Consider the following 72,089-nt stretch of genomic DNA (forward strand, 5'->3'; position numbering starts at 1 on the left):
TTTAAATTTTATGCATGTATTGATACTTCATAGGAAAAAAGAGTAACTTTTAAAAAATGAAATAAAGTGTCAAAGGTTTGCAAACCGTGCCGGGCGCACACTGAGTTGGGACATCAGAGGCGCTGGCTGGAGCTGCAGGAACTCTTGAAAAGGAAGTCACGGAAGGAGGGTAGATGGCCAAGGCTCTGCCGACAGAGGATGCTGTTCAAAGGCAGTGACTAGAAAGACAAGATCTATCAAACATGCCACCACTTTAAGGCGTGGATGTAGCTTTCCAGGGGATGTTAGGGAAAACTTTGACCCCTGAGCCCTGAAGGGGTGTTGTGACTACTTTAACTTCCTTCAAGACAAACAATGAACATTTCAGCTGCTCTCGTCCTGGGTACGATCAGAACCACGTGAAGGATTTAAAATATCACTGGAATGACATGCTACGGAGCAGCTGGCTGGCTGGAGGGGTCCCATAAATGTCACAAGGAAACTCATACCCATGGGGAAGGCAGGAGACAAAAATAATAACAATAATTCTTGGCGTTCACATGTTATCTTTCATCTGAAGAGCTCAAAGTATTTTACAGATGTTATATCCATTAAAACGTATGTGGCAAGCATTACTCTCCCTGGATTACAGATGGGGAGGGGACTGTGATCCTGTCATTCGGACTCAAACTGGAATAAACATCTAATTGCCTTTGAGAGGAAGCCTTTCTAATGTAACCCTTTCCTTCTGCCCTTCCCTACTGCTCCTGAGTGAACAGGACAGGTCACATCCTTGGGTCTGGAATATCTGCTGCAGGTATCCAAGCACTGAAATGAGATCACCTCTCAACCTCTTTTCTTCCCAGATGAAACATATTTAACTCTTCAAATCTTTCTTCAGAAGCCTGAGCTTCGCCTTTCACTTTTCCTTACAACCTGGAGGTGGTTTTCAAGTTTAGTAACTAAAACCAGGGCCCGGTGCCTCACCGTGAATCTACCGGGGCCTACCTGCACCAACCACGGTCTTGAGGTTGGAATCGTGTGTTTGCAGCTGGGCCCTCATGGAGGTGTGCGGTTTCTGATTTTGGCATTTTTCTGATAAGGCGCTGACTTCTATCCTATTGCTGAGTTTCAATATCTCCTTTGTTCCTTCTTTTTTCATTTGGGAGCTAAACTTTTATTTTTGTAATGGCAGAGAATGTTTCCTTTTTGTCTTGTTGATGTTTCTTGTGCTGTGCAGAAGCTTTTCATTTGGTTATAGTCCCATTCATTTATTTTTGCATTTATTTCTCCTGCCTTTGTGGAAAAATTCATAAAACCCTAATACCAAGGCCTGTAAATCTAGTACCTATGTTTTCTTCTATGTATTTTATTATTTCGTGCCTTATATTTAGGTCTTTGATCAATTTCAAGTTGATCTTTGTGTGACCTGGGGTGGTAAACAGCCAAGGCAATATACTGATGTTGTGTTATGGAAGTACAATTCCATAACACATTCCAAGTGAGACTCCGGCTCACTTGAAACCTATATAATCTTATCAACCAGTATCACCCCACTACATTAAAAAAAATTAAAAGAAGGCAAAGTATTCCACTCTTTTCATGTCACAATTATTATCTTTTCATATTCCATTTTGTTTTATTTATATCCCTCTTTTCACAGGGTAAAGGTGCTGTCCTACATGAAATTTTGCATTCTTCAAACTGTATTCTGCTTTGGAGATTCACATGAATTATAGTCACTCTTCTCCATTGCTTCTTGGAAGTAAGCACAATGTTGACTGTATAACCCAGATTCCAAGTTCATGTTATATTAGTTTGCTTAATCATGCTATTAGAAAATATTAAAATTGCCTCCAGTTTTTGTGGGTTTTTCGGGGGGGAATTACAGTATATTGCTTTTTGTTGGACAACTTGCACTGAAAAACTCTTATATTTTAGGTCGTTTTGTTGGGAACTTTGGATATATGTATTTATAAATAGCTTTCCTAAATGACTGATGCTAATTACAGGGTCCTCAATCATGTGTGGGAGTATATCAGGTTCACTGCTCTCCTATTAGAACTAAAATCTATTCTTTTATGAATTGGTGGAAGTGTTTACTTTGCTTTAAAATGTAATTGAAGCTCCTCACTATCAGCAAAATGGGCTACTTTACCTTTTCAATTTTTATTTAGTGGACTAAATGTGCTCCTTCTTATTTGGGAGTTACACACTGAATGAAAGATGGTCCATAAACCTAAACTAGGTGTTTAAAAAAATCCAGATGTGAAATAGCGAAAATAAAATCGAGTACCTTTTCATTCCTAGGGTCCTGTGTGTGGCTTTATTCTCTAAAATGCTTCCGTGGGTAGATGGGAAGCACCGTGAATCAGTTTTAAGATCAGAATAGCAACAATTGTACAATGGCTATGTCACGGTGAAGGGCACCGATCGCCTTTCCCTACTGGTTCTCCCTGCACAGCATCCTCAAAGCCACTTCTTCCAGGCTGGGGCTGCCCCCTCCCCACGTTCTGCAGGCATTATTGCTGCTCCCTTTGTGTTCCGAATATACACATGATTATTTATCCTATACCCGGAAAGTGAGGGAAAAGTCCGTTGAGCCAGTTTTGGCAATAAGCGAATTTAATCTGTTCTCATAACGAAAATGATTTTCAGACGCATCAAAGAGCCAGACTCGCCCGTGCCTGCAGGCTCCGGCTCACATGGACTGATTATCGTTAGCGATGTATTTCATATTTGGGTTGAGCTCTGGGAAACCTTATTTGTGATTTAGCTCTATGCGAGATCCTGGCCATGAACCATGGATTTTACATTCTTTGATGGTCTTTGGTTCACCCTTTCCAAAACTGCGTTTTCTCTGTGTGAAGTTGTCTCAGCTTATACATTCAGATGCTTTTTCCCGTTTGCCGTCACATGAAGGCATCAGCTTGAAAAGCAGCACCGACATAAACTGTGCATCCTCCTGAGGCTGATGGGAATACGTTCCGTCTTTCAGGTCGAAGCACTGAATTATCTTCTTCTGCACCCATCCGTACAGTCCTCGGTCCTTTTTTAAGAGCAGTAAGTGCCTCAGTTACACAACTGGCAGGGAATTGAGTTTAACAGCATGCCGCCCAGTGAAATTTTTGGAATGTAGCTAAGTTTTTGGAAAAAATCACTAAGTATCCACATTTCCCTACAGTGTCTCTCTCCCATAACCTTCTGCTTTGTGTGAAGCAAAATGGGGGAGAAAGCAGATTCAGGACATACTTGTCTTGGAGTTCAAACACTTGGACTGGATTCATTAGCAGAAATGCTGCAGATTATTAAACAATGAAACCTTTTCAATTGGGAGATAAAGTAATGAGAAGTGGCAGAAGGGAGGTAGGAATGCAGACAGCAACACAGCAGAGAGCGGGCCTGATAAGATCTTGGGGAATCTGAGACGAATCCGAGTCACGCTTGTGAGGACGCCTCCTTCGCTCTCTGCCCACGGCTTGGCCCTGGCCCTTTCCAGGACCTTCGGCTGTGAGAGAGACCTGGCCCAGGTCCTTCCCTTTTTTCCCATACCTTACCTTTTGGGAGCGCTCTGTGTCCGCTCACCAAGCCTTGGCTGCTGGGAGGCTGAGACCCTGCTCAGCGGTTTCTGCTTTGACCACCTGAGAGTAATTAAGTGGCCTCTCCTACCTAGGGCTGAACGGACTGGTTCCAAAATTACATTTTCCTGGAACATCTTGTTGAACTGGAATGCACTGGCGGTTAAGAAACCACTGCTCACACCTGAACAAATCAATCTGGTTTTTTTCCTGAAATGTAGTCCATGCTCCCTGTGCCGTTCCAACCACCCCCCCTCCCTTGCACACGGCAAGGTAACTGGCAAATCCAGTTGTCTGGCTGAAGCCGACCGCAGAGAAATCGTGATATCATTTGTAGAGCACAAAGTTAAAGACTGTGGGAAATCAAAAGTTACACCGATGGATTTGTAGTCTAATCATGCAAGCAGATCAGATGAAAAAACCCAGAGGAAAGAAAGACTAGAGGGAATGGCCAGAAATGTTGGCAAAGGTGAGTCTACCTCTACGAAAGTTGATATTCCAAAGAAATAAAATTCTTGAATCATAAGAGAACTTTTATGCAGCACATGTAAAATACACATACACTCTCACACCCATGGAATCTCTATTACCATATCCTACCTTTTTTTTTTTTTTGTTGGAAAGTAAGTAAATTCTTTCAAGATTCAGAGTTCTGGCCTATAATTTTACCACCATTATTATTTGCTTTACTACTTAGCATCTCTTTTTCTTTGGGCAAAAGGCAATAGCTCCATGCTAATGTGTAGGGCAAGCTGAGAAAAAGAGTGTGGCCAACTTAAGTCAAAACAAATGCTTAAAAAGCACTTAACTTAATGAGCCTTTGAAAGTGGTTCTCCCACATTCAGATCTAAAGGTAATAATTTGGAAAAAAAAGAGTACAAATTACGAGCATTTAGGAAGACAAATACACTAGAACTGGAAGCCTTAATTTTTTGCTCTGACATTCCATTTCCAGGGACTGAGTTGGCTCCTTATTCTCTTCTTACTATATGTGAACACTGCTCTTTAAATGTTTCAGAGAACCGCTGTGACTAAAGCGCCAAATGGATTCTGAGCTGGGTTCCCTCCCTCCCTCCCCCCTGCCCAGGAGGAAAAGTCTCTCTCAGAGCCCACAGGGTGATACTGGAGAGTCCCTGGGTCATCATCTGCACCAGTGGCCAAGGGCACAAAGTGGTGCTCTGGGACCTGGCACGCTGTCTGGGAATATCGGACGTGGCAGCCGAGAGCTTTTCGAATGCCACGGGAAAATAGTTCTTCTCAAGTAAACAGATAAAGAGTCACAAGAAAACCCAGAGATGAAACAAACTCCTATTGTGATGTAGTCTGATTTCCTTCGGTCGAGCATCTTTGACTTTTAGCTAATCCAGCCCTCTCTTTCGCAGACGATGCTTCCCTACATTGTATGCACCTAAGTATTTGCCCCAGAGCGGTAGCAGGGTATCAGACAACACAAACGGTCTTCTGAGCTTTAAGAGCTTATTTCCTTTTCTTTTTTTATTGGAAAAAATGATCCGCAGTTCTGTATTCATGGCAATCTTAACTTTAGGTGATATGATAGATATTTTGAAGGTTGATATAGTCTGTCTGGGATGAAATTTTAGGTTGGCTTTGGATGGCAAATGAAGTTACAAATATTTAGAATGAACCATCTGAGTCCACACACTCAGATGCAGGGCTGTCTGTCAGTCATGGGTCCAATGGCGATTCCCAGCAGAGGCAGAGAGGATGGGGTACGACCTCCCCAGTGAGAACCAGCCAGTTTCCTTCTTGATCCAAGAGATGAAGACGGTAGCTGGCACTCCCTGATTTATGTTATGTAATCTGACATGTGCAAAGTCGTGAAGTTACTAGCACTCAGGACTCGGTGCGACTAGGGATCTCTCGCGATTGTGCTTCTTGCCCGTATGTTCCTTCAGTTGTTAATATAATACATGTGCTTATTTCAAGAGACAGTTTTAAACCACGGTTACATTTTATTACTGCTCTAAATGTACTTCTCACAAATCCCATATCACTGACGAGCATGTCGGTCCAATTTTTATTGAGTGCAGCCCTTGTCCTAGTTACGACCCACAACAGATGCACTGGCCCCCAAATGTGATTTCTCCGAAGCCCTGCAGGACAAGCGTCTCAGCGGCCCTGACAGGAAGGCATTTTGTAGAACGGTTTTCCGGCTCTGAAAGTGCCCCCGTGGCCAGCAGTCCAGCTAGGAAGCAAGGCCCCTGCGACGTACGGCAGAAAGAGCACAGAATGTTTTAAAGAAGGTACTTCTCACTGATGGGGAACATCTTGAACTGCTGAAGTTCTAATGCACTTGAAAAAGCCTCTAGAGAATCAAAGGAAGAACAAAATGATGTCATAGTCTTTCAAAGATAAAATACAAATGAAATCTAGAAAGCTTTAATTCATTTCAGAGAGATGTCAGCTTTCAATGTTAGTGAATAAAGTTGCCAGATAGTCTTTCTCATTTCAAAATCAAATTTTGGGGGTGGGGTGGGGTGGGAAAGAACATTGCGTGGGCAGCAGGAAATTTGGGCAGAAAGAGGACTATCAAGCAATGAGTGCCATCTAGTGGTTGTTTAGGATAAAGACAGAGAATTTCAGCAAATGGGAAACTAGCTTTTGCCACTGTAAGTGCTTGAAAAAGGTGCAATCAGGCCAAATGTAAAGAACTCCGATCTAAAGAAATGGTTAAATTCTGAAGTCGGAACACACATAATTTACAAGGGTAGCTCTCAGCCTCCTGATTCAGTCCCTGGGCTGAAATCCCTTTCTAGCTGGATCTGTTAGTTAGCCTCTCAGTTTACCCACCTCAGGACACCTGCCTCACAGGACAGGTGTGCGCTTTAAGTGAGTTGTTACAGGGTTGGAATGAGCACCTAACCTCTAGAGGTCCTCAGTCATAGTGCTTGTCATTGCGCAATGCCATTACTGAGTTTCGAACCCTGTAGCCCAAATCCCAGGATAGATGAGCCAAACGCACCATCTAAACTACCAGCAGTTTTGACTAATAAACATGCTATGACAAACATTTAATTAGGAAGTACATATGTCAAAGAGGAAGTAAAATTGTATATTTCATATACTTTAATACTGAAAATAACCCTCAGAAGGCATTAGTATCCTATTTTCAAAACCTCATTTAGGTAAGTGCCTGATTCAATCATGCAGATGAAGTGACTAGAAAACAAAATATTTGGGGAATTATTTTTCATTCACCTAATCATCAAAATCCAAAAGCTCTGGGTGTTCTCAAAATGTACTTAAAAAATTGACTCTAAAGGCTGAAAGAGAATCCGTGCCTGCATTTGTAAAGAGAATTAGTTGTTGAGGCTAAGATAACCTAAGCCGTGGGTTCAATCCTGCACGCGGGAGGGGGGGGGCGTGGGGGGGCGGAGGAAAGCAAGACGAGCTTTTCTCTCACACAAATGAACTCACCAAGTCTCCGCGACACATTTAGAGATCATGGTTTTCCCCACAAAATATTTTAAGCACATCCTATGTTTTAGACACTGGGGTAAGAAAAGTGAACAAGATAAAGCTCTTGTCCTTGATGCATTTAATTTCCGAAGGTGCGGCAGAGGAAGCGGGAAGTCTGCCCATTTGGCGGACGGAGACAGAAGAGTCACGGGCAAAAGTAACGAAGTCAGGTTAAGTTCAAAGAGCTGCTGAGACACAGCAAAGGTTGTGAATGGCGTTTTGGCTGACTGCACATCCGTGACAATTCCACAACACTCGCAGTGCTTTCTGGGAAAAGCCCAGGCATGCCTTCGAAGGCGAAGATTCCCCTCCACATCCACGTAGCAGAACACAGGTCATTCTCCTGCTCCATCCATCACAGGTGCTTATGGCCTTCAGTCTGTTGTTTGGGATGCAAATAAATTTTAGTGGGCAAGCTTTGAAATGGGCATGGAGACAGCTGTGCCAGGTTCTCAGCTTTGCCACTTGTTAGCAGTGTGGTTGAGTTTCCGTTTGCTCAGCATCCTGGTAACAATGAGCTATGTCACAAAGCTTTGTGGGAGACGCTAATGTTTATGAACATCTAGAAAGATGGCTGGTCCGTGGTTGGCAGGCAGGTAACCCTGGGGTGAACATGGTACCATCTATGATAGCTCACTTGTGGGAATGACTGAGGACGCAGGGCATCCTGGGAGGGAAATACCTCTGCTTACCTTGTGGTCGAGTCTTTTCTTTATCTCTAGTATAGGTAGCACCTGCCAAACAGGGTGCTGGTTAGTGTTTCAGCACTAGACTATGTAATGCAGCCAGTAGAGTTTCTGGCACAGAACAAGTGGTCATGACATTGCACCTATTCTGATTCTTACTGTCATGGGTGAGATGTGTTATGCATTTGGATTAAAAGCCTACTGTTGTGTTTGCATCCAAAAAGCATGCAAAAAAAAAAAACATTAAAAAGGCTAGAGGTGTTACATTTAAAGGAGGACATAGAAATAACCACTAAGCGTGGGTAGTTCTTCCTTTGTTGATTAGAAATTCCGGAGATCTTAATACGTGCCCCTCCAAAAAATGTATCTTCACACTTCAGGTTCTCACCCCACCCCGCTTCATATATAAAGGAGAAAGCACGCATGGCCTCCTCATGAGGTGCTAGCTCTTTCTAGGAGAGACAAGATGTTTATGGGGAACAGGTTTTTCCACTGACCCCACAATTGCCTGATAAATGTGGGTGTGTCAACGGTGAGGCAGGTCTGGATATTTACAGCCGAGAAAGTCTGGCAATGTAGGCACAGGCTGGTGTGGACTGGGAGCTTATTTATTTACTTACTTAGGTTATTGGGGTGACGCTGGTTAATAAAATGACCTGGGTTTCAGGTGCACAATTCTATCCCACAGCATCAGTATATTGTACTGTGTTCACCACCCCAAGTCAAGTCTCTCTCCCTCACCATTTATGCCTTTTTTTAAAAAAGGGGGTTTATTTCTAAACCAAATATTTGGAAAATATTTCCAAATAATTGGAAAACCAGTATTTAAATGTAAATACCTGGTCTCAAGTCATCTTTATCAAGTTAGTGCTCTGGAACGTCCCCGTGGGTTTGGGGCTGGACTTACTCAACTTAACGCCCTACCCAGGAGGGGCTGCTGGCGAGGGACACATTAGGGACGTCATGCTGTCGAGCTTTCTGCTTAGCTGAGGAGTGATTAAGTGATTTCCTCCTCCCACCCCGCCCTCCCTCCACACTTTCCAAACCCCATCAGCTCTTCTTGTTGTGTAGTAATGAGCACGCCAGGACCTGGGCCTTAACTGCATTCCTCTGGGAGAAAGAAGAGGCTTCCCTCTGCAACAAAGATGAGGGAGTTAGTGGCTCCTGCTGAGCCATTCTTCCCCATGAAACGAATTCTAACTCTGTTCGAAGAAGCTCCAAGCGGCCACGCCTGGGGGCTGCTTTCTCCTGACGCGATCAGAGCCGTTTCCCTCCGAGTCTCCTTCCCCACTGCGTCCCGGAATTGCCCTGTCCCGGAACCCTTGGTGGTTTCTGCTCCTTCTGAGCCATTCCCTGCTTAACTAGGGTATGCTTTCCGTCCTTCCAGGCTCCCCCAAACCGATCTCTTCGTCTCCGATTATGTTTGACCTCAGTTTGTTTAAAATCTGCCAGGAAAGGGCCGGTTGCCCGCTATTTCCGTTCTGCTGCCTTTCAGTGCCCCCTGTTGGCCAAAGAGGCTACTTCATTTAACCCTTGCGGTTTAGATTTCAACTCGGAAAATAATGACAAAAACTTTCAGAGGTTTATTCAGTCCGGCTTCCAAACAGGCTAAAAAAGAAAGAGAGAGAGAGAGAAAGAAACAAAGAGGGACTGAAGTGCTCTTCTTGTTTTTACTTGAATCTTAAACATAGGTAATGGTGAAAAAGATACCGCTTGGGGAATTTGATTTCAGCGGATTAAGCAAAAACAAGTGGCTTATTCCATGATTCGGAATAGCATCTCTGGATCCTCATCTCTAGATAATTGCACAATTCTGTCTTTTACATAGTTTGGAGGCTCTTGCACACGAATCAGAGCTGCTGGCATATACTCCCAGGTCACGCCGACGCTGCCGGTGCTCGGTAGACCACACTTCGAGTAGCTCGGCAATCAAATCATCTGATTAAAGGGATTCCTTCTAATTAAAGTGTAAATGAGTGTTAGGCCCAACACAGCTGGTGTTTGCATTTTAACGGAGTCCTGCTCTTTCCAGCAGCCCTGGGAGATTTCGGGAAGCGCCATGGTGCCCTTTTCCTTTTCAGCTCCCTTTGAGGGGTGGGGGAGGGATGGAGTTAATTCCAGGAAATATGCAAAGGTGTTTCTTTGGCCCTTTCCTGCGCCCCTTTCCACCTTTTCCATCTGTGGCTCATTTTCTGCCATAGGCCTTTTCAGAGGATTCAAGGGCGTGAAAAAGCTACAGGTTTTCCTGATATTATTTAATATTTACATATGCTTTTGCATAATACACATATATAAAAATTCCCATTTTGTTATAAAATGGCGTGTTTTTTTTTTACCAAGTGTTTCAGTAGCCAAAATTAGCTTCTGAAAAGTAGTCAAGCTTCATCGCCCCAATGCATTTAATGAAAAAATAAGAATAAAAAAATAAATAGTAAGCTTCCATAATTTTAGAGATGAACGACCAGTAAACTATGGGGTACAATGTCTGTGCTATTACGAATTAAACAATATCTGTTTGACAAGGATAGTGCTCTGGAAAGAATACCGGGTCGGCGCTGGCAGAGTTGGGTTCTGTTTCAACTCTCTCTTCTGCAGCTGAGTGACCCTGAGCAGCAGGAGCAGTAGAAACTGGCCTCAATTTTCCCATGTGTCACACCTATTCATTAGTCGAACAAATATTGATTGAGCACGCACCATGAGGTCTTTAGACACCTAGTAAGTCCTTAACACTGACGTACTGGTGAAGCCCTTACATGTGTTTAAATCATAGGATTTTTGAAGTTAGCATTTCTTTGTTCCCAGGAAATGATTTAGGCACGCAGGATAAGGACTCTTATTTTTTTTGCTACATGCTTTTGGACGCAGTGGGAGGTCACACCCGCCAGTTTCCTGAATGTGAGATTGTGTCTGAGAGTCCCGCCCGAGGACTCAGCAGGCTGATTTTGTAGCCACTTTCTCCGTTGGGCGATGGCCAAGAAAGGTGTCCAGCTGCACTTGAGTAAACTGTGCCTGGTGAGCTGGGACTGTTGTAACCTGGGTGGGCTCGGCTGTCAGGGATGTTAGCCCCGGCCAAGAGGAAGTGCTGGGGAAACCTAGGACCAGATGGGACCGGGGCTGGGGAGCTTTCTCAGCTGAAGGGCCTGCTCCAGAGCCAAGGGTGTGGTGTGCAGAGTCAGAAAGGTCAACCGCGTCAAGGCTCCTGAGCATAAGCACATTTAGAACGGAGCCCCTGCCAGCAACTGGGAACAGAGAGAACAAGCCATAACCTCCATGGGAGAAACAAGGGTGAATATGCTGCAAGGTGTTGAACTGCTGCCCGATGAGCTGTGATGGTTCCAGGCAAAGTTCCAGACCCAGCCGTGGATGGAATACTAACAGGAAATTGAGGCTGAAGTCTGGTGCTCGGGCCTCATCGGACAGCAGCCCTGCAGCAGCAGCTGAATTCCAGACTCTGGGTAGTGGTGTTAATCCCTTCCCTAGTCAGGACCCACTGACTCAGAGCCTGGGCAGGGCTGTGTCTGCAACTGCGGAGGGAGGACTCCCCGGAGGGAGGGACTCTGGTTGATATTTTCAGTCCCAATATTGCCGCCTCCACCTCGTCCCTCACTGGGGCGTCGCATTATGCTGGCCAAGAAGGATTTTAAACAAGAGCGATTTTATCAAGTGCTAGCACTTCTGAGAGATGTAACATCTGAAGCTCTGCTTCCCTTTTCCTGTACTGAGAATTCTGAAAGAAATGTATGGTCAATGTCCTCCTGCCAAAGACCACCAGGGGCACATCCGTAGTTAAACAAGCGGAGTTGATTACTTTTTACAAGGAGGGAGGACACTTAGCGAGGGGACCTGCGGGATGTCTTGGTGAGAAGACATTACAAAGGAGCTATTACAGGGTCTGGGTTTTGATTGTGTCATTTTGGGGGCGGGTCGAAGGAAGCAGGGGTTTGTTCTAGAATGGCTTCTCTCAGAAAGCAGGGACAATCCTATGACTAAGGCATCTCAAGAACATAATTATATCTATAGGGTAAAACTGTGACAGGTAAAGAAACAGCAGTCAATCATGTTAGCTGAGAGTGACTGGAATGTTTGATAGCTGGGCGGTTGCAGAGCGACCATATTTTTGTATGTTCTTAGATAAAATTATTAAGTGCTCTTGTTTTGTGTCATTTTCCAGCGGCTTCGGAGGGACCATACCTGAGGTCAGCGTTCTGTGAGGCTGTCCATGCCCAACAGGAGACATGAAGGCTGCGCCGTGAGAGGCAGACCAGCTCCTAAAAACACCAAAGCCAAGTTGTAAGTGCCAGACCGGTTCTCTGATGGTGGTGGGCTCTGGCCCACGTATTCCTAGCAGGCTGGGAGAAGCAGGGTTTCACATGTGTATTTTTGACGGTCAAAGTTTTGGGAACGCAGAGAAACCCATGTTCTCATGCCAGCATTTTGAGTACTTCACTTTGTTATCAGGAAATACAGCACCTACCAGGACCCTTATTAATCCCACTCAGACGTGGTTATTTACATCTTTGAAAAGGAGAGACGATGGTGTAGAAAGCCAGGAAAGTTATCGCAGACCATGTGAAAGGAATCACACGGAACTAGAACCAACGCAGGCCGAGCTTTTCCAGTCTCACACTGGCGGTTGCTCACCAAGGTCATGGGGAGGCTGTCTGCCGCCAGCCCATCCAGGAAGGCCTTGCAGGGGAGCGTGGTGGTGGTGAAGACGAGGATAGCTTCAGGATGAAGAATGCATCATAAGCATACCTTGCTTTTCTTTAATATAAATCTATTCGTTCTTTAACATAACTCATTATGTCATGATCTACACAGATTTTTTGAACCAAGTTATAGTTTTGGCCATTTGTGTTTCTCTGGACACAAGCCCCTGGAGTTTACTGGCCATTTTGTTAGGAACACATCCTCATTCAACTTATTTATGTTTATTTAACTCGCTGGACCACGTTCTACTCGAAGGCAAGGACAGTATCCTCCCGACTTGCTAGAGTGCAGGACCGAATAAACATCTATAGGGACATGATGCTTATTTGTTTTCCAAAGAGCTATATCATCCCAGTAATAAGACTTTATGATAAACACAAAATCTCATCACCACCATAACTGAAATTATAACTCCCCTTTTTTGATTCTTCTCTGTTGAGTGGAAACAAATATCCTCAAAAGACCTAGACATAAATGATTTTAACAGTGTTATTCATAGAAGTGGAAACTGGGAACAACTTAGATCTGCATCAATAGGTGAATAAATAACAAACTGTGGTATATGTCCATACAGTGGAATGTTACTTAGCAATAGAAAACAAGTACTGGTTCATGCACCAGCGTGGACAATTCTCAGAAACAGTGTTCTGAGCAAAATGAGCTGAACATGAACGATTTGCATACTGTACGATCCCACAGATGTGAAACGCTAAGATAACACATTTCATTTATGGTGACGGGAAGCAGGTCAGTGGTTGTCCGGATCTGAGAGTGAGAGGCTGAGGACAAAAGACACAAAAGAAGTTTCCAGGTGAAGAAATGTTCTACACTTGATTGTGGTGGTGCTCACACAGATCTACGCATGAGTCAAAACTCCTTGAATAATACACCTGAAATCAGTGAGTTTGTTATGTATAATACACTCACAATGAAGTTGATTTTTACAACCCTTTTCAGCAATGGTACTTTTCCTTGATCCCCGTTCAGAGCAAAACTTCTCAAAAGAACTGTCTATACACTTTTCAGTTCCTCAACTCTGATTCTTTTTAGAAGAAAAGACTCTTGTCTGTGTCATCTATGACCTCAGCATTGCGCCCCCTGGTGGTCAGTTCCAGGCCCTCAACCTCATGAGACCTCCGCAGAGCTTGTTTTTCCTCCTGGGCACACTGTTAGCATCTCTCACAGTATGGCCACGTTGCCGGCAGCTCTCCTGCTGTCTCCTTCTCTGCTTCGTCATCACACCCAGACCACTGACTTTCCGAGGCTGACGCTTCAGTGATCCAGTCGCGGGGCTGACACTGCCGTGCCTACGCTGCTGATTCCTATTCCCAGTGCAGACCTGTCCCCTGACTTCCACATTCGTAGAACCAGCTACTTCCTCACTGGGTCCCTTGGACGTATAACTCACACTCATCCTCTCCCAGTCTGCACCCCTGATTTCCACAGAGCCCCCCTGCTACACTGCTGCCCAGCGAATATGCTTCTCACACTGTAGTCCTCACGTCAGTGCAGAGCGGCCTCATGCTTCCAATTCTTTATGCCCCAACCTCCGTGTCATCCTTGGTTTCTTTCCCACCCCACAGTCATTCCTTTGAAATTCTGTTGACTCTACCTGAAAAATACATCCAGAATCTAAAAACACTGTGCAGTCTCATTTCAAACCAAGACACAGTTGTCTAGTGCATGGATTATTGCAAAGCTGTTCCTGGATGTCCTTTGGTGAGGAAGCCGTTGTTCTGTGTTCCCCTGAGGTCTAATCCTCACGCAGAAGTTTGCATAATCCTTTAAAAATGCAAGTCAGATCAGGCCGCAGTGCTGAGAACAAATTGCTCTAAGGTCCAATGCTCCAAGTCTAGTGCTTAAAACCCACATCCTTGACCTAAAAGCCCTAACAAGATCTGGACTCCCATTGCCTCCCCTGTCTTCACGCTGCCCCAGCCACACTGGCCGCCTTGCCACTCCTCAAATGTACCAGGCACCCTCATACCCCAGGGCCTTTGCACTTCCTTTTCCGTCTGCGCCCTTCTGAATGCAGTCCCCCGGATATCTACATGGCTCACTCCTGCACTTTTTCAGTGACTTTGCTCAAATGTCACTTTCTTAAAAAAGATTTGGGATGGACCTCTGGAACATTGCAGTCCTTTCCATGTCTTTCTACTGGGATGCTTTATTTTCTCTTCTGTTTTATTCTCACAGAATGTATCAGTATCTGACATACTATCGATAGTACACCTACACATTTGTTTGTTGCACACTTTCCCCCACTTGGATGGAAGCTCTCTGAGGCAGGATTTTTTGGGTCCCTTTCTTTGGCATTTTATCTGCAGAGCCTAGACTACAGTCCAGTGTATGGGAGACCCAACAAATATATTGTTAATTAATGAATAAAAGGAAACTGAGGCATGGGGAAATTAAATGAACTGATAAACGTGTAAGACAGAATTGCTTTTTAGAAAAATCACTATACGACATTTGGGCTAAATCTTCACACTGTCGAATAATACAAATTCATCTTTTGGCGTGTGAACTCACATGTGTATTTAATAAACTTCCCCTCATCAGCAAGATGTGTCTAGAAATTAGTTACCAGTTTTACGTTGATGAACTTGTTACTTTCAAGGGATTTGTGATTGCTGATGAAAGAATATAGGCATTCTCTACCAGTCTCAGAAATAACTCTATTTTTATGTGTCTCTGCATTATTCCTGTGTAAAAAAAGCTGAAAGGATGCTTGTCCTACGATAGGATAATTAGTATGAAATGCCAGCCCAGTTTCTGCAAACACTTGGTGATGAGGCCCGAAACTGCCAGCCTCGGATCTCTTTGGGGAGGGGTGTCCCTGATTCGGAAGATGTGAATGCAGACCAAACCCCTGAGTATGTTTCTGAACTAAACTCATAGTTAAAAACACTTTCAAGATCTGCAGTATCCTAAAAAAAAAGAGAGAGAGAGAGAGCAAGGGTCTACAATGTGGCATTAGAGCAGGTGGTTTAAGCCTACACACACATAAAGCAATAATCCTAACATATTTTTGTGATTAAAAGGTAATAGGTTTTTAGTGACTGTGAGCTTACTCAGGTGTGCCTCTTGTTCAGTGTGTCGTGACACGCCACTCATGTCTCCACACCGCGTAGCTTTGCTTGGTAATTACCTTACTGAAAACCAGATTACTTATTGTTTGGACGTCACCTACTTGAGAATGTGCCAAATAGCTCTCAGACAACTGGGAATTAGCACAGCACTTGCCTGATGCGGCGCCTGCTTTTTTCATGTTGCATGTACTGCCAGAGGGGTGGGGGCACCGTGGTTCAGGGAAGTGGAGCAGCCCCCACTAATCCGCCCCCACCCCTGCTGGGGAAATCTCATGGCCATTGTTTCTGGTGATGGGCGGGGACTCTGAGGCAGCTCCTGAGCCTGCAGCCAAGAGGAATGAATGATCAGACACCTGTCTGTCTCTCAGTCCCCCACTGCTTGGGGACTTCTGAAGTGCTGTTGACATCACGATGCCAGAAAATTAGGTTGTTTTAGAAACTAGATCTGTTTTGAAAACTTGGATACAAACAGTATATATGTATGTATGTATGCATGTATCTATCTAGCTATGTATCTCTCTCTCCCCATATATTTACAAACACACACACACACACACACACACACACACACACTGATATAAATATATGTCTTAGAGATGTTTGCTTTCTGTGGTGAAGGGCTATGAAAAGTTAGGAGTTAGCCTGACCCACTGAAATCAGCTTCAACCATCTTCTTGTTACCCAATCTCTCTAAATTAATTTTCTCCTTCTAAAGTGGGGATAAAGTAGTAATTTCTCACGGGTGTTTTTCAGATTAAATGAGGAGAAACCCATGTAGGAGTATCCGACAAGAAACCACTCATTAGTTATGAACCCCAGCGAACAAGTATTGAAGTTGATTATCAGCCAAGGTCTAACAGGGATTTAGATGCAGGTGAATTAGGTCCAGCTGGCGGGACAGTTTTCTAAGCCTCTAATCTCTCTAACGCTCAGTTTTCGCATTTGCAGTCCCAGGGTAGTGCTGAGCAAAGTGCCTGGTACACAAACAGCGATTAGCAAACATGAGTTGATAATACTCTTGTTGTGGTATGCTATGAGGTTTAGGGGTCAAAGGTCACGCAATCGATAAGCAATGACTCGAAGTGCTTACTGGGTCCCAGGGTACCCGTGTTTACTGGAGCAGGAAAACATGGACATTGCAGTTTAGTTGGTGAGGCTGACAGCTTTATACTCACCTGTAGTCCAGGTGTGTATAAATACCTGCCACCCAGTTTTTAAGGGAGAACCGGAGGTTTGGAGTCAGAAAACTTCAATTTCTGGTTTGCCACTTGCCAAGCAGCTCCTTGGACAACCTAGGTAACCCTGACCCTTAGACACTTTAATCTGTGAAATGACTGTAACAAAAAATGAGTTTGCAGCCAGGATAAAATGATACCATGTGTTTAACACTCTTTCCTAAAGGGCATATATGCCTATAAAGTATTATCAGGAGCCATAATTGAAATTTTATGTAATAAATGTCTAATTAGCCATACAGCGAAAGTGTTTAGAGAAAGGGGAGGTCACTGTGGGTAAAATAATCTTAGGGAATTTCATGGAGAGAATGAACTTAAAGCTAAGCCTCAAAGAAAGGATATTATTTTAAAAAGCAAGAAAGAGGGAGGTAAACCTGCCAGTGGGGAAAGCAGCATGAGCCAAGGAGGAAAACAGAAATGCAAGGTGCGTGGCTGGCAGTAGAAAGGAGTCCAGCGTCCAGCTGGGATTTAGAATCCACACGGGGAAGTTAACTCCTCCTGGTTGCAGTAGAGTAGGGGGGGCAGGGAGGAGAGAGTATGAAGTGGTACGGCTCACGGCTTGATTCTGGGCTATGCCAGCTGCAAACCGTGCAATTCTGGGTAGGCCCAGTTTTCTTCATGGAAATGATGCCTAACTCTCAGGATTGTTGTATTACATGGGCCAATACATGGAAAGCATAACCCTGTGGCTGGTGATGGCTGAGAACGTGCTAGGTGTCATCCAGTGGTGTTTAATCATTCTGACCCCGTCGCTTTGACCTGCTGTTGTCGCCTTTTCCCAATTCCGCCTCCTTTCAAGTGAACCATCTGTTCTCATTCTTTGCTCACTTTGTTATGAAATCTCTGTACTTTATTTATTTATTTTCATTGAATTTTTTGGGGGTGATATTGGTTAATGAAATTACATTGTTTTCAGTACTTTATTATTATTATCAGAAAACTAATAGCAGGACATATTTAATTACTCATGGCATAAGTAATAATGATGATGGAAAAACATGTAGAATTCCAACAGCCAAGCAAATTGACCACTTAATTTTTTTAGGTTTGCTTTCGGCCACTTACATATCAAATCACAGTTTTAAAGAATAAAATAAATAAAAATTTGATAATAAATGTTGTGTATGTATTTAAATTATACATTCAAATGTGATACACGGTATTTTTTTCTAATCTGATTCTCCTGGAATCTTGGTGACCCAAATGCTTGAAGCTATCTTGGAAGCTTCAGATCACTTCTCACGGTTTCCGGGGAGGCTTCATGAGTGATGTTTGTTTTTGCATTTGTTTCCTGTCTCTTCATCTGAATTTTTGTGAAGTGCTATGGAATGGGAAAGGACCCGGAGTAGCAGCTCTCAGTGACGGAACCCTCCGTCTCCTCAGGGGACATTTTGCAACATCTGGAGACATTTTTGATGTCAAAACTTGGCAGTGCAGGGCAGGATGGTGGCACTGACCTCTGGTGGGTGGAGGCCAGGGGGGCTGTGAACACACGACAGTGCACAGGACAGTCCCTGCAACCCTGATGAGCTGTCAGTAGTGCTGGGGTTGAGAGACCAGGACCTGGGCAGGGTGGTTACTTTCATCCTCACTGTCTTGAGTTGGACTATATGACCTGGCCAAAGGTACTTGAAGTCAGAAACTAAGCCTGTGATGACGTAACCGGACATTTTTTTCCCTTTGCTCCTTCACGTCTGTGTTAACCCACTCTAATCCTGTTTTTATCTGCCACACTAGAGCGAGAGATACTGGAAAACCTTGCTTCACAATCTGCCGACACGGCCACTGTGTTTGTGTTTAATTGGGTGCAACCTAGTGAATCATCATTACTCAGTTCTTAGTAAGCCGAAGATTGCAACATTCAGTTAGAACCCCTTCAATTGCCCACGACCATCACCTAACAGAGGTCTGCCTTCCACGGGGTACAAGGTGCTGCTTCAGGGGCTCATCTCATTCCTATTATTTCTGGTGCCTTTTTGTAATGCTCTATCTTGTCAGATTTAATGGCCACTTAAGGTGCATCATAATTTGTCTCTTAGCTGTATGTATTCTACTGAGAAAGAGCAAAAATGCTACCAGTTTTAATTTCAAGATGCCATTGAATTGTAAAAAAAGCAAATCCCAAGTCCTTTGCCTGTTAGGGTAGCTCTAGCCAGCCACAGAGGGGAAAAAGAAAAGTTGTATGATTTGTGACCTTAGCTTAAACGTGGAAATCTGAAAATAATGATCATTATCAAACAGCTCCTTATCAAATAGTTCATTATCAAATAGTTCCTTAACAGGTCCTGCAAGAAGCTGACCAGATCTAGGCTCATCAGCCCTACATCAGACCTAAAAACATACTAAGTGTTTAGTTTGGGCTGCAGTAGTTGGTTTTGCTTTCCATGGTGTTAGTTACTCCTGATCAACTGTGGTCAGAAAAATATTAAATGGAAAATTCAAGAAATAAACAAGTTTTCAATTTCACACTCTTCTGAGTAAAGCAATGAAACCTCCCACCATCCTGCCTTGTCCCACCTGGACGTGATTTGTCCTTTTTTCCAGCGTGTCCACACTGCAGGTGCCCCCCATCTGTTAGTTACCCAGCAGCCCTCCCAGGTGTCAGAGCGACTGTGGTGGTAAAACCTGTGTTCAGGTGGCCCTTCCCTTATTTTACCTAACAAGGGCCCCAAAGCCCCAACTGGCAACTCAGACATGCCCGAGAGAAGCGCTTTCCCTAAGGAAAAAGGTGAACATTCTCCAATGAATAAGGAGGAAAGGAATTGCATGCGGAGGGTGTTAAGAGCTATGGTAAGAGCAAATCTCTCTGTGACATTGCCCAGTTTTTGTATTAAACTTTATGGTAAGTGTGTATGTGTATTGGGTTCAGCCCTACCGCAGTTTTAAGCATTCACGGAGGGTCTTGGGACCGGTTCTCCGAGCGAAAGGGGGGACTATTGTACGTACTCACAGACTGAGTAGGGGAATATAACTTTAAAAAAAGGTTGCTATTTGAAAAAAATATGCAAAACCCATTCCTGTGGAGCTATTTGCTATCTTCAAGGTTGTTTTCTCATCTTCTTCTTAAAGTGAACAAAAAGGTGTTTTATCATAAATCCAGGTAAAATAGGAAAGTGATCATGTAGTTTATATTCAAAATGAGTGACAAAAGCTTCCATTTCCAGTGTAGCTCTGCACCCTTTTCCTCAGAAAGTAATCCCGATGCTTCCCTGTCTGTACAAAGAAATGCTAAAGGATAGACAACAAACTATTTCCATATATTTACATCTACTTATGAAAAATGGCATTTTTGAATATCATGCAAAAGTGATATTTGTAGCTACTCAGCTTGAAAGGTGGAACCAGAAGATAAAAATGAAAAACCAAATCGTGGCAAAGCAGCGTAATGGAATGACTGAAAAATAAGCTTGTCTGCAATAATTATTGACTTAGCCAGGTATACAAAACATCCAGACTGGTGCACTTCTAAATCAAAATGAGAACATCCAAGTTTGTTTTAAGTGGTAATAGTGGCTTTTTTTCCCCACAAGTAAATTAAGCCCAGGGTCCTAGAGGCAGCTCTCTTGTGGCAAATGTAGATAATGATAGAAATGACGATCTAAAAAGTTCGATACGAGACATTTTTCGGAGTCAGAATTATTTTTCTCATACTAAATTTCAGAATATGTTTACTTAAAAAATCATTATAAGAGTTCGCAAACACAAAGCAGAGTGAAAGTGTCTAGACTTTGGAGTCAGAACAACTTGCTGGAAAATCCCCTTTTTGCCCCTCACTAGCTGTTGCCAGATCTCTTGAGCAATAAGTAATAAAGGTGAGGCGCAGGCCAAAATGATTCCAGCTGAAGGAAGAGCAATGTTCTGAGGCAGAAAGAGCGTGAAAGCCATTGTTAGTGAAATGAGCATTGTGGAGCGCAGGAAGGAGCTGAAGAGAGACAGGGCAGCGAAGGTCACCACAACTCTGGTGGCCACGGAAGGATGGTGCTTTACTCCAAGTGCCATGGATGCTGCCGGGGAATTTGAGGGGGGTCCTGATACGGTCTGATTCACATCTGCATGGACCGCATGGCTGGTGTATGGAGCACTGGCAGCCGTGAGATGAGGGCGAAATGGCTTTTTGCTGTTTTCTTGGAGGGATGATGGTTGTTTGGACTTGGATGATGGCAGGGGTGTGATTCACAGAGGTCAGGTTCAGGGCACATTTTGAAAGGATGTGGGAAGGGGGAGGAGAGAGACTTCATGGGCTATCATGAGGTTTTGATCTGTGCAACTCGAGGAGCTGTGGTGCAAACACGGCCTGTCCAGGGGAGGCGGGATTTTGTGGTGGTGGCAGGACCTTCACAGTTCTGGTATCGTGCAGACCTGTCAAGTTTAAGGTGTTGTTGCATCGAGAGGTGTTTGAATCTGGAGTTTGGGGTAGTCTGGGTTAGGGACATAAATTTGAGATTCTTAAGTTCATTGATTTCCCTTAATCCTTTAGTGCTGGGAAATAAATCTTGATAAAAACAACAACCCAAATAAAAACCCTGAATACTACTAAGCTCTGAGACACTATAATATGTAATGATTGGGAAGCGAAAGAACCCACAGAGGAGGGTAGGAAAGAAGAGTTGGAAAGTTAGATGGGACGTGAGAAAATAGTGACCCAGAAGCCAAGTGAAGTGTTTCCAAGATAAGCGAGCCTCAAACTTGGCGGAGAAGAGGAGGGACACTAGTGAACCACTGGAAAGGCAAGGGGAAGGCAACGGCAGTGTGCAGCGCCTCAGAGTCCTCTCAGCTTCGTCTGTGACTCTAGTCATCACTGCAGCGGGCAGCGCTGTGCCCACTCCTGTCTGACCCGCGTCTGCCACACACAGGCCGATCGATGGTGCCAGCCCCTGGCCAGCACTGCAAACCTTCTTCTTCTGCCCTGATGCTGTGTGTGAATCCCCTGCAGGGGCTTGCTCTGCACTCACACAAGTACAACCAGCAAGTATGGGAGATTTATTCTGCACAGGACCAGCCTGGACCAGAGAGTAGTAAGAACCTATGGACTGATGCTTTCCACTCATCCCCATGGGGAACAGTTCTGAGATGCTTCTTTTTTTTTCTTTTTCTTTTTATTGATTATGCTGTTACAGTTGTTCTATTCCCCCCTTCATTCCCCTCCACCCTACCCCCCGTCCCCACCATTACCCCCCCTTTAGTTTATGACCATGTGTCTCAAGTCCTTTAGATTCTATATTTCCCATGCTATTCTTGCCCCCCCCATCTATTTTCTATCTACTGTCTATGCTACTTATTTTCTGTACCTTCTCCCCCCTTCTCCTCCTCCCACTCCCCTGTTGCTAACCCTCCTTGAGATCTTCTTTTCTATGTTTCCGCTCCTGATCTAGCTGTCCTCCCCGCTCTGACCACGCCCCCACATACAGCGTCACAACCCAGCAACCTGGGAGTCCAAGGCGCCGCTCCTCACACTTAAAGGGCACGAACAGACCAAAAATGACTCAAGAAGATCTCAAAGCCCCAGAGCCTGTAAATCTAAGCGATGAAGAAATAGCAAAACTCTCAGACGCACAGTTTAAAACACTGAGATGCTTCTTATAAGGGTCTTTAGAAGGTCTCAGAGTACTGAACACTGGCCATTCATATGGTGGCCAGCTTAATATATTCTTGTATTTCCTTCCCTGTTTCCCTTCCACTGTCCTTCACTCCTGCTTCCTGGCACCAGATTACAGAATAAGCTTTCTCAGACCAGCCTTTCCTCCGTGTTGGAAGATTGTACTTGTGCTTCCTATGCTATGACCCTGTCACTCTGATTTCTGCCAGGGGTGTCCAATATTTTGGCACCTCTGGGCCACACTGGGAAAGGAAAAGTTGTTTTACTTCCCACATTAAATACACAAACACTAAAGAAAACTGATGAGCAAAAAAAAGAGTTTTAAGTAAATTTATGATTTTTTTGTTGGGCTGCATTCCTAGCCATCTGGGCGGTATGTGGCCCACAGGGCACAGGTTGGATACCCCTGTAAGCTGACCTTGGTCCTGTCTTAGCACAGTCCTGTTGAGATCTAGAGCATCCATGCCTACAAGAAAGAGCTTCTGCATGAAGCAACTGCAACATCTGGTTGGCATGACTAGTAGAAATTATGAGAGCACATGCAGATGTCACCTGGCAGGGTGGCTAAATGGTGGGGTGGCGGCCAGAAAATGAAATATATGAAACTATAGAAGAAAAAGTTGATCAATGTGGGGAGACCTTCTTTTGACCTGGGAGTTCTACATCATGGCAAAGACTGGTCACAGAGTACCACTGAGGTAACTCCTCAAACTTGGCCAAAGTGATGGCTTTCAGTAAATGAGGTGGGGCTCTGGAACCACCCTGGCATGGCTCTGAGGAAGGGGTCAGGGACAAGGGGGTGCTGGCACCGTGAATCATCCTTCTGGCTTACCGCACATGTTTTATCTCACAATTCATTCAACTCTTCTGCCTGACAGCTCCCTTGGGGATTTGGTTAGACTCCAGTAACCAATAGATCTCAGAAACAGAATGGAGACTGTACATTCATAACAGTTCAGCTCCAAGTCTACAGAAAAATGTTTCTCAGCCTCCTCCCCTGCCTTGCCAGTGCCCCTGGCAATTGAGAGCATTAACGAGATAATGTTGTTCAAAGAGCTTTCAGCTCATTGAAAGAAGTGCAGTCCATGAATGCAAGGTATCATTATTTCTGGCTGCCAGGTGACTCTGCACATGTGTCCCTTCCCTGTAGCCTCTGGTTTCATAATGCTTGGTCACCTGCATAATGGGTGTCACAACAGGCAGGAAGAGTCCTGGCTAAGGGAAGTTCTGTGCCGTATGTTCCTTACTTGTCTCATCTTCTCTGAGGACCCACATCTTGACTTCAGTCCCCAGGCAGGTCTCAGGCACCTCTCCCTAACAAAACCTCAAGGTGTTTTGTAGACAATAAAAGGATTGGCTGGGCCAAACAGAAACCATTCTATGGAATGAATTTCCATTTGGTTTATGTGGACATTAACACCACATAGAATATAAGTATCTATTTATTTACTCCCTTCATACATAAATATATATTTGCTCTCTCCATATATACATATGTATATATAGCAATGACATAAAACATGCCAAATGGGATGGTACAATACTAGTATTGACTCTCCACTACAATAATGATGAACATTTAAGCCAGTAGGAACCAAGAGATGGATGTCTTTTTTCTGCTTCTGCTCAGATCACTTTCTTTTGCTCATCTTTATCCAGTTTGGTGTCACTCCCTGGATTATAGTCCTCCATGATTCATGCAGATAATTTAGTCTCTAGATTATACTAAAAATTCAGACAACAAAGTGTAAATTAGATTTCCACCCTGTTCTTTTTCTATTAGCTTTTGTGTAGGTTATTGCAACACGGGATTATCAAAGGTGTGGTTCTCCTTCATGCACACTGAAAATATCCAAATTGGAGCATTCTCAAAACGGTCTGCAAATGGCTTTTCCACTGTGCCTGCAAAGGTGGAAAGGGGAGTAAACCCTCTTTGTCAGAGCGGGCAGACGCTTAACTTGATGGGATGGATGCTGCCTGAGCAAGCCAGTCTCCCCACCACAAAGACAAGACTGAGAACTGACTTGAACTGCATGCTCTCCATGTGCCAGAACCTGGGCTCGGGGTTGTTGCATGTGGTCTTCTTCTATGATCTCTTTTTCTGTCACACCACGGAACACCCTCCTCCTTAACCCCCAACCTCAACTGTGCTTAAAGCTTTTAGTTGTTGCCTCTCTTGGGTTTCACTCAAGAAACATCGTTTGTGAAAATTACAGTTCCTATGTGCTTTCTAGTATTCCCCAGAGAGGAGTTACAGGATGCAAATGCAGTGCATTTTAGTTTTGTGAGGAAGCAAATTCTATGTATGTCTGTACTCTTTGTAAGCTCTGAGCTGTGTGGCCGACTGCTGAATTTCTCTGGGTGAGTGTCGAGATGGGGCACTAGAGTCTGCCTTGTTTTTCTCCCACTATCCCACTTTCACAAAGGACCCTCCGTGTGCATGTCATCTTCTATATTTGGTGACACTTGAAGGCTTGGAGTCTTCTCCCTGGCTTCCTAAAGAGATCCCTATGCTTTTCTATAATTGCACATCTCATTGTCAGTGCTAAGGGCTTGGGGCTACCTGGCTTCTACTGTGGAGACTATGTGGACGTTTGTCTTTTAATAAAGGAATCTGCCACTGCCACTCCACTCCTTCTGTTCAGGGTTCAATTACCCTCCAAACATTGACACCATGGTTACATAAGGCAAGCCCTTTCGGGTGGCCCAGGCATAGACATATCACCTGTCTTCTTACCTTTGTTTGACTGGCCGGGGCAAGTTATTCTGCTCGATTTTTAACTCAGTGGGTTCAACAGGAACAGCAAGTGACTCGTGTGTGTGTGTGTGTGTGTGTGTGTGTGTGTGTGAGAGAGAGAGAGAGAGAGAGAGAAAGAGAGAGAAAGAGAGAGAAAGAGAGATTTAAAACAGGGAGAAATACAAACTACAAAAGAAGCAATGAAAAATATTAAAAAGGAAGCACAGAAATGAAAGTTCCATAAAGAACTCTCCATAAAGCTTTAATATTATATTTCCTTTACCTGTCTAGCAAAGGTCACTTGTCTTTATGTACTTCTCCCTTTTGGTTTTCCATCAAACTTCCCAGGGAAGTCCCTCTTTGCAACTCTCTCCCTCTCTTGTGTACCTGACCACCCAACTTCCACTTCTTTTCTTTCCTGAGATTTAACATAACCTATTCAGCTTTGGTCCAGGAGAAGGCTCTTTGTGGCCTCTATATTTAGCTTATTCCTGGAGTAGAGATTCTTTCCCAACGTAATCCAAGAATATTGCTCAAGATATTCTCTGGAATATTCTCTCATGGGAATGTTCTCTCAAAGTTTGATCTCTCTGTGGCCATCCCTTGAGATTTTCATCTTCAACTTTCCTGGTTTGCCTTGTCTGAAAATTCCTGGGCGTGGAGGCATTTAGAGACTGCAGGGTGGCCAGACTTCTGCACAGCTCTAAGTGATAATGTTAAGAAGAGAAATGCCAAAATCAACAAACAGCAAAAGCAGAGTTGGAAAATGGAGGAAAAAGACCTGACAGCCCAAGACAGGTGTGTTAGTACAAGAGTTGGTACCTTCTCCAGAAGCTGCCTGTGAAGGGAGAAGGATTTCCTTTCCCAGGGTTTCACCCAGCCTCTACCATGCAGGACAGGGAATCCAGAATTTCCTCATTCTTCTTGAGCCAGGACAGCAGCCAGAGCAGTGACCTGGGAAGTCACTTTGGCCACCTATGCTACCAAATAAGACTTTAATGTAATTCACCAAAATTGTATGTGCCAGATCCTATGCTGGGCTCAGGAGTCTCTACATAGAGTAGAGAAGGATCGGCAGGAATCGGTGCCACAATGGACCTGGGAAGCTGGAGCAAGGGTGGGGTAGAGGGTGACTCCCAGGTGTCCTGGTTGGGCAATTCGTAGGAAGGTGATGATGTTAGAGAACAAAGGGATTGTAACAGGAGCAGGTTTGAGCAAGGTGGGGCAGGGAGGTAGTGAAGAATGACATGTTTGGTTTGGTAGGTGTTGAGTGAAGGTATTTTCCATTAAGAAATCCAAGTGGAGATTCTGGAAAGAGATGGAAGTATAGGTCCCAGGTTCAACAGAGAGAGTTCAGAATTGGAAAGTTGATTTGGGAGTCATCAGTATAGATAGAGGCAGTTCCTAAATATGCTCTGACTTGAGGTTTTCTAATATGGATAAGGGGAATAAATATCTGTTATAAAATCATAGAAGAGTATGTATTGGTATCTGTCTCTGGTTCCTGGCAGAGAGCTCCTAAGACAATTGCAATTTTTGAAATGATAGGAGCACTGGGAACATCTTTTGTCTTTTATGTTTGGCCTTTGACCCAGTTCCTGACCAGAGCCTCTAAATCCCTTAGAATCCCCCTGGTAATTGGGAATGTCACTTGTTTTAATGAGGAAACTCATTTGGGTTCTTCAGTAGCTTCAGGATAGGTGCTGGTCACCAGAAAGACCAGGCCATGATGAGTAACTTGGAACTTTAAGCCCTACCCCCAGCTTCATCTTCTAGGAAGGAAAGAGGGGCTGGAAATGGACTTAATGATCCTTCATGCCTAAGTGGTAAAGTATCCATAAAAATCTCAATGCTTCTGGGTTGGTGGAAAGATCTGCATGCTGGAAGGGTGGTGCACCCCAGCTCTACAGAGACAAGCTCCTGAACTCGGGACCCTCTGGATCTTGACCCTTGTGCCTCTTCATCTGCCCATACATTCACATTCTTTAATGTATCCTTCATAATAAACACGGAAACATAAGTGTCTTTCTGGGACTGGTGAGCCATTCCAGAAAATTATCACACCCAAGGAAGGGTCATGGGAACACCAATTTATAGCCATTTGGTAGGAAGACAACTTGGAACTTGTGATTAGTATCTGAAATGGGAGCAGTCCCATGAAACTGAGCCCTTAACTTATGAGATCTGACTTATGGGATCCAGGAAGGTAGTGTCAAAACTGAACTGCATTGTAGGACACCCAGCTGCTGTCACATAATTAGGCGATCTGTGGAAAAACCACACATCTGGTGTCTGAAGTATTGTGTGTGTTTTTCCTCTACACCTGCCCTGACAAACTCGTGGGGTTATTGCAATCATCAAATAAGATAATTTACATGAAAATATTTTTAACCTGCAAGGATGCGCTTGTAAGATTCTAGTATTATTGTTTGATCACTGTGTTTATAATATGACAGCAGTGTGGGATGTAAAGTGAGGGAAGATGAAACCCTTCTCTAAAGGAGCTTGCAATTAACAAAGGGCATGGAGAGAACATCTGTGCCTATAGAACAATGAGAAAGATGAATCCGAGTGACTTTTTTCAGGCTCTTTTCCATCATGCAGGAAATGTACAGGACACCTGTCTTACTTGGAAGATGGTCACTGTTTTAAAACCTTGAAACATCCTTTACTACCTCCTCTACAGAGTCCAATTAGTGTCTATTAGCAAAGCAGAGAGCAATGTGGGTAAAAATGGAGACAACTGCACAAAAAATTAAAGAGAAAAAAAAGCAAAGCAGAAAGCTGCAGCCAGGATTGCCTATAAAATTTATGGGGCTCAGTGCAAAATGAAAACATGGCCCCTTTGTTCACAAACTATTAGGAATTTCAAAGTGGTGGCAGCAGAACACCAAACCAAGTGCAAGGTCCCTCTAAGTGTGCACAAGTTGCTCACCCATGAAGCTGACTCTGCCTGCAGTATTTCTAGAATCTGCTATGGGCACATCACAGGGTCACCATTTGAATTGAGAGAAAGAGCTTGAGTCTCCAGGTGTTCAACGAACAGTTGTTAAATCATCATGGCGGGAGTCTCTTATGTGCTGAGCCAGCCCAGAACGGGGCACGGAGTTGATCAGGATAGCTAAAGCTCTCTTTCCTTGATCATTTGCTTGCTCAGTGAAAAAAAAAAACCCACGTATATTTTTTCTTGAAAGTCCAGTTTGAATGCTACCCCCCAAATTGTCCCTTGAGAATTTCCCCTTCCTCCTGTGTCCCCACAGTGCTCCCTGTACCCTGACTACATTCTTTCTTCAGGAAAATGGACAGAACTTTATGAACAACTGAATGTGGGCCCAAATCCAAGTCTTCTTTTCCAAGGTGGGGAGGGGGTCTTTCCAGCGGATTTCCCTCAGCACCATGTGATGATGGGGTCACAGGAATGAGGAGATAGTGGGCCCTGAGGGCAGCCAGGGGGCAACACACATCCCCTTGCTGGTCGCTCTGGCCGTGAGCACTGTATTGTTTATGCATGTTACCAACTGAAGAACTTCAGGGAGTCCTGTGTTCCACCACAGTTCTTCCTGGGCACCGAGCTGCTTAAGCACTGGGACTCTCACCCCATGCTCACATTCATCCTTCCTCTTGAGAAGCCCCTGGCTATCCTTTCTTTTCTTTTTGTCCTTCTATCATGGCATCTGTGGGCTTGTAACAAGGCCAGGACACAGGAGCCATGGTCAGACCACAGCCTCGCAAATCATGTCTCTATAGTTCCCTTATTTTCTTCAATAGAGGCAGAAAGGTTTGGCGGGTCTTCCTTCCTCCCAGAAGGTGGAGTCGGCGTTAAGGCAGCCTGGGGGAGATGATGGCTAAGGCAGCAAGTCCTTCCTCCGTTTCCCTCCTTCTCTCCTCCTGCATCCAGATGTGATTCTTCTCTGTACAGCCTGTCACGTCCCTTCTTTCCTTTCTCCTTTCTCCGTGTGCACACTCTCCACCCGCACAGCATCATCTAACGGCCACATGGCTTTGTCTCTCCCAGAATCCCTTTCTTCAGACTGAGGTCTGTCATTGGACCATCAGTCTGTTATGCAGAGAAAGCTTATCAAGCCAAAGACCTAGTGCTGAATCTGTCAGCCGTGTCGTTGCTCACAAGTTGAGAACCGAGGGAGGCAGTATCTCAGAGGCCTCAGCACCAGGAGGACTGGGTCTCACTCAAAGGGCCCCTCTGCTCTCAGTCTGATGCCCACCTGTGCAGCCGACATCGTCTTCCCTTTGGACTGGATTGCTGAGACCCAAACCCGTTCCGGATTTGAAAGACAGCCTGGATTTTCAGAACTGCTCCGTAGACGCTATTTTGGTGGAATTTGACAGAAACTTATACGGCTTTCTCACATGTTGTTGGAATACTGTCCTTCCCCTTAATATCCTTTTCCTTCTTTCCCTCTGGCTTTCCATTTTGATGTGGTACTTGTAGCATATGCTGCTTTAAATATCTTTTAAAAATGAGGGAAGGTAATAAATAAAAACATCAATAAACAAATGAATATATAGAGTAAAGGAATTTTTAACTGTCTTTAGAAAGCTTCTCTCCATTGTTCTTTTTTTTTACTTCCCTTTCCACTACATCTGCTCCACAAAATCCCCAAATAGCAGAGAAAAACACCAGGGAGAAAACAAAATGCCTGATAGACCCCGGAGTATTTGCCAAGGAGTACTTAGGATCACGTGACTAAATCATCCAATCACAAGCCTTTGCTCAGTTCCATTTTGATGGCTTGCTTGTGTTTTGCAGAAGGAGGCGTATTTGCATGTGCAAAAACAAACTCTGAGACGGTCTGAGATGGAAAGAATGAGTCTCTCTTTAATCACCTCCAGGCCACAAATGGAATGTTCTGACATTGAAATGGGTGGGGCATCTGTAGGGGCTGTGGAAATGGCTGTCAACAGTGGGATAGATAACTGACTTTAAGGTAATTTCATCCCAGGTCTGCAGCTGAGGGCTGCAGGAGGAACCAAATGAGCTTTTAGAATCCTTTTAGCCTCATGTTTATGGGCTGGAGGCTGAGTCACGCTCTGCTGTAGATGCTGTCCTGTGTGGTACTTTCCATAAATTTAAATCTTGCTGCTAATACAAAGTACAGTGCAGATGCACAAAGTTATACTTTGTGTAACACCCATGCTTCTGGGCATTTCCATGCAAATTAGGTCTTTGTACAGTATATGAAATCATTTAACTGGCAGCTGGGCAGCTCTCAGCTCAAAGAAACCCTGGAGCGAACCCTTTTGAAAGCAACTTTCCTCTGTGACTTAAGTAATCACACTCTCATTTATATTTCTCATAACTTGCATTGTATCTCAAAGCGTTCCTTTATAAATCTTTACTTAATGTAGGTAAATAAGTTAATGCCTATTCTGTAATGCTTTCCCCAGGGGCAACATGATCAGAGATGTGTCACACTTATAATTATATGTTAAGTCAATGATTTAATTGCAGCTTTAGGAGAGATACAGATGCGATGAAAGGTTTCTGCCCATTAGCTCTTATGGAGGAGGGACGGACCAAAGTCTAGTTTCTTTGTTTTGGAATGGCTAAGAATGACTAAGGGCGGCTGTTTCTCTGAGTCTTCCTGGGCTCTTTGATGAGGGGCTGCAGGGGACTGTGGGGTACTCAGTGAGCACGGAATAAGGAGCAATTAGTTTAAGTCAGACCTTAATTCAGTTGGTTGTCTTAAACCTGTGTGACCTTGAGCTAGTCTCTTAAAAATCACTGAACTTTAATTTCCTCAGCTTAAAAAAAGGTTCAATTATACCACAGGGTCTCTGTGAGAATGTGGAAGGACAGTTTTTATAACAGGCTTTTTAAAGTGTCAAGTGCAAAGCACACTAGCCATTGATAGAGGATGGGGTTGTTTGCTTGTTTGTTTTTATAATTGATGTCTGTTCTTGAAACAGCATTTTCTTGGTGGCCTCTAATTCCAGTTCTTTGAATTGAGCCTACTGAAGTGTTTTAAGGATTTCTCAGAAATTGGCAAACCTGTTTAGAAAAGACCATCATCAGTCTTCATGCCTTTGAAAGGATATAGATTATGAGGATTTCCAGAGAAGAGAAAGTTTGCCCTCTAATGTGGCCCATGAGAAAGATGGTCTGTGAATTTATGAACTAGTGGCAATGCACTTTTTAAACAGGCTGCGCTCTGAATTATTATTTTATTCTGCCCTTTGAACTCTCTCTTCTTTAATAATTTAGTTTGGCTACTAGATATTTACTCAATTGCTCATCCAATGAGTCATTTATGTTTTATAATATTATATATCCCACTGGCTTTTTATACCAGTGAAGACATAAAATTTTCAGAATTAGTTCAATTTTGCTTTTACTGGGTGGTATTTTTATAGTCGTAGTTGTAATATGAATGCTAAGTAGAATCTTGCCTTAATTTATTTTGCTTGGGTTTAACTTTAAATTAAACTCAAACAAGATTATGAACTGAAGTGGCTGATGTGTGTTTTGAAAGACCATGCTCCTGGGAAGTAGAGAAAGGGCAGAGAAGTGAATGCTGTCATAATTTTAGAATAATGACAGGCATTTAATCACATTAACACACAATAGAGTAATGCATGAGATTTTTTTTCCCCATGGAATTACTGGCTGCTTATGTTGTCTTAAATTGACATGAACACATCTTCACTAAGCTTTGAGTTTTTTGCCAACACTTTGTTTTTGGGGGTGGACACCCCAATAAAGAAAATGTAGAAATGTAAGTTTCTCAAGGTACACGATTATATGTACAAATATTTCACCATCTTTATTTTCCTGTTTTAGGACAATATGTATGTTGATTCCTACTTCTGCCTTGTAGCAAATAAACCTTAACCAACTTATTTCCATATCTGGAGCTTCACTGGAGCTGGTTTGTACCCACTGGTTTGTATCCTCATGTAAGGGGCAATACACACACAGGTATTACTACAAATTGATTATGCAGAATTAAATTGTATACACTTACAACCAAATAAATTGAATTGAAAACAAAGATTAGAAATGTGCAAAACTCATCACTTCCTGATTAGTTGAGGTGAGCACTCCAATGTAACACGAGGTGTCCAGACTTGCTGTCTACTCCGCCACGCCTGTCCCCAGGTCCTCAACCCCGATCTCTCAGCCTCTTTCCTTCCGGGCTTCTACCCAGCTGGCCAGGCCATTCACCACTGCCAAGGAATTGGGCCCCTTCTCTCTTGGGCCCACCAAGTGGATGATCTGGTGGTTATACACACCCCTTGCCTACAAGAAAGGCTTTCCAGAGCACCCTTGAGTGAGGCTGCAGTACATTTTCACCTTGTCCCCACAGAATAGGGCTGACTCATAAGAAACTAGGCTCTGGCTTTGTCCTCCTCCTCTAGCTGACTGTGCAGGATTCTCCACATGGCCAGAGGTGTGAGCTGGGGAAGGGTGCTAGTGTGACGGTGGTGTGTGGGTGTCACAGAGCATGCTTGTCTATTCTGATTCTGCACATGATCAACCCTCATGTGTCATTTTCAGCTTACGATGAGTGTCTGCTGGGCCTTTATTATAACTTGGTGGGTCTGATGGGACTTGGCTTACAGTAATTCTGACCAAATGGTTACCTGTGGTTCCGTCCCTACCAGGAATAAGCAGCATGATGAGGATTGCTTTTCAAAGGTGTACAGTTCTCTACTGCAGAAGACATGGGCTTGCTGCAGAACCTCAAGGGCCTGTGGTGTGAGTCTCCCACCAGCGTTTTTATTTTCTCACCACTGATCTCCTCAACATTATGGCATTTGCCAGATTGTTTTTCCCTACTGGTAAGATGCCAAGACCTCCATCAACATGCTTTCCTCCAGCTTCACTCAGATATCACAGCTTTTTATATCATCCAGTGTATGAGTTGGAGCAGTGATCTTAGGTGTGGAATATACTGTTCTCCAAACCCAAAAAGGCCCCCTAGACATTGCATTATTTTTGGTGATGGGGTGCATGACACAATCAACTGTCCTTTACTTTGGACTGGGTGCCTGGCGGGCCCCTTACCACTAAACATTTTGCAGAGGTGGCAGGTTCTGAATCTTTGCAAGGTGGATTTTCCCTACTCAGCAGCACATCTGTGGCCTGCAGCATGCAAGCCACCTCTTGCTCATCCAGCCTGATTAACATGATGTCACTGACGTGATGGATCAGTGTGTTACTCTGTTCAGTGTGCAGATGGTTCAGAACTCATCTGACTATTTTATATCAGAGAGAGAGAGAGAGAGAGAGAGAGAGAAAGAGAGCAGGAGAGTTAATGCAGCCCTGGGGCAAAACTTTAAGTGTATTTTGTTGTTTATTCCATGTGAATACAGACTCCTTTTAATCCTCTTTTCTTGTAACAATAGAAAGAAACACCTTCACCAAATCGGTGGCCACACACACATACGGGAGAGGAAGACACTGCAGCTATAGCACGGCAACTTCAGTAGGGGCTGAGCTTCCAGAAGTGGTCCTGGGTCCTCCCCCAGGATCCACTGGGTTCTGCAGGAGCCAGACTGGTGAAATGAATAAGAGGTATGATGGGGACTGTGACCCTGTAGCTTTACTTTAGATCCTTAAGGAGATCACTCACATCTGCCAGCTTCCAGGCATGGAATATTGCTTTTGATTTATTTTCTTGGCTTCAGAAACCTCACTTTGCTTTCCCCTCTGATAGCTGTTATACAGCAGAACCTGGTGTCAACTGCCAAGCATGTGGATTTTAACGATATAGTTTGGGACTGGAGAAATGGCGTGGGGTGGTCTGCAGGTCCAGTGTGACCCACTGTGTGCCCAGTGTGGTCAGGATTCCATTTCGTACATGGCTTCTGTATGGCCGACTCCAACAGGGGAGAGGCCAGGGCTACTTCAAGGGTCTGGGTGTTAACGTCAATTCAGACCCTCTGTCTGATGATACTCAAAGGTTTTAATGGGCTTCTTCCTTAGGCACTTCTTTTCAGGCCTTGGGATGAAAGCACAGTTTCAAGGGCTTTCTTTCCCAGATCGTGGAAAAGATACATAGAATTTCAAGGACTGCTGAGTCAGTGGGTGGGATGTGTGTCCCTCCTGTTCCCTGACTTAGTTTGCCATCTATCCTACCAAACATTCCCCCCCTCAAGCATTTGGAACCCAAATCTTTGGGGGGTTGGGGGGGATGACCACTCTATTGCTTCCTTCTCTAAAGGGGACATTGAGAGCTCTTTGCACTCTGTGTGCTTGCTGTTTGTCGGAGGAGGTGGAGGGAACTGTTGTCTGTGCATTGGCTCGTGTCACGTGTCCAGTGCCTGAGGCTCCAGGCATCCATAGTGATTGTTGCATCCTCGAGGCGACAAATTTGACAAGAAGATTAATGGGGTAGAGGACCTGGAATTTTATCTGCTAAGGGTTAAATCCAACAGGGATAGAAAATCCCCTCTCTGGGGAGCAGCCCAGCATACTGACAGGCTGGTAGAGAGAGTGTTAGAAATGTGGGAAAGACGATTACATTAAGGTTCGGTTATTGTATTATTTATTTGTAACAGGTTTTTTTTTTTCCTTGAACAGGAGTTTGAGGTCACTGATGGGTTCACAAACATAGTTAGTTGAGCCTTTTAAATCTCTTTCTCCGCCATCTGCTACCAGGATTCTGTCCTTTGGGCACTGGACACTGCTTTTTCCGTGTTTCTAGGAGCCATGCTTGTCATGAGTTAGCACCCTCTCATTACCAAGGTGATAAATCCCATCTCTTGGGACAGAGATAGGATTCATTTGAGTCAACTAACTCTTCCTTATCCAGTTTTACGTTCTGCTTCTCCTAATCAAGCATTCTTAGAATTCATTCCCTCGCTAGTACATGCTGGCTTGTTTAATCACACCTTTTTTAAAAAATAGTTTTTTCAAGTACAGTTTCATTCAGTATTATTCTATATTAGTTTCAGACGTACAGCAAAGTGGCTACAAAGTCACGTACTTGACAGAGTGCTCACCACTCCTTTGGGATATAGTTTAGGCTTCCCTTATTAGGTCAGCACTTCCTTGGCTGGGTTCTGCTATGACAGGTTACAAACCTAGTGTCTGGGATCCTGAGAAGGCACCCACGAGTTCTGTCTCTAACACGATCTCTGGAGGATGCTTCTGGGTTCCCAGATTTGTTGGGGGCCTGGCTCACCCTTTCCGCAGTATCCTTTGCCTCCTCTCCTGGAACACCTGTTACATTACGCAATCTTGTTCACTAGACTCCAAGCATCATGAGACAGGGAAGGGCAACCTGTATTTCATTCACTAGTATATTCTCTGTGCCTGACCTGAATTTAATAATGTGTGCCTTGAATAGGCCCCCTGTGACAAAGGCCAGCAGGTACTGAGGGACTGAGTGCTCACCACGGGTTATGCTCTGCTTCACCTCTTCCACAGGTAGCTAGTTCACTTAATCAGTATCTTCATCTTCTGGATAAAAACTACCATTAGTTCTTAATTTGCAGCTAGCCTGCCCTTCACCTATATTTCCACAGCACCCTAAATAGTCCATTTTAAGAACAGTAATTTCCTGATGTACTTTGAATTGTTTCTACCTTTGATTTTAAGCTATATATGAGTATAAAATCGTAGGCATTCAATAACAGTTGTGTGTATGCTTATGACTGAATGTGGGAATAAATTAACTTCCAGAAATTAACTAGAGGGGTTTAAGCATTTTATAATTTCACTCTTTTTGTTACAGGACTACTGCATACATATTCTTTTTAATTCATGCACACTTTTAAAGAAAGGTCAGAACTTCTAATCTGAAGTTCATGAAATGATTATCAGTCACCTTTACAATCACGTGACTAGTAAACATGCAGTACATCTTATAGATCAGGATATGCCAAACTTTATTCCACATGACACCTGTTTCTTTCATGTGAACCCTCTTCCTCTTGCAAATACAAATCAACTTTTTTATGTCTGTCACATACAAGCATGTGTTCCAGTGATTAACAGTCCAGTGTTAGAGTGATGAAAGAAATTAATTTTAGGTGTGTTTGGAGTTTAGAAAGAATTTGTGTAAAAATAAGATCCTGCTGCGATTCCACTATTTCCTACCAGTCTGAAATATGCTGTCCTGGAAAATGCGTTATTGGCACATTTATCATTGATCACAGCTCATTTATTCAAGGGCTGACAGTATCTTACTGCACATTTATTAGGGAACTGAGCCTTAATCATATCTGTGGTTTTAAGAGTTTCTGTCCTATTAGATTTGTGACATTTTTTACAGGAGAATTTTAAAAGGAAAAAGTCTCCCAGACCTGAAACTGAAAGGATGATAATTTTATAGCCCACTAAAAAAGACTTATAAGGACTTACCTACATAAAAAGGATGGCTCCTATTTTATTTTTATGTTCTGATGAGCAAACTCAATTTTTGCTTCCATGCAGAAGCTCAAAGCACGGTTATATTCTGAACTTATAAAACTCCCTGCCTTCTAGAAATTTCATAACACTTTCTTTTTTCCCCTTTTCTTTCTGGATTTCCATAAGAACCAAATAGGTACAATAATAATTCAGAAACACAAAATTGAGAACAAATCTACAGTACCAAAAATTGTACTTTCAAACGGTGGCACTTTTTAGAATAATTTTTACTTAATTATTTCAGTGAATATTTGGGCCTCCACCAAGTGCTGGCCACTGCTGTGAGTGGGTCAGATACATCAGTAAGAAATATATCTACATTGAAGGGCCCAGGAGAGCATACATGCCAGTAAGAGTAGATATCAAAAAAAATAAGCATAGCATATAATCAAGTTATAAACTATTAGTAGGTGCTAAATGCTATAGGGAAAATATAATCAGATGAGAAGAAACAAGAGTGGTAGGGGAAGGTCTGCAGTTTTAGATTATGTCACTCTTAATGAGATGCTGACATTTGAGCAAAAACTTAGAGGGTAGGGTAGGCCTTGGAGATACCTGGAAAGCCTTTCCAAATATAAGAAACAACTAGATCCAAGGCTCTGGGTCGGGTCTGGGCCTGGAATGTTCAAGGACCAGCCAGGAGACTGGTGTGGGGAGGAGCAGAGTCATCAAGAAGGAGAGTTGTAAGGCGTGAGCTCAGAGCAGGGTCCACAGAACCAGATCACAGCGGGACTTGCAGGCCAGTATAAGGACTTCGACTTTAACTCTAAGGGAAATGGGGACACAATGGATTTGAGCAGATAAATGACATGATCAGTCACGAGGATGGCACTGCTGGGTTAAGAGTAGACTGTGCAATGCAAGGGTTGATGCTGGGAGACCAGTTAGGAAACTTGCAACAACTTGGCTAAAAGATGATGGTGGCTCAGATCGATGGAGTGATGGTGAGAGTAACCAGAAGTGGCCAAATTGGGGATCAAATTTAAACATAAAAACAACATTTTTTAAATGACAGATTTGGTGTGAAATGTAAAGAAGGAATAGATCAAAAGTGAATCCAAGGTTTTTTTTTCCTGAGTAAGTAGCAGCATGGAGCTACCAGTAACTGAGACCGGTGAGACTCAGGCAGGGCCGTTTTGGGTGGTGGTGATAGTGGAGGAGGCCCAAAACTTAGATCTGTATACAGTAAATTAGCAATACCTATTACATGGAGGTGAAGGCATTGAGGATATATAGCTTTTTAAAAAACATTTAATTGATTTCTTTTTTAGAGAGAGGGGAAGGGAGGGAGAAAGAGAGGGAGAGAAACATCAATGTGTGATTGCCTCTTGCATGCCCCTTACTGGGGACCTGGTCAGCAACTCAGGCATATGTTCTGACTGGGAATTGAACCAGTGATCCTTTGGTTCACAGGCTGGCACTCAATCTACTAAGCCATGCCGGCCAGGACAAGGATGTTTATCTTTGTAAATTGTCAGTATATAGATCATCATTTAAACTATGTGACTTGTTGAGATCACTTATAGAGTGAATGCAGATTAAAATGAGAGGAAGTTTAAGAACTTCTTTAATTTTGTGTTTCTACTTTATAGCTGGCATAATTAAATAACATAATACAATAAATGCAGCTACATTAAGGAGTTTTAGAAATAAATACAAATTTTTTGGACATTAATGACTCACATGCTAAGAACAGAATTGGTGAGAAGCCCCTGAATACCAGGCAGGACGTGGTTAAAGGGAAATGAAGATTGTCAGTTAACCTGGAGGGTTGGTTAAGAAGAGATTATTTAAGAGAGTTTTTACCTTATTAGTGCAAGTAAACAAAGACAGAGAATAGGAGTCCCAGTCAATGCCTTCATTGGACTGCTCCCTCCATCCTCTACTCCACCACCGACTCAGGCAGAGTCAGGGCTTCGTGTGCTGTTACCACCCACCTGGCCTCCTGCTCGCCATCTTACTTGCACTTCTAGACCTATGTTCTCTTGCATTCTGTCTTCCAGTGGATTCTTCAGCGGGCAGGCCTCTGTGGGAGGTGGTGGGAGAGAGGCCAGAAGCCTGGAGAGTTTATCCCTCTTTCTTCATCATAGTTCACTCAGTGTCTATGTACTTCCATGACCATGGCTAATGCTGAGTGGTGGCTTCAAGTCTCATCCCAGCTCCTTACCTGTTGCACCATTTCCTCCACTCACCTCCTCAACTTTAGGGCTGGTGTTGGCTCTCTGGTGCTCATAGTCCTTTGGGTGCTCAACAGCTATTGTCTACACAGCACAAAAGCCTCATCATTAAACTTTCCTCTGTTAAGCTCTGAGAAGACCATGTTTTATTTTTATCTATCTATCTATCTATCTATCTATCTATCTATCTATCTATCTATCTATCTATCTATCTATCTATCTATCTATCTATCTATGATCCTGTGGGCCAATGGAGTTGCTTTTAGCTGCACAGTATAACAAGCTAATAAATGCAAACTTCCACTTCTTATTTGGTTCTTATTATTGTACAGGAAGATATAAAGGCCATTTATGATGCTTTATATTATTTGAGTTGAACAATAAATGATATTGAGTTACTCATTACCTTAGGTACAGACATTTGTTTAAAACAAGGCCTCAAAATGCCATCCTAGCACTACTCCATAAAATGGTCCAGTGTACAGAGAGTTTGGAGTAATCAACACTCACTATTTTTTTATTCAATCAAAAAACTTTTATTGAATATCTTTTATATGCCATCCACTACATTAACAGCTAGTTTCTATGTAGTGTGATAACTGCTTTGATTGAGGAGAATACAGGGAACTGCCACACAGGGGAGCACTAAGCAGGGCCAGTTAGGAAAGGCTTCCCAGAGGAGCTGATGTTTGAGGTGAGTTCTGAAGGATGAGTAGGGGAGGGGAGTGGTTGGACAGGAGCTTAGGAGAAACACCTGAGAAGTTAGAGTTACAGACTTTCGAATCTATAGCATATAAACAGATGTGAGTAGAGCAGGGATGTGGAAGAGATCTCTAAAGGAAGAGGGTAAGAGCAGAACCAGGGAGGGCTCAAATATTTTGTAGACTGGGAATATAAAGGGAAGCCACCTAAGGAAAAGTCTGAGAATGAGCTAGTGGAGAGGCTTGGGAACAAACAGAAATGCCATTGGAGCCAAGGGAATAATCTGAAGGATGAACAACGTTAAATACAACTGTATAATAAGATCAAGGAGACTAGACTCAGGTAAAGTGCATTGCATTTGCAGTTTGATGGGCAACAGTTTGAACAGTGTGAAGTTAAAGAGGGGAATACAGTGTTTGCAAATCACCATTTTGAGGGGACTGACCTTGAGGAAAGAGACAAGGAGTAGCTATCAGGCATCTCCAGGTCATTTAAGCATTTTCTGTTTTTATGCTCAGAAAGATATGAATCTGTTGAAGTGCTGCAAGAATGAAGACAGTAGAGAGGAGAAATTAAAAATGCAGGATAAGGAGGGAATTACTGTGAAATGAAATCTGTCCTCACCCTGAAGGATAAGGAAGGAATGTTATCACAAGCATGGACATCATCTATTTAGCCTCCTATTGTATGAAATAACACACATATATGAATATAGACATGCAGATATACTAGGCTACCTTCACATATGTGTGTAATCTCATTAGAATATTTTAGGTAATGAGTCACTGTATCTATAAATTTAATTCACTAGACTTTTTAGAATCATTTAGTTAAGTGGGACGTTTTGTCAGGCATAAAATGGAAGTGTTTTAAAAAGAAAATCGAACACAGTACATTTATATCACTGTTAAAATGTTTGAAGGTATATAATTAAGTTTGCAAATTAGAGTAAGTTTATTCAGAGCCCTTACATTGTGTTAGACTTACAATAAAAGAAGTAGAAGAATGTGAACCTCAAATTTAAGATAAAATGCGTGAATTTAATTCATTGACTATTACTCAATTAACCAAAGAACAACTCCAGTCTTTTCTGCACCTAAACTCTGCTCTCCAGGGCCCCAGATGCTCATACAGTATCCACAAACTAGTTCTTTGCTGGGATTCCAGCTAGTCCATCATCAGCCTCTGCCTATTTCTGGACTTATTGTTAAGAAACAAAAATAGGACTAGGTTTATTAGAACCTGTGTCAGATGGATTTTTATGATGCTGGCTTTCTTCTTGTTCTTGTTTAACGTTAAGATATAGATTGTTTTGCTCTGAGGTCCAGCATATCATAATACCGACCCCTTTAAGCGTTGCAGAATTCAGAGGCAGGACAGAAGAAATTCCAGAAGTACATTTTTACCCTCAGGGCTTATCATACAGATCCCCTCACTGGCACCTCATATAAGAGGTTGCCTAGTCCCTGTGTGAACGGCTCCAGTAATGGGAAGTACAATACCTAGATAGAATCTTGTTTTTGGACCACTCCGAAATTTAGAAAGGTCTTCCTTAGATTCTGCTGACATATACCTTCTTGCTTTTTCCTTCCAATTCTCTTCATTTTTCCTTAGGACCTACACCCTGCAGTGTAGTGGCTTTGGAGTCCTGTTTTTTTAATCTATCAGTTCAGCATACTTTCTCACCTTCACTGCTATTTCTGTGACATTGGGCAGACCCTTCTTGATGTAGCGTGTGCAGACTTGAACCCTGTGTGATTCGAGAAGCCCAATCTACAGCTAGCTGTTGCCCCTCAGCATTCACCTCTGCAACCTCCTATTTTTAAAACTGTATTCCCATCGACTCTCACTTTGTTCTTTTTTTCCCTAAAACCTTTGCCTTGGAAAATTGAGCAGCTTATACAAGCCAAATAGCTTAATTCCCCTGGTATCCTTATGCTGATCCCCTTCCTTGTTTGAAATTGGTTTTTATACCAAGTGCTGCCATTATTTTTACACAGAATTTATGGTTTAAGTTGAGACTGAATTCTTAGAAACAATGGATCAGAAGGCCATTTATTGCTGAGTCTGTGAAAGTCTTAAAATTTAGAGCAAGGGAAAAAAAAACACTTTCTTTTCTATACTTTTAAGCATGAAAGGCTCAGAAATGTCTTTGTTAACCAGGCTTAAGTAGTTACCACTTTTGGAATAAAGGGTTCAACTCTAAGCATCATTTGTAGAATTTTTGCGAAGTGAATAGCTTCTTTAAAAGAATATAACCTACCCTAGAGTATTTGCCACACTCATTTATATCCTGAAAAAAATCATGCTGATGTAAAAAAAATTAAATATGCAAAATTGAAAAGCTACAAAGGAAGTATGAAATTTAAACTGCAAAGCAGTGCAGATGGTGAGCCAATGGATGGTTATTTGCTTGGCCTCTTTCTCCTGGGAGAAATCTATTAAGTGGGGGAGGGAACCTGTTCAAGAAATAGACACCAATGAACTTGCCCTGGATTGACTCTCCCTGTATTTGGTTAAGACTATATATTTATATGTTTCAACTGTCTCTCTTAGTTCATCATGGTTCAGGTCCTTCAGGAAATGAGGTCTTCCCAAGGTAGGGCCTAATGACCACATTCCCTAACGGAAAAGTAATAGAAATTTTGCTGACTGATTTTTCCCCCTCACCATTAATGCTTCCTTATAACGATAATGAAAAACTTGAAATATTAACTCAATTAAATGTTTTATAGTAAGAAGGAATTGCCGTTTTATAGAAGTTGAATTTCTGGCCTGACAAGAGTTTTAGTGGGTTGGCAAATGCAGGAGAGGTGGTAAAAGAATCAATGATTATAACACAAATCTCAAAGTGTGAACTTGGGAGGGGTTTTTAACAGCTACATTCTGTTCGGATTAACTCTCCTTTTCCCGGAAGCACAGAGGATGTCCTCTGCTGAGGCGAGGCAGCTAGGACAATCTGTCATCTTTAATAATGCCAAGGGTAATAAGAAAGCCATTTTCAAGTTCTTCTGTTTTAATTAGATGTTGGGCAACTATCATCACAGCACAGTCTATTCTTTCTTCAGGAGCTCATATATTATAGTTATTGTGGAAGTGGAAGTCTTATTTTATAGACAACTGTTTAAAGCCATTCTGGCTAAAGCAAGTACTTGCTATATATTATTAATTTTTAAAAGGGATTTTCATTATTTTATTTTGTAGTATGAGGGAACCTACCTATGGAGCAGGACAGGGCTAGGGACAGATGTGGGCTAACCTGGCAGGTCTTGAGGTTGGCAAAGGCTATGGGCTTCCTCCCCTACAGCCCTGTGCCCATGTGCTCTGTTAAAACTTCACACTGAAGTCTACCCCTCATGCAGACAATTACCAGCCCCACAAGAAGGACCACCGGGCCTGGTGTCATAAAATCAGTGAGGTCCCCTTACCTGTCCTTTAGTCTCTGTCTTTCACTGCATCATGCCACCTAGTAGCAAGTTCTCTAAATGAAAAGGGTCTCTGGAGGTGGATTCAGTGCTACTCCAACAGAAAGATTTAGCTAATTTTCACATAGGAATAAGGCGATAGAGTCCTTGGTGAAACTGTGGGGCTCAGGACTGATTTGGAAGGCAAGCATGCCACTTGGAAAGGTGTCAGGCTGCTGGGCATGTTAGATTCTTACACCTAATCCACTGTTTCCATGTTGCTCATTTCAACCATGAAGGAGTTTCTAATATTTCTTATGCAAATAAGCTAACTCTACAGTGATGATGTATTAAAGATAGTTCAAGTATTTGTGGTTCAAATATTAAGTAACCATCATAGGTTATTCATGATTTGGGACTTTCAAATATCAGCCAAGTGTGTCTGTCAATCTATCTATCTATCTATCTATCTATCTATCTATCTATCTATCTATCTATCTATCATCTATATCTATCTGTCATCTATATGTATCTTCATTATACTGTGTATAGACTATAAATTATGTATCATATAATATTGAAATTCACGAGATAATAAATCACCATGAAATTTCTTTATTTCTTTTCTTCTTCCTCCAGTTCTCCCTCCTTCTCTTTCTTCCATTTTTCTTTTCCCCTAAACTGTCTCTCTTGTTCAACGAGTGTTCATTGAGCCAGAAGACCTGAATTGTAAACCAACCACCACTACTATACTAGTGTTAGTAAAACCCACAGTCCTGATTTGCTGAAGACTGAGGGGTTCCTCGGGTCCTGGAACTTTCTGTATTAAATAAGAACAGTCCCAGACAAACTGGGATATTTGGTCAACCCTGAATTATTTAACTTGTGAAGCTCAGGCCTCTCACCTTTAAAACAGAAAGTAATAATGCTTACCCAGTATTGCCATGGTGAAAAACTAGTGCTGGTGCATGCAAAATGCATGAGACTTAATGTGAAGATATGGAGAACACTTAATTTTCTCAGCATCACATCTCTCCCCAAGAGAGAAGTACTGGTTGGATAAGTAGTTTGATAAGTAGTTAAGGTGGATAAAATGGCCTGGAGGCCTGTGTGAGGGGAACTCGATGGTGCCTAACTTCTTCTCTAAGGGGATAGCAACCTCACTTTGCCTTACTGAGTGGATTTTGTGCTGAAGGCCTGATAAGAAAATAATTTCTCCAGGCCCTAAGTATGAAGAAGATGGTGTGAGGAGATGGGGATATTTTGCAGAAAGGGATGAAGACTTTTATGATATATAATATATGCTTCCATCTTTCTGTGAAACTCTTTCTAAAAAATACCTACATCCTTCCCTCACATATTTGCAGTTATGCCTTACTTTTTGTTGGGAGAGAGAACTGAGTCTAGATTCAGGAAGGCACAGGGCAAGAACAGAAGCTACTCTCTAGAGGATAATAATGGTACTTACCGTATAGACTTGTTGTCAGAATTAAATGGCCTGATGTATTTATGTAACATGATGTCTACAGGAAAACTCAGAAAACAGTGCCTGACATATTTTAAGTACTCTAAGGGTTCATTTCTGTATCATTATTATTATTAGGATAGCCTGCTCTCAACAAATACTCATTTTCTTTTTCCTCCTTTCTTCTTGGGCCTTGCTCCCTCTCTCTACACATTCCCGTTTTTAATTAGTTTTTAGTGTTGGATTAAAATCTAACAGTTGTTTTTGCAGGAACTTAAAAAATCCTGGGTAAAGTAACTTTTGTCCCTGTTGGAGATACTGTCATTGGCTCAGCAGAGTCCCGACAAAGGACAGAGCTGGTTATTCCCAAAGGCCCTATTTTCACTTTTTCAGAATTTCCAAGGCTTGGTATCAGAGGTTGTTGAATCTAATATATTTTTATAACTGCTTGGCTCTTTCTTTTTTTAAATTGAGGAAGAGGAGGTAAAAAGGAATTTGGTAAAGACACTCCAGCTGACAAATAGAGCAGGAAAAATAAGTAATTTTTTGTAGTTTTTGGTGTTTTGGGTAGAAACTAAGTGTTGTGACCTCCACGATTTCATCGGTCAAGTTTCCACACTCAAAGCCTCATGAATAATTGAAGCAATTACATAAATAGTTCTGTTCGAAATCCCACTTGATTTATTCAGCTTCTGGTCGTCTCACGTCTGGGTTATTCATTCAGAACTGTGTCTAGATTAAACTGACAGCTTCAATTACCCAAACCCCAGATCTGTGGACTGGTGCCTATACATCTGAGTAATTTAAGGGGTGGTTCTCTGAGTCAAACCCAGAATATGTTACAATCATGTAAGAATCTCAAATATTTTTATATTCTATTCCCAACTCTTTTTGTACAATCACTAAGTTTTCAATAGATGGTACTAGAATGCTACTGTTGAAAACCTGAATACTGGTGAGTAAATCATAATCAATCAACCATGCAAGGAAAACCTAGATCTTTCATGGGACCTTATGTTATCATTGGTAGATAGAATCTCCAGGGACAGGAAGTACAAACACTGTTTGGAAACAATAGACTTAGAAAAATATCAGAAGGGAAAGCTATCTAAACAATAACCCCTACTAAATACTCTTCTTCCTATGCTTTATAATACAAATAGTTACTGAATTTTTGCATGGAATTGGTTATCTATTGATTCATGCTTTTCAGTGTTTAATGTAAATAAAGCATTAATATTTTAGAGCTATAAAAACGCTCTTTAAATATTAAACCTGATCCAATGGGCAGGATTGTTTCCTCTGCAGTGTTGAAAATCAACCTGACCATTCATGCATGCTTAAGGTCAGAATTGATGACATCCTTTATAAATATGGAAACACAGAAGAATCCGTGCTTCCTTATGCCTGTGTACAATAAAAGAAGTAGCATTTTTACATTTTTAGTTATATGAAATTATATGAAGAATGGGGCTAGTGTTTTTCATGGGTAGAAATGTATGAGGAGGGACCCCCCAAAACAGAATTTATTTATTAAAAAAGTGTATTTATTCTTACAGGTTTATATTTCAGTCATGTTGAAAGTACTTTTCATTTGATGCAATACACTTACTGAGACATTTTTTGCTACTGCTTAGAACAGTTTTTGAAATCATTGATTTTGATGCCTTTTAGTGCTTCTGCTGTTTGTTTTGCCTCCTCCACATAAGCAAAATGTTTCCCTTTGAGGACTTTTTTCATCCAGGGAAATGAAAGAAAAAGTAGCCCGAAGTGAGATTGGGTGAATAGGGAGGATGGGGTATGGGGGCCATGACTTTTGGGGGGTCAAAAACTGAACACTCTGTGCAGTGTGGGCAGGTGCGCTCATAAATCACCCATCATTAAATGGGCAATATGTTGAGTCTTTAAAAACATTCACTGAGTTCCCAGTCAGGGCACATGCCTGGGTTGCAAGCCAGTTCCCTGCAGGCCAGTTCCCAGCAGGGGACACATGAGAGGCAACCATACATTGATGTTTCTCTCCCTCCCTTCCCTTCCCTTCCCTTCCCTTCTAAAGATAAATAAATAAATAAATATTAAAAAAAAAACATTCACTGAGGCAGAATGCAACCTCTCCCAACAATGCCATCTGGTACACTGATACAGAACAGTTTCTAGAACAGTCACCTAGTGAGGGAACTCCGTGCTACAAAAGGTCCACCTTCCAGAAGACAATTTCAGCCCCTCCCCCTCTTTCTATATACAAATAGAAGTATATGTTGTTCTCTACCACTTTCTAATCAAATCAACCTAGCAAGTTTGTCTTACACAGCAGTTCTAATGTTTATCTCTTTTTAAAAATCATAGTATCTTTAAGGCTGTTTTAGATTCCCACCCAAACTGAAGGGAAAGTACAGAAAGTTCCTGTATATCCCTGTCTCCACATGCATAATGTCTTTCATTATCAACGCTTCCTACCAGAGTAGTACATTTATTACAATTGATGAATCTATAGTGATATGTTATAATCCCCTGAACTCCATAGTTTACATTAGGTTTTCTGTCTGGTGGTGTAAATCCTGTGTTTGGATAAACATATAATGAATGACACATATCAGCTACTACACTATCATACAGAGTATTTTCACTGCCTTGAAAATCCTCTGTGATCTGCCTATTCATTCCCTCTCTTACTCTAGCACATAGTTTTGCCTTTTCCAGACTGTCACAGAGTCGGACTCATGCAGTATGCATGGCCTTTTCAGACTGGCTTCTTTCACTTAATAATGTATATTTAAGGCCTTTCCATGTCTTTTTGCGATTTAATAGTGGATTTTTCTTTTCAGTGTTGAGTAACATTAAATTGTCTGGACGCACCATGGTTTATTTATGCACCCAGTGAGGGACATCTTGGTTACTTCCAAGTTTGACAACTATGAAAAAAGCTGCTATGAACATTCATGTGCAGTTTGTGTGTGTGTGTAAGTCTAAATTTTTACTTTTTTTGGGTAAATATCAAGGGGCACAGTTGCTGGATTGTATGGTAAGGATATGTTTAGTGGTGTAAGAAATTGCCAAACTGTCTTCCAAAATACCTGTATGACTTTGCATTCCTACCAAGGGCGAATGAGATTTCCTGTTGATCCACACCCTTGTCAGCATTTGGTGTTGTCAGTGTTTTAGGTTTTGGCCATTCTAATAGGCATATAGTGGCATGTTAATAGTGTTTTAATTTGCATTTTCCCGATGACATATGATGTGGAGAATCCTTTTACAAGCTTATTTGCCATCTGTATATCTTCTTTGCTAAGGTATCTGTTAAAATCTTTTGTTCATTTTCAAATTGAATTTTCTTTTTTTTTTTAATTTTTAAGCATTTTAAAATTTAATTATTGTTCAAGTACAGTTTTCTGTCTTTTACTCCCATCCCAGCCCACCCTCCCAGTGGTCCCCACCTCCCTCCCATTTCCACCCCCCTTAGTTGTTGTCCATGTGTCCTTTTTTTTTTGAGTTATTTTTCAAGTACAGTTTTCTTTTGTCAATTTCTCCCATCCCAACCCCCCCTCCGCCCCGTCTCCCCACCTCCCTCCCATCCCCCCCCTCCCCAAAGACCTCATCCCTGTGTCTTTAATACATGTTCTTCAAAATCCCTCCTCGTTTTTCCCCTTAAATTCCCTTCCCTCTCCCCTCTGGTCGCTGCCCACTTGTTCTCTATTTTAGTGTCTTTGTTTTTATTCTATTTGCTTGTTTATTTTGTTATATAGCTTCCTGTTAAAGGTGAGATCATATGGTATTTGTCCTTCAATGCCTGGCCTATTTCACTCAGCATAATGCTTTCCAGTTCCATCCATGTTGTTGCAAAGGGTAGTAGCTCCTTCTTTCTCTCTGCTGCATAGAATTCCATTGTGTATATGTACCACAATTTTTGGATCCATTCATTTACTGACGGGCACCTAGGTTGCTTCCAACTCTTGGCTATTGTAAATTGTGCTGCTATGAACATTGTGGTGCATAGGTTCTTTGAAATTGATGTTTTAGGATTCTTGGGATATAATCCTAGCAGTGGAATTGCTGGGTCAAAAGGCAGGTCGATTTTTATTTTTCTGAGAAAATTCCATACTGTTCTCCATAATGGTTGTACCAGTCTGCAATCCCACCAACAGTAAACTAAGGACCCCTTTTCCCCACAACCTCTCCAACATTTGTTGTTTATTGCTTTGTTTATGATAGCCATCCTGACTGGTGTAAAGTGGTATCTCATTGTGGTTTTAATTTGCATCTCTCTGATAGCTAACGATATTGAGCACCTCTTCATGTGTCTCTGGATATTCTGTATGTCCTCTTTGGAGAAGTGTCTGTTCAAGTCCTTTTCCCATTTTTTAATTGGGTTCGATGTCTTCCTAGAGTGGAGTCTTGTAAGTTCTTTGTATATTTTGGAGATTAAACCTTTGTCTGAGGTATCATTGGCAAATATGTTTTCCCATACAGTTGGTTGTCTTGCTAATTTAGGGGGCAGTAACATCAAATGGAGTAAAGATAGCCTCTTCAACAAATGGTGTTGGGAGAACTGGACAGCTACGTGCAAAAAAATGAAACTTGAGCACCAACTTACACCATACACCAAAATAAATTCAAGGTGGATAAAAGACTTAAATATAAGCCGTGACACCATTAAAGTCCTAGAGGAGAACATCGGCAAGAAAATCTCAGATATTCCACGCAGCAACATTTTTACCGATATGTCCCCTAGAGCAAGGGATATACAGGAAAGAATAAACAAATGGGACCTCATCAAAATAAAAAGCTTCTGCATGGTCAAATTGAATTTTCTTATTGATTTTTAAGAGTCCATTGTAAATTTTGAGTAACAGTTTTTTATCAGATATATCTTTTGAAAATATTTTCTTTCATGCTGTGGCTTGTCATCTCATTCTCTTGACAGTGTTTTTCACAGAGCAGAAGATTTAATTTTAATGAAGTCCAGCTTATCAGTTACTTATTTCCAGGATCAACCTTTGGTGTTGTACCTAAAAAGTTACTGCCATTCCCATGGTCATCTAGGTTTTCTTCCATGTTATATTCTGGGATTTACATACATTTTACATTAATTTTTACATTTATTAATTAGTTTTTGTGAGGGGCGAAAGGTCTGTGTCCAGATTTATTGCTTTGCGCATGGATGTCTAGTTATCCCAGCACCATTTTTTGAAAAGATTCTTAGCTCTGTTTCTTTGCCTTTGCTCCTGTATCACAGATCAGGTGGCTCTGTTTCTGGGGGGTTGTTTCTGGAATCTCTATTCTGTTCCATTGTTCTGTTTGCCTACTCTTTTGCCAATAGTATCTCTTTTTTTCTTTTATTAAAAACACATTTTGGCTGCATATCCCTCTGCCCACAAAAGGCAAAAAATTCATGTGTGATAAAATTTTACATGCTATGAAAAACTACAATTTTATTAAAAAGCTAACTGGAGAAGATAAAAATGTGTTTTGGGAGACTACCTATCATTTCTGAAAGGAACATGATTTTATCAGGGTCTCCACAATCAATATTGATAAAAATGAAACCAGAGGTTAATTCACCTGACAATACAATCTGAAAATTATATAAATCTTTCTCTTTGGTTAGGAAGCTGCATAATTCAACACACCTGGGAATACTAAGCAGCTACTAAGCATCAAGAGAATAAGAAGGCAAGCCATGAACTGGGAGATATTGCAAAAGACATATCTTGTTACAAAACTGTTGTCCACAACATACAGTGAGCTCTTAAAACCTCATGAAAAGAAAACCTGACCTGAAAATGGGCAAAATATACATAACCCCCCAAATATGCATATATATATATGTGTGTGTATGTATATATATTATATTTTATATTATATATATATAATAAGCACATAAAAGAATGTTCCACATCAAAAGTCATCAGAGAAATGCAAAAGCAGGTTTATTTAGAATTGTCAAAACTTGGAAGCAACCAAGATGTCCTCAGTAGGTGAGTAGCTACATAAACTGTGTTACATCCAGACGATGGAATATTCTTCAGTGCTAAAAAGACATGCGCTATAAAGCGATGGCGTGGAGGAAAGGTAAATGCATTTTAAGTGTGGGTGAAGTCAATCTGAAAATGCTCTGTGCCATGTGATTCCAACTATTCGACATGCCAGAGAAGGCACAGCTATGGAGACAGTGAAAAGATCAGTAGTCATGAGGGGTTGTGAATGAAGATGAATGGGCAGAGCAAAGGGAATTTTTAGGGCAAAGAAACTACTGTGTTGTGGGTGCCTGTTATGATGCATTTATCCCATGGGATGTACAACACCAGAATGATCCCTGGTGTAAACTGTGGACTTTGGGTGATAAGGATGCATCAAAGTGGGTTCACAGATTGTAACAAGTGTCCCCTGAGGTGCGGGGTGTGGGTAGAGGAAGGCTGGGCCTCTGTGGAGGCAGGGGTGTAGAGGAACTCCTTGTCCTTTCCCCTCAGTTTGGCTGTGAACCTGGAACTGCTATAAAAAAATAAAGCTTATTAAAACAAACAAACAAACAAAACAAAATGCTCTTTTGGTGAGAAAAAAAGAACTTCTAAAACAAGGGTGTAAACAGGTCATGACTTCTCTTCATTAGTAAAAGACAACATTCTCTTTAGTGAGCTATATTTTGCCTGGTATTATATTATAAACTTAGAATATTTAACCAATACTAATTATTCTAATATAATGAAAAAAATTACAAGTAACAACATATGTTTTAAATCTGTACCCTTCCCCTCCCATTGTATTCCTCCTCTTCCTCTTTATTTCCCTTGTCCACTTTTTCCTTTTCCTCCTCTTCCATGATTGGGCCGAACTTTCAATGTTTTAAAAATGAGAATATGCATGTTTGCATTTTCCGTTAGGAAATGAGCCCATCCAGAGTCTCAAGAGGAAAATGTACTTGTTGAAGATTTCTTAATCACAAGTCCATAAAAATATGCATACTTTTCAGAAAGCTCATGTTTTGTGGTTTTGTGTCCTTAAGATAAAATGACATGTTCAGAATGGATGCAAATATCTCATTTAGTGAGCAAGTCTGTTCTCTCTGGAGTATTGTGAGGATAATCAGGGAAGTGGCCAATTTTCTTGGATTAACGTTATTTACTCTGAAAGAATGGGTAGTTTTTGAGTGCGTGCATGTACATATCTATTGGGAGAGGGGCAGGTATGTGACCTGAGCCTAGTTTGTCTTATACTAGAAGATAAATTTTTGACTTTTCAACAGTGTTGTATAAACTGCAAGTTATGACTCATAAATGAGTAATTATGATTCACTAATGCTTGTAGATTGCAGCCAGTATTTTTTAAAACATAGAATAGAAGCTATCCGAGTATGTAGAACTTAGGGAGGGTAAGTACTATTATATGAAGCTGTTATATGAAATCAGGATTAGTAACTGATTTAACATATAAATTATATACATTTTTAGTTGTGGCTTGTAAGAAAAGAGATAGAAAACCACTGTTTCAGGATCACCCATCTCTCCCTTTAGCCATTAAGAAAACAAAGTAATAAAAATACCAATACCTTAAATTTACCCAGTCTCCCTTCCCTCCTAAGCACTCCCTGTAGTTCACGAATGGTATGATCTCATTCATAGCAACAGCAGTCTCGTAAACTATGCAGAGAGCAGCTGCTGCAGATGAGTAGTGGAAGCCCACGGGAGGCTCATTCTGGAGCTGTGGGTGAGCTGGCCAGAGCTGTACACCCTGCAGGAGGGTGTACATGAGAGCAAAGGTGAAGATGGAGTAATTCACCCCCACCTTCTCCTTAATTGCTTACAGCCCTCTGGACCACCTGTCCAAAAGGATGCCTTCAATGTTTTAAATAAATTGGAACATCTGGTACAAAGAAACAATATCAGAATTCTACCAGAAGTCACGGAGAAACCTGGGGATTTAAATGTGCCTAAGTACAGAGATTGGGTTCTGCTTAGGTAGTTCTTAGAACGGGCTTTCTTTGTGAAATGTCTGAGTACGACCCCTAGTGTGTCAGTGGGTGCTTTCTCCACGGAAGGTTCACTGAACCAGAGAGGAGGAAGGCGGCTGCGTGGCATTCATCCGGCCCCGGACCGGAGAGTCCCACTGGGACTCGGGCTGCTTAGCAAACGCCAGGAGATGCTTTAAGCAGAGACGTTCCCACCAAACAGGATGCCTTTCTTGACTGCCTCTACATCTCACAGCCCAGCATTTAGTGCTTCTGTGAATATTAGTGTGGACTCCCTAGATCAGCGATTTTCACTTCTTCCACCTCATGGCACACACACACTGATTACTAAAACTCTGCAGCACACCACAAAATGTATTATATTTCTGCCAATCTGACAAAAAGAGCTATAGTTTTGATTTATGCCCACTGGACAGCTATTGTTGTGTCGGCTGTTGTTATTTTTTTATTTGACAATCTAAGGGAAAAGAGGTCCGGGCCCCTGACTGAACAGTCAGGTGTGGCGGCTTTTAAGCATTCTTGTGGCACACCGCTGCGAAGTCACTGCTCTCGATGGATGCTCTGCTCCCTAAGGACCCAATTTGACAAGCTCTGGGACATCTTTAAAAAAGCGGTTGGTGGTTCCTGATGAAATAACGCTTAGGATCGATAAACGTCTGGGACTCCATGGCAGGTGCTGAACAGAAGAGAGAGACACAAAGGGACAATCACACGACCGGCTGACATTAGTTGAGCACTTGTTACTTTGCAGGTACTTGGCATGCTCGGGGCTCTGAGCACCCAGTTCCGCTGTGGTGGTGGGACGTTTCCCCACACCAACAAGAAATGCTCCATCCCCATCTGGGCGACCTACAATTCAACTCAATTGTGAGACTAGCTATGTGGGCATAAGTTCAGACCCCTCAGGTTAAGGGTTCAGGCCTACAGAACTGCCTGCCTCCCCTATTTCAGATAGGAGTTGAAGGCCTGTGCTTCTGACCGACCAGCTGTAAATTGGAGGCTTTGATCCCTCCCTCCTTGGATTCCAAAAATATGCTAGAGCGGCTCACACAAATCAGAAACATTTTACTTACTAGCCTACCAGTTTATTATAAAAGGATATAACTCAGGAGCAGCCAGATGGAAGAGGTGCATAGGGCAGAGTATGGGGAGGGCTCAGAGGTTTCAGGCTCACTCCCTGCACTCCCCTCTCCCTGAATCTCTGCGTGTTCACCGACACAGCAGCTCTCTGCACTCTGTCCTTTTGGGTTTTTATGAAGGGTTTCGTTACTTAAGCACGACTGATGAAATTGTTGGCCATTGGCAATCAGCTCCGCCTTCAGCCCCTCTTTCCCCCTTGGAGATGGGGAGAACTACCTGTTCTACCCTCTATTCTCACGGTTGGCTCCCCTGGCAACCAGCCCCCCACCCTCAGGTAACCCAGGGCATTTCCAAAAGTCACCTTTACTCTATCGCTACTTAGGAAATTCCAAGGCCTTTAGAAGCTCTGTGCTAGAAATGGGGATGAAGACAAAATTATACATTTTTATTCTAAATCACAGTATTACACGTGCATTACTTCCTACCACCTTTTACAGAGGATACTGCGATCATCTCTATCTTAAAGAGAAGGAAATTGAGAATCAGAGGAATCTTTTGCCCATGGCCACACAGTGGCCCAGTGGCCAAGCTGGATTCTGAGTGTATCCTGCTGCAGAGCTGAGCACTTTTTCCAGGCCAATGACCATGCTCTGTCCATGAGGCAGGCAGCATCAGGTCCTGCAGAGAGACCCACTATTTCTCAGCAGGTGACTTAGAGCAGTTGCCTTCTCGTTTCAATCCCTGATTCTCTGATTAAAGGGTGACAACAATACCTTCGACAGTGATTTGTGAGAATGCATTTGGGTGAGGGAAGGGGCAGGGAGCATGGTGTCAGAGCCTGGCACACAGACAAGTTTGCATGTTAGTTTCTTCTTGAAATGGGCAGATGGTAGCTGCAGACTATGGACCACAGTTCAGGCACCTCCAGCGACTTGCTGGATGAACATGTGGATTGAGTGTTGCTCTAGCTCACCACTGGGGGCAATAGACCCTTGGAGGTCTGCCTTGGACTGGACAAGCCATTCGCTTTGCTGCTCAGGACTCTCAAGCCTGAGTGCATGCTTTCGGAAGACAACTCACTTGATAGCTGTGACTGTTACAATGTCTCATGGCACAGCCAGCAGGGATGAGCCAGACTGTGGCAGACTTCTCCTTCCACTGCTGTGGCTTTCCTGATGTAAGCGTTCATTGGCCCCTTCCTGACACCTTCAGGAAACACAGGAATTGGCGACTTAGCGCTAAGGCATAGTGAGCAAAAACACCCTTTGATGCCCACCCGTCTGTACAGCAACAGGCTCCATCTGCTTAATGATGCTCCTCCAGCTACATGTGTTTTTCCTCCGCCCCTTGAACTCTCCAAGGTCCCTCCTGCTAGGAGTGTACCTGCTCTTCCTTCCAGCAAACACTCTTTTCTTGCTTTTTGCATTCCTGGCTTCTCACTATGCTATAGATACCACCAGAGATGCTTCTTGACAATCTCATCTATGGGGCCAATATCATTCATCTGTAATTCTCTAACAATTTATCTGTTTTTATTTCTTTCTTTACTTTTATTAATATTTGAAATTGGGACATAGATTTCACAAAGCCAGGGAGTTTTGTAACAGTGTCTGACAATTGATATTGGTTGAGTGAGTGAATAACTGAATGAGCGCATGCATGCATTGGTTTACCTGGGCCATGCTTACTTACCTTCCCCGTTTGTGTGTAAGTCCCTTAACAGCAGGATCTTACCTATTCAGTTTGCTGCTGTCACCTAGGACTTAGCACAAGGTAGAAGCATAATAAATATTTTTTATAAATCAGTTAAACTTGGATCCCCCAACCTATCAGACTTACTACTCACATTATCAAGGTCTAAGGCAGAAGTACAAATGGACATCCATATACCCTAAGTATAAATATTTATCAATAAGCTAACATATTTAGTAAACTAATACATAATCTTTTGTAATAATCTACGGCAACAGAATTTTAGGTTCTAGGACTTCAGAATTCCAGAGGTACGTACTGAAATGCAGGACCATGGGCAGAATTGGTCCAGGCTGGCGATCCATGCCCTTGGCCTATGCCCTTCTCCATCTCATACCTTGGGGATACTAAATAAGGATATATTTGGACACTTCAGCACACATATTCAAACTTTGTCCATCTCTCTCTTGCAAACAGACAACCCCTGTATGGTCCTTGGGCTTGAAGTCTTCCCAGTAGAGGATGAAGCCAGAGAAGGACCCACACATCTCTGAGAGTGACCTGGACCTCCAGCATCCCCGAGCATGATCTGGGGGTGGTGGGTCCAGGCCCTGGGTTGGCACAGTCCCTTCCCTCCATGGACTCCCACCCCCATCAGAGGGGCACAGCTGCAAGAGGGTCAGGGCAAGACTGTCTACGTTTATGGCCTTTAACTTCAGGTAGGAATGCATGTGACAATGGGGGAGGAACTGATCTGAATTTGAGCAGGTAGAGACTGGAAGGGCAGGAAAGAACAGAAGAGGTTGTCTGGGATTGGTGGGTGGTTCATTCGGCTGCTGTGCCGTCTCCCCATTGTGCCTGTGTCCCCTGTCCCCTGTCCCCTGCTGGAAGACAAACAGGGCAGAAACACAATCACTGAAAGTAGACAGAGGCAAGACGGCAGGTTTTGAGCTGAAAGGCAATAAATAGCCTGCTCCCAGAGCAGATCCCCAGATTCTGCTGATCTCATCCAAACAAACCAAATAGGTCAGTCATGCTGGGGAATCACCTTAGTTTATTTCTCGGTAAAACCAAACTGATGTTAAAAAGAATTCCTTCAATGACATTCAGAAAAACTTTGAGGGAAGAAAGCACATGTAAGGATGAATGTATGCTATTAGATGTAAAACTGTAAAGGAATATCCATAATGAACTTTTGGGGGCCAATGCTACTTCTGAGTTTATCCAGGAAACTTTATATAAAGGTAAATCCAGTATCTTACTGCAATTAAACATTTCAGGTTTTTTCAGCACCTTTTTCAGTGCAAAAACATGTGTTGGTCATTGGAGACCCAAAGATGAGTAATTTATTACCCCAGCCTTGGAAAATATGTAGGTTTTCAGGTGATCTACATAAAGATTTGCTGTATGATCTTTTATAAGTAAAGTCTTGAAAACATTTTACTTTGTCTCCTAAAAGCTTTTTTTGAGTTAAAAAAATAATTCTTTAAATCAAAATTCTACCAGGGCAAAGTACTGAGCCTCTTTCATTTTCATTAATTTGACTTAAAGGGTCTTAAAAAATGCATTACGGTTCTACACTGTTTCACTCTAATTGTAATTTATGTTTCTTTCCTCCTTTAACCTCTACCTTTCGGACTTTCTTTTCATTCTTTATTTTCATTTTACCTTATAGCAGTGTTACAAGTCATCACCTTTCAGAGTAACAGGAGTTGTGATAGTCAATAATTATGTGATTTTTAAAAATGGTGAGTTCTTCTAATTGCTTTAGCTAATAAAATGGCATAGAACTGATAAGTTTGAATAATGCTCCTTAATTGCCTTTGCCAAAGATAAAGTTGGCTGGCATTAGTTATAGTCTCTTAGCTTTGAAGAAGCAATCCAAATGTTAGAGAAAATGACTATTAACTCTTGCAGAAAATGGAACTTTTTTCCTACTCATTGGTAGAAAAAATATGAAAGTATCTTAGGGGCAACTCAGTTCTACAATCTCATAGTTTCATAAAAATTATTCTTTTCTGAAAGTTAATAAAGCACAGCAACACAAGGAAAAAGTAGATAAACTTGATATAATAGAAAAGTTTTTAAATTTGTACTTCAGAGTATACCACTTAAAAAAGTGAAAAGACAACTCACAGAATGGGAGAAAAATTTTATAAATAAGGAATATGATAAGGAACTGGCATTTAGAATATATAAAGAAGTCTTAACAACTCTAAAACACATAACTTAATTTAAAAAGTAGGCAAAGAGAATAGACATTTCTCCAAATGGAGAAGTAGATATGTCTCCAAAGAAGATGTGCAGGTGGCTTGTGAGTGAATGAAGATCCTCAACATAATTATGCAGCAGGGACATGCAAATCGAAACCACAATGAGATCACACTTCACACCCACTAGGATGGCTAGAATCGAAGAGGCAGATAACAGGAGTTGGCGAGGAGGTGGAGAGATTGGAACCCTCACACACTGCTAGTAGAAATGGCACACTTGCAGCTGTTTGGGAGTCAGTCGGAAGTTCTTCAAATGGTTAAATGCACGTGATGTGGCAATTCCACTTCTAAGTACATACTTAAGCAAAATGAAAACACATGTCCACTCTCCACTCAACTCGGGCATGAATATTTATAGCAGCATTATTCATGGTAGCCAACAAGGAAAGACAGCACAAACATACACCGACTGATGAATGGATACATGAAATGTAGTTTTCCATACAATGTAATGTTATGTAGTGGTAACAAGGAATGAAGTATGATACTTGTTACAACATGGATAAACTTTGAAAAAACCATGCTAAGTTAAAGAAGCCAGTCCCAAGTGACCACATACCGTGTGATTCCATTTATATGAAGTGTCCTGGACAAGCAGTGAAGTAGGTTAAGGGCTGCCTAAGGCCAAGACAGTTGGGAAGACATGGGCATTAACTACGATGGGTATGGAGGTCTTTCTGGAGTATGAAAATATTCCAGAATTAGATATCGATGATGGTTACAGAACTCTGTGAAAATACTACCAACCATTAAACTGCACGTTCAAAGGGATAAATTGTATGGTATATAAAACATATCTCAAATAACTGTTATAAAATAATTGTCTGCTATTAAAATTTTGTAATCTTTATTTCTGTCTCTCAGAGCCTCCTTGGGGCTTTCTAAGGTAACAATTGCTCTTTTATTGGAATAGCTTAAAAGAGACAGTTTTACTATAATATATATATATATATATATATATATTTTATATATATATATATATATAATTTCATCCTTTTCTTTCTCCTCAGTAGTAAAATTTAACCACAATCCACTTTAACTACTTTATTTTATGATAAGCACCATAGAGTAATCATAACTTTAAGGTAACACCCTTGTTTTTTTGCACCACTTGAATCTTTAACATGAGTGGTTATGTTTGCATCTTCAGCATTCTGGGGAGAAGTTCAATTTGAACTCGCCCAAATTCTCCCCATCTGCTCCGCCAGCCCCCTATTCAAGCTCCCATCATTTATTTCCTGTCCTTCTAATCGGACTCCCCACATCCTCCCTGGATTCTTTCCAGTCTATTCCCCACAATGAAGTTTGAATTCTTTCAAAACGCCAGGGGAATCATGTCATTCCACAGTCATAGTATTCTGCAATGCCCCTTGATTGTCTTTCAGATAGGAACGAAAGTCTTCTGGCAGATTCATAACGCCCCACAGGGTCGAGCCTTGCACCCCGGAGCCTCCTCCTTGCTCCTCCACTCCAGTCACACAGGAACACACACCTCTGCCACTGACCCACTGCACAGCTGGCTCCCTGCATCTGGATCCCTCTTCCCCACTCACCCTTCAGGCTGCAGGCTACCTCCTGCTCTGTGTGCCAGATTTCAGTCTGGGTACCATGCACCTCTCTGCCATAGTCCCTGTCTTAATTTGCAGTGACACATTCATCACTAAAGGGATAGCAGGTGGTGTAAGTCAGCAATGGCACTTCCACCCACCTCCAGCCACAGCACATCAGAGTATGTCCCAAATGACCAGCTTGGTGTGGGGGACAGAGGGAAGGTCCCTTAGAGGGGATGGTATTTTGACAGGTTCAGGCAGGGAGGGGGAAATTCTAGGAAGGGAATGAGGTTAAGACAGCATGTACCAGGGCACACAGGCACAGAAAATATTGTGTTCAGGGAAAAGCAGGAGTCCATTGCAGCTGCCCCCTGGACACTGGGGCAAGCAGTGAGTGCTGGGCAAGGTGGGAAACCAAGCAGGGCCAATGTTGGAAGGTTAGGCTGGTGAACCATGGGAAGTCCCTGAGGATTTCCACCAGGAGAATGATTTGAATAGACCTTCGTGCTAGGAGGATGGCCTGGGGAGGGAGGTGGAGACAGACTAAAGGGAAGGAGTCGCAGAGCAGGGAGACCCGTCCCAGCAAGGAAACAGTCAGAACCATGAGGCTGTGTTCTGGGCCCAGTGTAGGGGCTACTGGTAGACCAGCTCTGGGCGCCATGAGCAGTCAGGGCCCTGCCCTTCAGGAACTAAGTGATTCCAGCCTCAGAAAGCAGCCAGACCCCCAGACAGATATCCAAGTGCCTGCTAGTCATCCCATGAAAGGAAGGGAAAACATCTTTTCTCATTAGATTTTGCGAAATGTCTATCTTGCTTCTAAAGAGGGTGGTACTTGCAGACAAAGGTTCAATTATACAACTCTATTTTCTTTGTTATCTTATCTCTCTTTCCAAGAGCACAGTAAAACAAAGTGACAGAATCACTGTATTAAAACTCCACGAAGTTTCTGTTATAAGCACCTAGTTTGTGATCATTGAAATGGTGACCTTAAAAATACACATATAAGGGATTTCCGCCAAGATGGAGGTTTAGCTGGATGTGCCGTGCCTCCTCACACAACCAAGTTTAGGGACAACTAAATATTAGCATCAGAAAACACAACCAGAACACGGAAAACTGAACTTTTCGGAAGTCCGCTAACAACAAATTCTTCAGCCTGACCGGTAAGGGGCGAAACCGGCGTCGGGTGAGGAGTTACAAAGGAGGGCTAGGTCGGACCGGGCGCGGAATCCAGACGCGTGAATCCAGTTGCACGGGTTCCAAACCCAGGATTGGACCTAGTGAGCGACCCAGCAACTCACCGGGTGAGCGACTGCAGAGGAGACAGTGGGGAGGCGGTGCAACATGTTGACTGCGGTTGCCTAATTGTGCGCGAGTGAGGGAGTGAGCGGTTGGACCGGCGGCGGCGCCATTTCCCGCTCTGACCACGCCCCCACATACAGCGTCACAACCCAGCGACCTGGGACTCCAAGGCGCCGCTTCTCCCACTTAAAGGGCCAGAACAGACCAAAAATGTTGCAGGGAGAACTCAAAGCCCCAGCGATAAATCTAAGTGACGAAGAAATAGCAAAACTCTCAGACGCACAGTTTAAAACACTGGTCATCAGCTTCCTCACAGATCTGGTGGATTATAGCCACAAATTAGAGAAACATATGAAGGCTAAATTAAGGGAAATGAATGGAATTCCACAGGAAACCCATAGAGATGAAAAGGAAACTGGGACTCAAATCAATGGAGTGGACCAGAAGGAAGAAAAAAATGAGCAAACAGAAAGGAATGAAGAAATAAGAATTCAGAAAAATGAGGAGAAGCTTAGGAACCTCCAGGACATCTTTAAACGCTCCAATATCCGAATTATAGGGGTACCAGAAGGGGGGAAAGACACAACCACCAGTGGAAAAACTATTTGAACAAATAATAAAAGAAAATTTCCCCAATCTGGCAAAGGAAATAGACTTCCAAGAAATCCAAGAAGCCCAGAGAGTACCAAAAAAGTTGGACTCAAGAAGAAACACACCAAGGCATATCATAATTACATTAGCCAAAATTAAAATGAAGGAAAGAATCCTGGAAGCAGCAAGAGGTAAGGGGACAATCACCTACAAAGGAGTCCCCATCAGGCTGTCAGCAGATTTCTCAAAAGAGACCTTCCAGGCAAGAAGGGGCTGGAAAGAAATATTCCAAGTCATGAAATCTAAAGACCTACAACCAAGATTGCTCTACCCAGCAAAACTTTCATTTAGAACGGAAGGACAGATAAGGTGCTTCTCAGATAAGACCAAATTCAAGGAGTTCATCATCACCAAGCCCTTATTATATGAAATGTTAAAGGGACTTATCTAAAAAAAAGAAGTTAAAGAAACATGAACAATGAAAGGACAACAAACTCACAGTTATTAACAACCACACCTAAAACGAAAGCAAACTAAAAGGACAGCTAGATCAGGAGTGGAAACATAGAAATGAAGATCTCAAGGAGGGTTAGCAACAGGGGAGTGGGAGGAGGAGATGGGGGGGAGAAGGTACAGAAAACAAGTAGCATAGTCAGTAGATAGAAAATAGATGGGGGGGGGGGCAAGAATAGTATGGGAAATATAGAACCTAAAGGACTTGAGACACATGGACATAAGCTAAAGGGGGGTAATGGTGGGGTTGGGGGGGCAGGGTGGAGGGGAATGAAGGGGGGAATAGAACAACTGTAACAGCATAATCAATTCAAAAAAATAAATTAATTAAAAAAAATACACATATATTCAGGAGACTTTTGTATAAGTCACCTTTCCCACGGGGTGGATGGTGCCTCTAAGTTCCAATTAGTTTGAGTCGATACTTTCCATCACGGTCAAGTATTACAACAGTCTATTCTCAGACAGGAAAGCTTAGTTCTAGTCAAAGTATAGCTCTCCTCCTGGTTTCCCAGAGCAGGCTAGTCCTGTGCTTCCCTCTGCAGCCAGTGAGCCAGAGTTGGTGAGCGGTCTCCCATTCTGCCCTCCCCCCAGGCCCTTTCTTTGCTTCTCTGGTGTTGGGGAGCAGAGTGGGGAGGGGATGAGGGTGATAATGCTGGGTGTGACTCAAGGTCATGAGTCTATTGGCTCGGTGTGGATTGGTGCAGGTCTGGAAACGCTTCACGGAAGAGGTGCAGCTTCCAGCAGTTTCCCTGGGTTTTGATGACTGCTTGTCAAGCTCAGCCGTATCTTTTGTTTGAGGCCTAAGTTGACCTCCCATCACAGCCTTCAGTTCCCTGACCCAGGTTATGGATGTCTCCATCAGATTTACCGCAGTTAGTCATCCCATTCTGGAAACTGGAGATGTCACCAACGAGCTGGAAATGGACCAGGCCCTGGATCCCTCTGAGACGGGCTTGGCCCGGCACCATCCCCCCCTGTATCCTGCTCCTCCCTCCCCTAGCACCGGGAGGGCAGACTTCCAATCAAGGAAAAAATACTAGGTCCCTTCTTGCAGATACAAGTGGATATTAGAAAGGATGACTGTGAGGACTCCATTCCCTGGCACTGGGGAAGGCAGCACCTTTGCCCTTCTGAGAAGGAAAGGAAGTGTCCTTTCCTAAGTGTCACATTTGCCACATTTGGGGTAACTGTCTTGTGAATTTCATGGTAAAAGTGTCAACCTGGATCAGTCTCCTTCACCCCAGGGAATGAGGGTGTCTCAGGGAGAGAATGGAGCTTGTTTTGAACTAGATTCTGCATATTTGAGTAACTTCCTTCATAATGGGCAGCATGTCTTCACCTGCCTTTTTAAAAATTGATCTCAGGGGAGCAGACAGAGGTGCCAATCAGTGCCTCCCACTACAGGTAGGTGAACCCACTCCCACCCCTTTCTCTAGAGATCCATTTAAATGATCTAATGGCCATCTTTCAAAACTGCTCTTTTGACCAGGTGGATTCCTACACCTCTCATATCTAAAGGGAGGGTTCTGCTCCATCCGTTAGTCCTGCTCTCTGTGGTGAAATATTTTCTTCTAGTCTTTTTGTGGTCCTCTTTCAGTAACCGCCCTCTTCAGGAAGTCTTTTCTTTCAATCATTCCTTCTGGGCTTTGGCGTGTTCAACACACCTGGTCCCTACTCATAACCCCACCAGTTAGTAAACTCATCGGGGGGAAAATGGTGTTTCCCTCATCTTTGTATCCCTGATGTTGAACACAATGCCTGAAACACAGTCAGTGCTGCAATGTTCAAAATGTGGAGTCATAAAAACAAATTCAAAGCTGTTCCTCCCAATGCGCCAGGGCAGGAAGGACAAATGGTATCACCTCGAGGACTGATTCTGACCTGTTTGTGATTAGTGCCAGTCTCCACAAGTGACCAGCAGCAGTCCCTAAATCCGGAGGGCAGGAGGTCTCCAATAGTATCAAAATATATACCTGAATATTATTTTATTTTATTACTTTTAAAATATATTTTATTGATTATGCCATTACAGTTGTCCCATTTCCCCCCTTTCATTCCCCTCCACCCTGCACACCCTCCCCCACCATTCCCCCCCTTTAGTTCATGTCCATGTGTCACAAGTTCTTTAGATTCTACATTTCCCACACTATTCTTGCCCTCCCCCTGTCTATTTTGTCCCCACTGTCTGTGCTACTTATTTTCTGTACCTTCTCTTCCGTTCTCTTCCTCCTACTCCCCTGTTGCTAATCTTCCATGTTGCTTTAAAAGATAGGCATTTTTATTACTTTTGTGTGGGTGCTGTCATTACTGATAGGCAACGTGTGGCCCAGTAAAGGACCCACTCCGGTAAGCAGACTTGCACTGAGCAGCTAGGCAGGGTTGGTCTCTGTGTGGTGGTAGCCGCTTGTGTAGAGGTGGGTGTGGTGTGTTTTCTCAGGTTCGTAAGCACTGCCTTGGGGACCTTGTGCGTCCTGCCACTTCACAGATATGTCTTCTGCATGCGGTGGAAAGGGCAGTGCTAGCCCAGCTCCTCCCTGAATTGTGGCAAATTCTAAATGGATGAAGTCAGAATCAGTGAGGTTCCTATTTTGTCCTTTATTGACAGCATTCTGTGTCCTTTTGCTTTGTCTTTTTTTTTTTTTGTCTCTGTGCTTGGTGTTGTTTTCTCTATGAATACCTGTGTAGTGCTGCCTGTTTTGAAATTAAAAAAAAACTATAAGGGTTCAGAGACAGACATCATTTTAACTTCTTCAGTTGTCATCAGAGGCGACGCAGGGAGCAGTGGACTCGAGGGGGAAGCTGCCAGGGCAGAACTCTGCTCTGTAACGTGCCACCGTGGGCCACGCTTTCCCCCTCTCTAGCTCGGAGTGTTTTCATCTGTTAAAAACAAAAGTTAATAAAGATGATAAAACAAGGTCAGATATATGTTACTCTTTTATTTTAAAAAATACATTTTTATTTATTTTTAGAGAAAGGGGAAGGGCAGGATAAAGAGAGGGAGAGAAACATCAATGTGCGGTTGCCTCTCGTGTGCCTCCTGTTGGGGGGGACCTGGCTCATAACCCAGGCATGTGCCCTGACTAGGAATCGAACTAGCAACCCTTTGGGTCACAGGCTAGTGCTCAATCCACTGAGCTACATCATCCAGGGGCTAAGTTGCTTTTTGAAAAAATCACAGTGCCTGGCATATGGTAAATGTTAGCTATATTTATGATAATAGCATTGGATCAACCATTGTAGTAATGTGCACATTGGCACTTGATAAGTATAATATGAATATTATGAAATAGTAGTAAAATAGCAATTCTCAGCTGGGGTTGATTTTTTTTCTACAGGGGACATGTGCCAGTGTAGGGAAATTTTGGCTGTTGCAACTGAGGAGGAGGTGACACTGGTATAAGAACCCAGTGATGCTGTTAAACATCCTGCCACGTACAGAATGGCCCCCAACAACCAAGAACTGTGCTGCCCACAGTCAAGAAACTCTGCAGTAAAGGGGTGAGATCACTTATAGGAGGCGCTATAGGAATCCTGAAATAGACAAATGTATCTAAAACTGTTACATTTTTCTTATTTAATATTAAAGATTAATGGATGATTACTTTCTGTATAGAGTTATTTCCTACTAGTAAGCGCTACGCAAGGAATTGTTTTAATAAATCAAAAAGATTTTGTTCAATTGCTTTATGGGTGTGAAATGTGCTACTCTGCTATTCCGGTGGAATCATCCTCATGGAGTAAAATTTTTTAATTAAATCATTGGGCATAAGAGGCTTATCTGACTTAGTGCTTGCTCCTCTTATTTGTTGTGAATTTTTGGTAGTTGCCATATTGCCCACATACAGTGGAATCAAAGAAGAGGGAAATTATTTGCATATACACCTGTTTTTTTTGGAGGGGACAAGTCACAGAAAAACAGAACTGTGTTTCTTAAAGTGAAACCCACAGACTCCCTGCTCAGAACATCAAACATTCCAGTGCCAGGAGATTCCTGTATTTCACCTACGACGTATGGAGTCAGAATCTTTGGGGGATAAGGCCGGGGACTCTGTCTTTGCCAAAAGACTCCCAATGATTTCAAGGACTTTGATGTTGGAACCACTGGAATACAATACAGAAAAGGTGTCAAAGGGTAGCAGGCAGAGCTGTGTTTCTGTGGCCTTAGTTTTTCCATCAGGCACTATGTGAGCCCAGATTAGAATGTACAGATCCCCAGAGCTCTTTGGTTTAGAATTTTCTTTTCTTTTCGCCTTCAAATGTCCTTCAAAGTATTTCTGCACCTAAAGATATTTGTTCCACATTCCATAAAGGAACCCGCTGTTTGAGTTCTTGGTGAGGCTGTGGACAAAGGCAAACTGATTCTACATTTAGAATGTTCTGTAGTGCTGAGTTTATGACAAATTCATTCTTGTTCCTCTTAGAATGGCCAGGGTTTATAAAGCAGAGAACAGTTTACTGTATTCTAGCCCTTCACACTGGGTAAAATTTAGGATTGTTTATGTGTCCCCGAGGAAAGATAATATATCTTAAAGCACATTTTTCTTCCTTCTTCACACATCAATTCTTAAGTTAAAATAACATCACACCTTTAGTTCTTACGTTATGAGTTAGTGCACCTTTCCAAGTGCCAGTGTAAAGTCTACTGATGCTAATTGCTAATAGGAATTATATGTTTTGAGAGGAGAGTGATAGGGGAGCAAATTAACTCAGACCTAATTTGCATTCCCTTGCCAAGTTTGAATTGGACCAATTTGCAAACTGAATTATCTCTGTAGCCTTGATAGAGTTTATAATAATGCTGAAAGTTTTCTTAGCTCATGGCAGTGCCTTTTTAATAAAGACACATTCACAGCTGCAGTTGGGGTGCCTTGTAACATATTGCTAATAATTGGGCTAATAAGATTTTAAAGTTAATTAAAAGTATGGGAAAACCCATAAAGTCTGATGCAGCTCAAACTGGTTGCTGACCAAGCAAAAATGCAAAGAGAAAAGTCGGGTAAAACTGTTCATTAGTGATGATCTTTTAAATTTTTTTTTGGTAAAAATTGACCATTCTTGCATTTCCCTTGAAACAATGGATAACCATCTAGTAAAAAAATATTCATTACCCATGATCTCATTTTTAAAAAAATAGAATTTCCTAAGTCAGCCACGATGGTGACACATAAGTAATTTATCATTTTGTAAAATTTATTTTCCATGAGAATCGGGGGCACGTTGAATGTCACTTCATCGTCCAGAGGGAAGCTGAATGCTCTCTCGTGACTCTCCTTGTCCAGCTGTAATTCCCGCAACTGCTCTTAGTACCAGGACTCCAGGACAGGCATGGTGAGTATTAATATAATTCCTGTCTGATGTTTCAAAGGCCCTTCAAGCTTCTCTACTGCAAGCCTGCCTCTTGTACCCCCTGCATGTACTCTTTCAAAGGTTCTTCCTGCAGCTTTGTACCGAGGGGCAACCCTGGTTCTCCTATGCTATGTTCCATAGTGCAGAGAGGGGCAGCCTTTGGAATGTATGCTGGTTTCCATATGCTGTCCGGAAGCAGGACAGCAGAAGGGATAGAGCCCAACTGTGATGCTATATATAGCCTTTTGTAGATGGTGAAATCTTGATACCTCTGCCGATTTGAAGGGCTGTTTGTCTTCAAGCCCCTCAGAATATTATGTTTTGGCCCAGTATACCCCAGTATATGATTTGAAACTGAAGTAATTTTTGTCTGTTGCAAAGGTTCTAGATTAATTTTTCTGAGCACGAAACTCAGATTGCCTTCCCATAAATTATGCTAGAGTCTGTTCTGATAACTTCTAGTTTTGGTATTCTTCTGTGGTAACTTGGATCATTAAAATAAACACACACGTGATATTCCAATATGAGCTTATGTTGAATTTAGGTTATCTACATTTTGAAATCCTGTCTTCACCCCTTCACTCCCATCCTCCCCTTACAGTGAGTGTGAAATTGTTGGTAGATCAATAGTGGGCTTTTGCATGATAATCTATATCTACTTCTCACGTATTGGATACATATTTTATTTTCTAGCATCAGATTCTGATCTGAGCAGCTCTTGCTGCCATTCTAGGGGCCTAACAGCCTCCCAGTGTGCATTCTCTCCTCCTGTAGAAACATTGGTGATCCAATCTGCCACTTTTAGCCTGGTCTCAGGCTGCTTGGAGCAAAGCTTCCCCTATGGCTAAGGGTTGCTGTGGAATTAAATCCTGGTCACTGCTGCAGGCCATTCAACTCTGCAAAGTATCCTCAAAGGGAGGCAACATTCCTTTGCTCTCTCCCTTCTTCATTCTTGCCAGCTGGAATGTGGAGGTGATGGTCAAAGCTGGAGCCAGCATCTTGGACAGAGGTGACCTAGGGAATGAAACCACGGACTGAGGAGCAACAAGAGAGAAAGCCCTTGGGTCCCTGGCACTGCTGCATGCCATATGGCCGTGAACCACCTACTACCAACTTTTTTTGGAGAGATAAGTGAACATTATCTTGCATATTTTGGTCTTTCTATTATGGCCAGTGAAACTGAATACTATGTACTTTGTGTCCTTCAATTCTCAAAAACTCCTCTACAAGCAGGCTCCTTACTATTTGCAATTCTTTCAAAAAGGCCTAAAGCCCATCATCTCATGGTTTGTTAAAAGAATGAATGAACACGAGACCCTGAAGCCTTATAATACATTGAGTTAGATATTCCCTAAAGGTATAAATGACTGACACCATAGTCAATACAGAGCTTCCCTTATTGAAACAGTTTTCTAAAAGACTGAGGCTGGAACATGAATCAGAAATTTATCTAGCTTTACTTGTGTTTTATGGACACTATTAAACAGAGACTGATCTTTGTATGTGAAAGAAGAGAAGAAAAAATCACGTGTTGAAATCTTTTTCAATTTTGTTCAAATCAAATCAGAGTTCTACTAATGACCAACAGAGTCAGATAGTTACTGAGCATTATTATTAAGTATCTCTCTTATTCAACAGTCTACACAAAGGCTCTGTATGGGCAGTCAGACAGGGGACCTTCTTTTAAAGAAGTAAAAATGTAGTCAGGAAATGTCTTAGTTTAGGGGCATCAGGAAAGCAGGCCCGAGATGAGGATTTATATACTAGCAGTTTATTTGTGAGATGCTCCGAGGGAGCATGGGAAGGGAGGGAAGGGAGGTAATAAATCAGGTCAATGTTCTAAGCAAGTAGGACACAGTCACATTAAGAATCTTCTGAGGAGCTGTGTGGAGCACAGCTCAGGATCTTTCCACCCAGGGTGAGGAAGCTGGGGCATCACCCACCACTCACCTCCTTCATTGATTGAGGGTTGCTCCTGAAGATGTTGACTCATTGGTGTTTCTGGCCCATCTTGTGCACGGCCTAAGAACACTACTGCAGGGAGGCAAGAGATGTGGGTGCTGGGGATGAGAAACTGTGAGCACGTATGGGAACTGGGCTCTGAGCGGAACGTGACTTCTGGTGTTGTCCAAGGGGCTGTGAAGAAGGCACCAACATCTAAAACAGTCCATCCCTTGCACTGTTTAATCCACTCCGTCCTATCATGTAGGGAGAGCAGCCACCATAAGGCCACATAATAAATGCTTGATAGTATAATCTTAGCATTTCTAAGGGAGAGCAGGTCACTGTGGGCCATGGTAAGTGAAGGAGGGGTTTGTGTATGATATGAAAATCACTTTAGCCTTGAAGGCTGACCAGGACCTAAATAAGAAGGGAGAAGAGGAGGAAATACATACCAGAATGAGGCACATGATGGGCAAGGGTTGGATATGAAACTGTGAAATGTACTGCGAGTTGGTGGTTGAAGTTCAAAGGCCTAGAGTGGGAGGTAAAGGTGAAAAGTATTAAGGAATTTAAAATATATATATTGAATTTATTGGGGTTACCTTGGTTAATAAAATTATACAGGTTTAAGGTGTGAAATTCTGTAATACATAATCTGTATATTGTATTGTGCGCTCACCACCCAGAGTCATGTTTCTTTCCATCATCACTTATCCCCCATTACCCCCTCCACAGGGACCTTATAATTCAGACTAAGTGTTCTGGCGTGACTTCTTGCCAAGACATTCTTTTCTATTTAATGGGACTAAATTTATATATAATTAAAATTTCTAGTCCCAATTTAATGGAAAATATTATATGCTCTTACAGGGGTACTTTTCAAGCAACTGTTCTGAACCTTTTAAAAAATTCTATGATGGCAAACATAGACAAAAAATGATGTTAGAATGCAGTACATACTTCTAGATAGGATGTTTCTAATTTCCTGTATGTTAGCTCTGCCCTTTTGTCTTTAGTTCAAAGATGGCTATCAGAATGCAGGTTCGAGACAAGAAAGGCATTAGCATGATGCAAAACAACCTAGTTCACTAAAAATAAAATAGTTTTCAAATGTTGGTTCTGTGATGCTTATGGAATAACTAATTATTTGTGGGACACTTCAACACTAGCTGTGATATACCAGTATCTCTAACAGGATGTCTGATGACCACCTTAAAAATCAAGGTTGCAAATGAGTGGCCTGCAAGTAGAAGCCACCAGAAGCCACAATCACCTTTTGTGATTGTCTCACAGTGCTGGTCTCAAAGAGATGGAGGAGAGGGTCCCTATGAAATGAAGGCCATGACAATAAGCTTCCTCCTTAGAACCAGGTGTCAAAATAGGAGTCAAAACCCAGGGTTTTTGGTCAACTGTGCTGCAAATATCTTTGCACTCCAACATTCCCATGTGGGACCTCGCTGGAGCAGAAGTGCGTGGCTGCACCTGGAGGGGCCTGTGGTCCCCAGTTTATCCCTCCAGGCCTCCTTCACTCTTGGGCTTAACTTGAATGGTCTGTGGACATTTGAGGGTGAAATGCCACTTTGGAGCATACAAGGGACCCCGGTTTCTGGAGGCTCCCAGAGCCAGCTGGTTGGTGCTTGGCCTTGGAGTCTGAGAGCCTGTGTTTTCCATTGATACTTAGGCAATTGCTAGGTAATCTCAACAAGAGCATCTTCAACTGCAAAGACCTTTGTATCTTAGTGAAGATTATTTTCTAGCTCCATCATCCTCCTATTAAACGTACTTTTCTGTCTCTTACAAGCCATTTTTTCCCTCTCTATGATAATATAATGAGTACTGTTAAGGCCCCTTCAATTTGCAGATCTAGCTAAGGTCATCTAAATGCTCAGTTAAGACAGGATCAGTTTTCTTAGTTGATTGTCAGCTGGATCAGTATCCTTTATTTACTCAACAAACAACAGCTATTCATTGAGAAGCTTTAGTTGACCAGGTATGGTTTTAGGTGCTAAGAACATGACAATGAACTCCACAGAATTCCCTGCACTCAGTAAATGTACACATATATTCTAGTTGGAGACATACTATTGTAGACAAATAGATATTTGGTGTGTCAAATGGTAAAGTACTAGGGAGAAAGCAAAGCCAGGTAGATGGAGGCTGGGAGGTGTGCCCTTTTACACAGACTGAGGGAAGTCCTTTATGAAGAGGTGGTGAACCAGAGCCATGAAGGGTCTGCAAGGAGAAAGGTACACAGAGATTTGAGAGAAGAGTGTCTCAGTTGCCAGAGCAGTAAATTTAGTGTCCTGAATTGGATGTGTGCTTGGGATTTTTTTTTTTAATTAGCAAGGAGGCCAGTATGGATGGAGCTCAGTGGAAAGTGAACAGAAAATTATATTGGAGAAGTGGGTGGGGGTCAGATCATGTAGTGCTTATAGGCAAGAATAAAAAATTGAATTGTATTCTCAACGGTGGGTTTTGAGCAAAGAAGTGATGTGATATGAATCATTATTCAAAAGGATTATTCAGACTGCGATGGGGGAAACAGTCGATGAAAGTGGACATGGGGAGACCAGTTGAAAAGCTATTGCAATATGGTGGCTTGGGTTTGGATGGTACCAATGAAAGTGGTGAGAAGAGGGCAGAGCAGGTAGGTTTGGTGATGTAAGGTGTGACATAAAGAGGGGCATTTTCATCGGTAGACTCTGGGACAGGTAATGCTGCAGGAACGGAAGTTTTGAGGGTGTGGACGGGGATGGAAATCAAGAGTTTGGTTTTAGATGTGTTAGCTTTGAGATGCTCATTCAACGTCCAAGTGGATATATCAGGTAGGCATTTTCATATATAAGTCTAATGTTCAGGAGAGAATTTGAGGATGCAGAATTACATTGGGGAGCCATCACTATATTTAAAACCTACGGAAACAAATGAGATTCTATTTGAAGTGAGCATGCATAGGAAAGAGGTCTAGACACTACTCTGGAGGCAAGACTGAGAATAGATGATTGGGTTTCACTCATTGTTGGCCTAGGCAAGAGCAGTTTCAGTGCACAAGGAGAGCCTGAGTGAAGAGGAGAATTGAGGGTGGGAGGGTAAAAGATAGAGGCAGTGAATTTGCACCATTCTATGGCAGGGAACAAAGAAATGGGAGAGGGAGAGATGGCCACATGCTCCATGCTGACACTTCAGGCTATCTCATTCCTCATAGTCACCTGCAGACCCTAACTAAGGTGTGGTTGGGGAACTAATGGCATCTTTTATATATAGAACACACATCTATTTTCATCTTTTTTTTCTGTTGGCTATTAATCTTGATTTTCTGAATCCAGGCCCTTGTCACTGTTCTCTGTTCATTGCTTTGGTGCTGCCTTGGCCAGCTCACAGTTATCATTCACGTGCTAATAGTGACCCACCTTGACTAATGACATCCCTTGGGCCTCTGTTTCTGTCTCTGTCCCTCCATCATTGCTAATACAGGTATGGATGTCATCTGCATTGTGGCACCTGGCTGGCACAGTAAGTTGTCTCAATAAGAGCCAGGCTTCCTGTTTGAGCTGAGACTTACTGTTAGGCTTTGTAAGTTTAGCAAATCAAATCCATTTAAAAATGTCAGCTAA

The sequence above is a fragment of the Artibeus jamaicensis genome, unplaced genomic scaffold (genome assembly GCF_021234435.1).
Source record: "Artibeus jamaicensis isolate MK-2021 breed Jamaican fruit bat unplaced genomic scaffold, CSHL_Jam_final contig_1015, whole genome shotgun sequence".
In the NCBI taxonomy this organism is placed as follows: Eukaryota; Metazoa; Chordata; class Mammalia; order Chiroptera; family Phyllostomidae; genus Artibeus; species Artibeus jamaicensis.